The sequence below is a fragment of the Hevea brasiliensis genome, chromosome 11 (assembly GCF_030052815.1).
Source record: "Hevea brasiliensis isolate MT/VB/25A 57/8 chromosome 11, ASM3005281v1, whole genome shotgun sequence".
Classification (NCBI taxonomy): domain Eukaryota; kingdom Viridiplantae; phylum Streptophyta; class Magnoliopsida; order Malpighiales; family Euphorbiaceae; genus Hevea; species Hevea brasiliensis.
The window spans coordinates 42870216-42942304 of record NC_079503.1 but is presented as its reverse complement, the minus strand read 5'-3'; the positions used below and the strand labels follow the sequence as shown (position 1 = coordinate 42942304).

Below are 72089 nucleotides of genomic sequence, written 5' to 3'. Positions count from 1 at the left end.
GTGCATTGCTCAAGTTCACCCTAACTCGTGGCGGATCTTAGTAGCCTTCCGAGGCCTATGCCGAGCTAAGGGGATCAGACCTACGGCTAAGGTGTTCGCCGAACTGCACAGGCTAACTTGCCGAAAGGACGACGAGCACTGGTTCTTTCAGGCGAAGCCTCATTGCGGGCTCTTCACCGATCTGCCCTCCTCCCTTAAAAATTGGAAGAACCTCTTCTTTATTCTGAGGAGCAAAAATCTGACCTGCTTTGAGGACTTCCCTCGTAGCTGGTGGCACCAGGGGCCCTTGCTTCCGAAGCGCATTACCCTGAACCAGGAGGAAAGCTTGATAGTGATGGATCTGAAGAATCAGGCTGCCACTCAAAAGTATTCCTGTTTAGATGCGGTGACTGCCGAGCTGCACCATTGGACCATACAGCTGCTCACCGGCTAAGATCGCGAACTTCCGCTCTCTGACCTCGGCACTAGTATTTTCTACATCTCAGATCTCAGGACCTTAGCGATCTCACTGACCTCTTCTTTGTGCAGGTATGGCGGGTGATGAGGGTTCTAGGAAGCGGAAGAAAGAAAGAGAGATCTCCCGGAAAGTAAAGGAGATGAAGCGTTCGGAAATGCTTCGAACTCCCGGCCATGAACCAGGGGAGACGCAAGGAGGCCCGTCCCGACCTTCGGGGCCGCCGATCACTGAAGCTGTCCTATCTCCTCCTCAACAAGAAGAGCCGGCTCCACCTCCTCCAGCTGCTCCAAGCACAGAAAGGGGTCCTTCTCAATCTTCTGTGAGAGCCTCTTCTCGTGGTGCTCAAACGTTGATCGAGTCCCTGAAGAATAACCGGACTGTCCGGGAGAACCCCGGTTTTGCCAAAGTCTTGGGGTCTTCCATCTGCCTTCGGGAGGATTGGGATAGGCTATCCTCGGACAGCCTTGATGATATCTTGACTCGATCCATGAGCCTGAACGTGGAGTGTCTGGTGAACCAGACCATAGTTCGAGAAAAGGCTCATCACCTGGGCAAGGAAGTCGAGAAGAAGAATCAGGAAGTGACTTCCCTCCGATCCCAACTCGCCTCGAGGTTTAGTGCTAGGGATCGGTTTGCTGGCAAGGAGAGACTTAGTGCTAGGGATCGGTTTCGAGGTTTATTGATTCTGGGGATCGGCCAAAATATGGTGTCGACAGCTGCCCCTCTTTACATAATTTCTATTAAAGGAAAAATTTCCGTGTAGGAATTATGTAAAGATTCAGACTCATATTTTGGACGATTAGGTGTTCGAAGTTAGGGAATCAAAGCACACCTAAGTTAGTGACCTAAAAACTGGCAATGGAAGTTAAATTAAAATCAACTTGGATCTAGGAACCAGAGGTTGATAGTAGGAAATGTAAATTGCTGGAAATTAAAATCAACTTAGATCAAGGAACCAGAGGTTGATAGCAAGGAATGTAAATTGTAGGAAATTAAAATCAACTTAGATCAAGGAACCAGAGGTTGATAACAGGAAATTTAAATTGGAGGAAAATTAAAATCAACTTAGATCAAGGAACCAGAGGTTGATAACAGGAAATTTAAATTGCAGGAAATTAAAATCAACTTAGATCAAGGAACCAGAGGTTGATAACAGGAAATTTAAATTGCAGGAAAATTAAAATCAACTTAGATCAAGGAACCAGAGGTTGATAGCAAGAAATGTAACTTGCAGGAAATTAAAATCAACTTAGATCAAGGAACCAGAGGTTGATGACAGGAAATGTAAATTGCAGGAAATTAAAATCAACTTAGATCAAGGAACCAGAGGTTGATGACAGGAAATGTAAATTGCAGGAAATTAAAATCAACTTAGATCAAGGAACCAGAGGTTGATAACAAGAAATGTAAATTAAAATCAACTTAGATCAAGGAACCAGAGGTTGATAGCAGGAAATGTAAATTGCAAGAAATTAAAATTAACTTAGATCAAGGAACCAGAGGTTGATAGCAAGGAATGTAAATTGCAGGAAATTAAAATCAACTTAGATCAAGGAACCAGAGGTTGATAACAGGAAATTTAAATTGCAGGAAAATTAAAATCAACTTAGATCAAGGAACCAGAGGTTGATAACAGGAAATTTAAATTGCAGGAAATTAAAATCAACTTAGATCAAGGAACCAGAGGTTGATAACAGGAAATTTAAATTGCAGGAAAATTAAAATCAACTTAGATCAAGGAACCAGAGGTTGATAGCAAGAAATGTAACTTGCAGGAAATTAAAATCAACTTAGATCAAGGAACCAGAGGTTGATGACAGGAAATGTAAATTGCAGGAAATTAAAATCAACTTAGATCAAGGAACCAGAGGTTGATGACAGGAAATGTAAATTGCAGGAAATTAAAATCAACTTAGATCAAGGAACCAGAGGTTGATAACAAGAAATGTAAATTAAAATCAACTTAGATCAAGGAACCAGAGGTTGATAGCAGGAAATGTAAATTGCAAGAAATTAAAATCAACTTAGATCAAGGAACCAGAGGTTGATAGCAAGGAATGTAAATTGCAGGAAATTAAAATCAACTTAGATCAAGGAACCAGAGGTTGATAACAGGAAATTTAAATTGCAGGAAAATTAAAATCAACTTAGATCAAGGAACCAGAGGTTGATAACAGGAAATTTAAATTGCAGGAAATTAAAATCAACTTAGATCAAGGAACCAGAGGTTGATAACAGGAAATTTAAATTGCAGGAAATTAAAATCAACTTAGATCAAGGAACCAGAGGTTGATAGCAAGAAATGTAACTTGCAGGAAATTAAAATCAACTTAGATCAAGGAACCAGAGGTTGATGACAGGAAATGTAAATTGCAGGAAATTAAAATCAACTTAGATCAAGGAACCAGAGGTTGATGACAGGAAATGTAAATTGCAAGAAATTAAAATCAACTTAGATCAAGGAACCAGAGGTTGATAACAAGAAATGTAAATTAAAATCAACTTAGATCAAGGAACCAGAGGTTGATAGCAGGAAATGTAAATTGCAAGAAATTAAAATCAACTTAGATCAAGGAACCAGAGGTTGATGACAGGAAATGTAAATTGCAGGAAATTAAAATCAACTTAGATCAAGGAAACAGAGGTTGAGGACAGGAAATGTAAATTGCAGGAAATTAAAATCAACTTAGATCAAGGAACCAGAGGTTGATAACAAGAAATGTAAATTAAAATCAACTTAGATCAAGGAACCAGAGGTTGATAACAGGAGATTTAAATTGCAGGAAAATTAAAACTGGCAGGAAATTTAAATTGCACTCACAAAGCAAGTCTAATCTGGACACAAGAAGTTCTTCCCCAATGAAGTGTACTTAACAGAATCCCGAAGACCAATGACGAATGGAGGACGAGTTGCAAGACTTGACCTATGGCCTTGTTTCTTGAAATGCCCCATTTTGTTTTTCAGATTTTCTCTCGAAAAGCACCCTCGCGGGTCTTTACTTCCCCTTCGTCTATATGACTAGAAGCGCCTTTCCAGGTTTTCACCTCTAGTTTTTTTTTTTTTTTTTTTTACATTCCCTGCAAATCTCATAGTAAAGTATGTGAGGTTATCAATTGTCAAATCTTAATCTTATGGCAAAAATTTTAACTGATTTAAATAGCGCATTAAATAACGAGATTGCAGAAAGATAAATATAAGGGAAAGATAGAAACATGGGGAATGAAGTATGATTTTATTACGGTTTAATATAAACAAGAAAAAGTTTCAAAGAAGAAGGGTACAAGGATAGATCTCACATATTCCCTGTGGCTGATTTTGAAATCCCTTAAATGCCATTATTTCAAGTTCTCTGAAGCCTCATGCCGTGACAGTTTCCTCTTCATCCTGGTTTTATGCCCCCCATTCCTCGTTTCTCCCTTTTGGTTCTTGGGATGCCCTTTCAGGTTTTCATCCCTATAATTTTTTTTTTTTTTTTTTTTTTTGCTAACTTACTTTTCTAAGGCGCCCTTTCGGGTTTTCATCCTTCACTCGTTTTACAGAAAGCGCCCCTTCGGGGTTTTCGCCTTCTTTCACACATTTTGCTAGGAGCGCCCTTTCGGGTTTTCACTCCTACCCTTTTTTTTTTTTTTAGGCATAATATTTTCTGACGGTGTCAGCATTCACAGGTCTCGGAAACTCTTCACCGTCCATGTGGGTCAAGATCAAAGCTCCTCCAGAAAATGCCTTTTTAACCACATAGGGTCCCTCGTAGGTTGGTGACCATTTGCCCCGGGGATCATTTTGATTCGGCAGTACTTTCTTCAGAACTAAGTCCCCGGGTTAGAATTCGCGCGGGCGAACATTTTTGTCAAATGCTCTAGCCATTCTCATCTGGTATAACTGTCCATGACATGCTGCTGCTAACCTTTTCTCATCAAGCAAGTTTAACTGATCCAACCTTGACTGGATCCATTCTGACTCATCAATTCCTGACTCCTTCAGAATCCTTAAGGAAGGAATTTCAACTTCAATCGGCAATACTGCTTCCATGTCGTAAACCAGCGAGTATGGAGTTGCCCCGGTTGAGGTTCTCACGGAAGTTCGGTATGCGTGGAGAGCGTAAGGAAGCATATCATGCCAATCCCTATACGTGACCATCATTTTCCGGATTATCCTCTTGAGGTTTTTGTTTGCAGCTTCCACCGCTCCATTCATCTAGGGATGGTATGGGGAGGAATTGAGGTGTCAGATTTTGTACTGATCACACAATTTCTGAATCCTCGAACCATTCAGATTCTTAGCGTTATCGGTGACAATTTCATTAGGGAGGCCATGCCGGCAGATAATATTGCTTCTGAGAAATCTGAGAAACGTATTCTGTGTGATATGCGAATAGGATGTCGCCTCGACCCACTTGGAGAAATAGTCGATGGCCACAAGGATGAATCTGTGCCCATTGGATGCCTTGGGATTTATGGGACCAATCACATCGATGCCCCACATTGCGAAAGGCCATGGTGAGACGAGGTTGAACAACTTATGAGGTGGCACATTGATTGGATCGGCATAGATTTGACACTTATGGCATTTTCGGAAATACTCGACGCAATCCTTTTCCATTGTGGTCCAAAAATACCCACGTCGCATGATTTGCTTAGCCATCATGTGCCCATTGGCATGGGTTGCACAATTTCCCTCATGAGTCTCAAAAAGGATTTTCTTCGCCTCCTTTGCATCCACACATCTCAATAATTCGCCGTTGGAGCTCCTCTTGTATAGGGTTTCTCCACTGGGGAAGTATCCCAATGCTAATCTTTGAATCATCTTCTTTTCATTCTTGCTTGCCCCCAAAGGGAATTCTCTGGTTCTACAGTAGACCAGGATATCATGATACCAAGGCTTTCTATCGGGCTCTTCTTCAATCATGAAGCAATATGCTGGCTCACTTCTTGCTTTAATCTTCAATGTCTGAATCATCTGACCCTCTTCGATTTGAGCCATAACAGCTAGAGTAGCTAAGGCATCAGCAAATTGATTCTTGTCCCTATTAAGGTGAGTGAAAGAGATTTCTTCGAATTTCTTGATCAGCTCCAATAGGTACTTCTGATACGGGATTAGCTTGGGATCCTTGGTTTGCCATTCTCCCTTGACTTGATAAATAATCAGGGCTGAGTCTCTGTATACCTCCAGCTTCCTGATTTTCATTTCGATGGCGGCCTGTAGACCCATCACACAAGCTTCATATTCCGCGACGTTGTTGGTGCAGTCAAATCTCAACTTAACGGCTATCGGGAAGTACTTTCCATCTGGGGATATCAATATAGCTCCAATTCCATTCCCGGACAAATTGACAGCTCCGTCGAAATATATTTCCCATACATCGGCTGGCCCCTCTTCTTCGCAGTCCACTTCATTAATATGCTCATCAGGGAACTCAAAATCCAGAGCTTCATAATCCTGGATAGGATTTTTACGCTAGAGAGTCGACAATCACGCTACCTTTCACCGCTTTCCGGGTCATATAGACTATGTCATATTGGGAGAGTATAACCTGCCATTTGGCTATCCTTCCTGGCACGAATGGACTTTCGAATACATATTTGATAGGATCCATCTTGGAGATGAGCCATGTCTGGTGATTCAACATGTAGTGCTTGAGGCGATTTGCTGTCCAGGCTAACGCGCAGCACGTCTTTTCTAAGAAAGAGTACCTTGACTCACAATCATTGAACTTCTTACTTAGGTAATAAATAGCCCTCTCCTTTACTTGGTATCATCATGTTGTCCCAAAACACATCCCATCGAGTTCTGTTTGGACTGCCATATACAAGATAAGAGGCCTTCACCCACGGGTGGGACCAATCAGTGGTCTTGACAAGTATTGCTTGATCTTCTCAAAAGCCTCTTGGCAAACCGAATCCCATTGGGTAGAGTTGTTCTTAGGAGTAGCTTTGAAAATTGGCTCGGCTTTGGCAGTGAGATTGGAAATAAATCTCGAAATGTAGTTCAACTTTCCCAGAAAACTGCGCACCTCCCTTTCTGTTCTTGGGGATGGCATCTCTTGAATAGCTCGAACCTTGTCTGGATCAACCTCTATTCCCCTCTCACTTACTATGAATCCCAACAACTTTCCCGATCTAGCTCCGAATATGCATTTAGCAGGTTCGATTTCAAGCTGGTATTTACTGAGTCTCTCGAATACTTTCCTCAGTACCTGCACATGACTTTCTTCTCCCCGGGATTTGATGATCATATCATCCACTTACACTTCCACCTCTTTATGCATCATATCGTGGAATAATGTGACCATTGCACGCTGGTAGGTAGCACCGGCATTCTTCAACCAAAAGGCATGACGATAGCAAAATACTCCCCATTGAGTGATGAAAGCGGTTTATCCTTATCTTCCTCGTCCATCGGGATCGATTGTACCACGATGCCCCATCAATACACGAACACCGCCCAATCCGCGGCATTGTCAACTAACACATCAATGTGAGGAGAGGAAATCGTCTTTCAAGCTCGCTTTATTGAGATCCACTGTGTCGACGTACACCCGAACTCTCCCGTCCTTCTTCATTACTGGGACCACATTAGCTATCCATTGGGGATATTTGACCACTTCCAGGAACCCAGCGTCATACTATTTCTTGACTTCATCCCGAACTTTGAGCAGTGTGTCGGGATTCATTCTCCTTAACCGCTTTCTGGGTGTCCACGGAATTAGGGAAATTTTGTGCGTCACTATCTGGGGGTCCAAACCCACCATATCATCATAGCTCCAGGAAAATACGTCGAGGAATTCTTTAAGCAAACTGATCATATCTCCCAATTCTTCACTCTCCACTACCTTGAGTTCCCTTTTTACTTCTTCTGTGCCTAAATTTATGGTGCGCGTTTCGTCTCCACAAGGCACGAGGGAGGGCTCATCCTTTTCACTGTCTTCTTGTGTAGGGTCTTCCTCGAATCATTTGATGTTATGGCAGTTATGGGGATTTCAAAATTAACGTGAGGTTTTTCTGATTCTATTGGATTATTAGGTGTTAATTGATGAATGGTCCTGAATGAATAAAAAAATGTATTATAAGGATGGAATTCAAAAGAAAGAGAGAATTGGATTTAAAATGCGCTATTAATTCATTAACGTTTGTGCCATAAGAAAAGGTCCATTTACAGTATTACACTTGTCACTATGGACAAAATGATCAAGTGTAGATAACCAAAGGTACTTTACTCGAAATTGAGTACAGGGATGTCCTCGGTTGTCCAGTTGTTCAGCTCTTGCCCTCAGTCATTGGCGAGACTAGGGCCTCATACAAGGAATCCAGTTGGATGACATCTATGGATGGATCATCGGGTGATTCTTCTGTGTTTACCGGATGCTGAATGACCGGTTTAATGAAGATCTCTGTAATTCTCGGGACCACTTTCATCTTTCCCATTTTCCGATCGAACCTTTGATCCCAGAGCATTTTCCTCATCCAGAAATGCCCATCCATAAGGGCATCTTCCTCATAACCCAAACCGCAGCGGCCTACCTTTTGGATAGTTGGTATGGGTTCAATGATTCCCTGTAATGTGGCGCCTAGGCCTTTACCTTCTTCGTACCCACTCCTTGTCATTATTTTGGCTACCATAGCCATAGCCCCTCCATTTCCTAAGATGGTTTCTTGTAATTCGAGGGCTTGGAAGGAGCTTTCCAATGACTCCTCAGCTACCTCCACATAAGGAAGTGATTGTGGCTTGGTGACTAGCAAGGCCTCCTCTCCTTTTACTGTGACGATTTTGCCGTCCATGATGTATTTTATTTTCTGGTGCAGAGTTGAGGGAACGGCGTTCGCAGAATGGATCCAAGGCCTCCCCAGCAGCATAGTATAGGCAGGCTCAATGTTCATCACCTGGAATGTGACGTTGAAAGTGCATGCGCCAATCTGAAGCGGCAAGTCAATATCTCCCAACACTTCTCTTACAGTGCAGTCAAGGCTCTTACCACCATAGCACTTTGGCGTATGTCCGATTGGTCAGCGGCAACCTAGCTAAGGTAGCGCTAGGGAGTACATTGAGTGACCCGTTATCAATAAGTTCCTTGGCTACTATACAACCCTTACACTTCAACTTTACATGTAGAGCCTTAGTGTGCCTTAAACATGAGGTCTATCTCGTCCTCCGAGAAAGTAACAAAGCTGGATGCCTGGATTTGTCCCACTATCTTCTCAAACTGCCCCGGAGTAATGTCGGGGTTTACAAAGGCCTGATCCAGGATTCTCTGCAAGGTTTGTCGGTGCACTTCCGCACTCAAGATCAGTGATAACAGCGAAATTCGGGCAGGAGTTTTCCTTAACTGCTCCACCACATCATACTCGCTCTGTTTCATTATTTGGAGCAGCAGTTCCTCCTCTTCTTTATGCTCGGCAGGCTCTGCTTCCTCTGTCTTCTCAACCTCCTCTTCAGTGTTCTTCAATGACTCTCCCATTTTTACTTTCCCTTTTCTCTTTTCTTTTTCTTCGTTATTATAACACCTCCCACTTCGAGTTATGAACTCGACCACTTGCTCAAGGGAGGAGGGCTTTGTGGCAGTGACGGGTTGGGGATCGATCTGGGGAGTAGCACTGGTGGTAGGTCAAGCATAAGTCATCTGAAAGTGTGCATGAGGAGTGAAACATGGCTTAGGAGGTGCCGGCGGTGAAGCAAGGCTAGGAGCCGGTGTACTGCTTGACGCTCCTTGAGTGAAGACTTGGAAATTGTAGTTCCAAGGTATGGCGTGGGTGTTGGTAACAGGGAGCTGAGATGGGGCTCGGATAACTGTTACTGGTGGTGAGGCTACTGGGGGTGAGAAAGTGATTCTAGGTTTAGGGGTGGGAGCATTTTGGCTATATCTAGTGGTATTCACTCCCTCTTCCATCTTCGACCTCGTCTGGCATCTCAAAACCTTGAGAGACAATAAGTTCCGAACCTCTTGCTTGAATCCCTCACAGCCCTACAGCTCGTGATCAGCTGCCCCTCCATGATAAGGACACCCCGTACTCTCTTCCAATCCCGCTACTTGAGGGCAGAGGTAGCCTTCCCTCATTGCCACAGCAAAAATTTCGTTGAAGTAAGGAGCCAGCTTGTCTACTTCCAGCGTTGATCCTTCTTCATCAGGCTCTATCATATTTACACCACTGCCTGCATTATGGTTAGGCAGTGGGTTTGAGGTAACATTGGGGAGGGAACCATTTCCCTCAATCTTCAACCACCGTTTACGATTAAGCGTGCACTCTCCCCACAGGTGCCCGCGATTATCGGTTGAGTGCCCTTGTGCCCCTCCATGATACGCACAAGGGGCAGTGGTATCATACCACCTGGGGTATGGAGGCTGAATTGGATCTAGAGGCTGAGTACGATTTGGTTTATACCGACAAGGTATCGGTATATTTCACTGAGTGGGAGGGGAAGAGGTGGATCAGGGTTTCTTGGGGGTCTTGGGTTGTTTTGTGGTGGTCTTGGTTGAGTAGGAGAAGGAGGCGGTCTCGGTTGGTAATTTGTAGGTGGGGGATATTGTGGGCGCGGGTGTGGATAATTAGGGAAAGGAGGTGGAATATTAGCGACTGTTTGGCCATGAGGGGGAGGATATGGCCGATAATTGTTTTGAGGGAATGGGGAGTAATTACTCTGCCGGGTGACTGAATGGACATCACCCTCTTTTTTCTTGCCAAAATTGGCAGTTTTCTTTGCAGGGTTCTCAGCCAACTCCTGCAATCGTCCCATTCTTAGGTTGGCCTCTATCCTTTTGCCAGCCTGTATGATGTCAGAGAAGCTGTTGGAAGTGTTCCCAATCATCAAGTTGAAGAAAGGGGCCTTCAAAGTTTCGATGAACAGAGAGCATAACTCATTGTCGGTCACCGAGGGATGCATACGCGCCTTTTCTCTACATCTCTGGGCATATTCCTTGAAGCTTTCTCTGTCTTTCTGCACCAGGTTATGGAGGTCCCTCCTTGTGGGGGCCACATCGCAGTTAAATTTGTACTGCTTTAAGAAGGCATCGGCTAAATCCTTCGGGAGCCTTGATTTGCTCTGTCCAACTGAATACACCACCTCAAAGCTGCCCCTGAGAGGCTCTCATGAAAGAAGTGGACCAGCAGTCTATCGTCCTCTGTCAGAGCAGACATCTTGGCGATATAGGTGGCCAAGTGAATGCGAGGATCTGAATTCCCTGTGTACTTGTCGAAATCAGGGACCTTGAACTTGGGAGGCACCACCACATCGGGAACCAATCTAAGCGATGCCACGTCGACTGAACCATACATATTCAGCCCTTCAATTGCTCTCAATCTCTCCTCTAGAGCAGATAGTTTCTCACTTTCTTTTGTCTTATTTTCCCCTCCCACTGCATGGAATACTCCCCCAGTTGGGGGATGAGGGGTGAAGTGAATGGGAGGGATTATATTTGAAGGGTATGGGTCGGTGTTTGGAACGGTTGGGTAATGAGAGTAAGGTAGGTCATTATTTGTAGTAACAGGATTGTGGTGATTGTCGGGTCGGGATGGGAGGCGAAAGGTAAAAGAAGTTGAAGCTTGGTGAGGATCATTTGTTGTAGGAGGTGGAGGAGGTAGTGGTAGGTTAGGCTCTGCTTTGTGGGTTTATTGCAGGACATTTCCCTCATTAGTCTCATAAGTTACGAGACACGATCTTTCAATTCGGAAACTTGCCTGTAGGTTACGTACTTGTTCTGATCTTCCATTATCTTCTTTGTCAGAGATCTTGTTAAGTACACTCGCTTGGGCTGAACCGTGTGATTGGTCAGACTTGCCTTGTTTGAAGCAATATTGATTTCATGTAAGAAAAAAGAAAATTTTAAATGAACTTTGAATATTTAAAAGAAAATAAAAGTCTGATGCAGACGAAGGATCTGATGGCATTTGAGAGCCAGGTTGAAATCTGTAAAAGGATAATCGCATCAATTTTATCATGGCATCGTTCGATAGTCTGACTGTGAATGACTGGATTGAATGCGTATTTATGATACCTGTCCATATAGCGCATTCAATTTTTCACATAACCCTAGCGAGGGAGTTCCTACGGGAGTCATATTATTCATTCACAAATTTACTAAATAATGGTCCAGAAATCATTTCATTAACTGAATAATTTGTACATCGTATCCTCTACATTGGCCTAGGCTCTGGAAGGTTTTTTATAATAAGATGACATCTTACGAGATACTCATATAACATTTCTTCATCCTTGGAAGGGTCGAATGCATAGAGAGCATATTCGGATTCGAGTAATAGTTCTTGTTTTCCACTGTGCTATCGTTCTTTCCAGTGGTCAACATTCTCTTTCGGTCCTTGATAGAGAAGCGACTTGTTTCTCTCTCTTTCCTTTCCTTAGCACACTCTTTCAAGATATCGTTGATGAGTAGCACCTGTTCTTTTAATTCGAGCTTCTTCTTTTTGTTTTCCTGTTTATACTCTTCAATGAGCACCTCTTGGTATTTCATCTTTTCCTGAAGCTTACTATTCTGCACTTTTACTTCTTTTACCTCAGCTTGGAGAGAGTCTTTTTCCTTTTCCCACTGTTCCTCTTGCTCTTCGAACCCCATCCTTACGGCCCTTGCCTCTTCCTTGAGCCTTCTCACTTTTCTTTTAAGTTTCTGCTGTTGGTCCTCCAACTGTTTTATTTGTTCTTGCAGTTGTGGGTTCTCGGTGTTTGCTTTTTGCAGTGAGTCAAGCAGACGATTATCAGCTTCTTCTAATAGGATGTTTTGGCGAGGGTTGGTGTCCTCGAATTCTGTAGTTGAGTGTTCTCGGTCCCTGTCAGCTCTCCATTTAAGATAATCGCCCGAGGCACTTGGGCCTTTAGGCGATCTCTCCATTAGAGTAATGTTTTCCCAAGACTTGCGAGCCAGTTTCAATCCTTCCTCTTCCTTGAGCTCATGGTAGAAGTGACCTTGGTGGTATTCTTCAATGTTGATCATGGACTGCGTTGAGCCAAACTGCCTCATTACCAATGCCGGAGTGTAACTTGTATATCCGGTTATTCCGATTAGGGATACCGACTGATTACCTCCCGTACCGATCAAAACAGGTTGGCCTGGCGTCCCCAGCTTCCTCCAACAGTAATCATGGCTATTGAAACTCAAAATCCGTTCCCACCACTGCTGTTCATTCTTCGGACTGATTACTAATCGGGTCATCTTCTCGATGGGAGGCTGGTCAAGGTACCAAGTTAATCCCTTTGTCTCCACAGGACACATGTGACTGATAATCCAGAGGTATAACAACTAAGAAGAACACTTTATGGACCCTTTCCCCTGTTGTCTGCAGTAGGTTAGGGTTAACAAGGTTTCCGCAAGAATTGCCGGTATCGGATTGATCTCCTGCCTTTCTACCATCCAGAATACTTCCACCGCGTTGCAAGTTACGATTCCCAATGGTCCTGGGAACAAAATCAGACCATAGATCCCCAAGGCGAGTGCCACTGAAGCTTGATTCCACTTTTTCTCTTGGAGGTACTGATCTAACCACTTCTGGGGATATGTCCAATACCAACCATGTGTGTTTCCTTTGACAGTTTCTTTTGACTTTGCCTCCTCCGAAGGGATGCCCAACAAATGTGTTAATCGTTTCCAGGTCTGCCTATGCTCAAGGTGTAGGTAGATCCGATTCTGTGTTGAATAAGGAATCCCTAATAATGCCTGATATTCTTCCAAAGTGGGAGCTGTATCAATATCATTGAAAGAGAATACCCCGTACTTAGGGTTCCAAACCGACAACATGGCCTTTAATGCCGGGATTTGGACCTTGACTCGCATTAAGGTTGCAATCCTCCCATACTTCTCTTCAAATCGTACCTTGACCTGATCGGGAAGCGACCTCCATCCATTAGACAGACCCTCGAAATTTGTTCATTACGACTTGATTTTATTCAGATCTAATGAAGGTAGTAAGCTAGCATGTGCCTTGGAAACATCATTTTGTTGGGGTACTGGAGTATGACTCAATTTGGACCAAAGTTTAGCATTCTGAACTTCTTCTGCTGACTGACTCGAGGATGCCATGATAAATATGATGCCTATCCTTTTACAGACTCTTGGTTTGGTAATGCCTGCGGGAAAATTCATTAGCAAGATAAATTAGGGTAATTTTGAATCATACTGTTGACAGGATGACACGTACACATTTATCAAAGTAGGAAAATGTGTAGGTGTTTTAGTAGAATTCAAGATTACCCTCACAAAAATGAACAAAAGGAAATTAAAGCAGAAAAGGATAAGAGTAAGTATGCCCCTTTTGTCCTATAATAGGTAGACTCCTGATATCGGACGAGCGCTACCTATTTGGATAGTTCTACCTTACAAGGTAGCTTACTACGGCTTTCAGCTATTCGTGATAGTTTAGCTCAGGATCTAATTTTCTAAAAGCCACAGGTTCCCAAATTGCCCCTACTGTAAACAATACAGCCCCATTCTATAACCATGATATTATCGGGAAAATTCCACGAGTATCACAGTGGATAGAACAAGTTTCAATTTGAGCAGAAGCCTTCACAGATACTAACGGGGTAGAACCCACGGGTACCGCTACATGACTCCCTCCTACTTTCCTAAAAGGGTAAGAAAGCCCGGGTATAGGGCCAAAGTGTGTGAGGACATCGTGTGAGTATTCAGTGTGTGAAGGGACACCTTTACCTCTTCCCAATTCATGGGGATTTTATTTTTCCATTTTTCCTTTTTTTCTTTTTTTTTTGAAACGAAGAGCACTGTAAGGAGATAAAACAGGCAAAACAAGTAAAATAGTTAGCTGCAATAATGTATAAAACATTGCAGAATAAGCCCATCTAACTATAATTTGATCGGACAAAATTAAATCTACTTTTGGACCACTAGACCGGGGTTAAGTCAGTCTTTGTACCTCCCCAGTGGAGTCGCCAAGCTGTAGCAAGGGATTTTGCGGTCGCCTGAACGAACCCTCACCGAAGTGGGAAAGAGTGAGGAGTCGCCACCTTAGTTTTGAGGGGAACTAAAGAAAACCTTTTGGGGAGATAAATTAAATATGAAACCACTTCGAGACAGAGATTCTAGGTTCGGGGTCCGTAGACGGGTGGGGAAGGTGTTAGGCACCCCACCTCGTCCCTTAATAAGGGTAAGTAGATTTAACTTTGTATTAGTTGGGAGGGCTTAAATGGACATGTTAATCCTTTTGTCAAAAGGAAATTTTAATTTTTCACTAAATTCGATTCACCCAGATACATAAGTAAATGAGACAACCTTAGTGAGTTACTGTTTGCGTGTTAATTTCATTTAAAAGAACTATTTTATTCAAATCTAATTTAAGAATTGGATGAGGACTCTTCTCCGAACTCTTTAATATTTTTTTTTTTTTTTTGAGATCAGATAAGAACTCTCCTCCGATCTCTTTTAAATCATTAAAAATATTGAGTTGAGACCGGATAAGAACTCTCCTCCGATCTCTATTTAATATTTATTAAAATTTGCGTTGAGACCGGATAAGAACTCTCCTCCGATCTCTATTTAATATTTATTAAAATTTTGATTTGAGACCGGATAAGAACTCTCCTCCGATCTCTATTAAATATTTATTAAAATTTTGATTTGAGACCGGATAAGAACTCTCCTCCGATCTCTATTTAATTAAATTTTTGAGTTGAGAATCGGATAAGAACTCTCTTCCGATCTCTTTTAAATTAACAGGAACACGAATGGGATCTTTCAGATCTCCGAATTTTAATTTCAGCTACATGTCATAAGGTCCTAAAGCTAAGGATTCTGGCGTTCTAAAGAGCTGGGGATAAGGCTTCTTTTAATTAATTGATATTTTGTGACTAAATAAGAGAAGCTGGACTAAATTTTGCCGACCTCTCCTAAGGTCACTTTACCAGTACCTATTAATGTCCGATCTATTCTGTTTCGTTTACTTTGGTTTTATTCCACTTTATGGCATCTTGCCGAATTGCCGTTTATGTCAGCCCAATATTGTGGCTATTTTCCTGACGTGTTATTCAGGCTCTCTCTCTCAAAAGAGACCCTTAAGTTGCAGCTACCTACATTTTCCCCAACCACTTACACGCTACTAGGAACTAGAAAATTTGCATTCAGAAATGACGAAGGTTAATAAAATGACGGACTGATCACTAAAGAAGTAAACTCGAGAGTAACATTCTTTAAAGTTCTTTGGCACTAAATGAACTTGGAGAAAATCACATGCATAAAAAGAACAAAGAAAATGCGAAAAGTAAACGTAAACACTTAACAAAGCGGTATCTGAGCTCTTACCGTAAGAAGCCAAATCTATTGAAATAACTACGGGGTGACAAATAGTAATAAGACAGCAGACTGATTAGCTTGAGGGCTGATGTTCGTTGTGAACTGAAGGATGCTTAGCTAAAAGGCAATCAGATCAAGATAAAAACCGAGTGAAATGAAATTGAGCTTGGATAATGGGAATGAAGACAGAGATAATAAAGGGCTGAAAGTGAGAGTGTGACCAGATAATGAACAAACTGAAAATGTAGAATTTCAGTATTCAGAATCCTTTTCAAGAAAACACTTCAGAAAACTGGTTTCAAAAGTCTTTCTAATCAAAACTTCAAAGTAGCAGAGTAACAAACTGAATCAAGTTTCAGAGTTCTTCCGCTATAATGACTACCTTTCTTTTTTGCCCGTCCTTTGAACAGTTTTTCATGCAGGTATTTATAGGAATCGGGTGCTCCCCATGAAGGGTCAGGATTTATTTTGAGGGAGATGGAGGGTCAAGATTTCGAAGGACATGATCGGGTGTTCAGGAATTAAAGAGAATCAAAATGAATGGCTGAGATCACTCTTCAGAATATTTGTCCTTTTCCTCTTTCAATCTGACGGTGCCAAATCTTCTTGTCCGGAACGATCTGAGGGCTAAGAGCGAAAAGCCTGGTATTGTCGTCTTCTCTCTTGATCCAAGGGTTCGGGTTTGTCCTTACAGTGAGATCAACGGTGGGGATTGGGATGTCTGGATGTCATGACATACCACGCACTGTCGGCGTGCGGGCGATTCTTAGGCGTGCGGTGGAGATCTCGTCATGCGCTTTAACTACCTCGGCACGATTACGGCAGCGGTTATTTGGGATTTGTCTTATTCTCTTTGTCTTTCGATCCCTCCCCCTTCTCGATCTTCTTGACACGCTACTATTCCAATCTCTCATGCTGATCTCCCATCCTCCGATCTCTATTATTCCGATCCCTTAATCAGCCTCGGTCTGGTCAAAGCATTAATTTCCCCTCGATTCGGCGTCCGCCGTTTTACCTTCGATAATAAATGCTCGTTTTCCCTATATACCCAGACGAAAGAGACTTCCCTTCATCCCATTTCCTCTTTTCCTTCTTACTTCGATTCTATTGCTCGTGAAGTTCCGCTAGCGTGGCTTTGATCCTTTTCCGATGGACTTCCTTACTCCTCGACTGAAAATTTACGACCCTGGTGATCGCATAACCTTGTCTGATGATGGTGAGGGAACTGGATCAATTGACCGATCTGGATTGCGGACCTCGACTCTGCCGATCTCGAGTCGCTCAACTGAGTTTATTCGGCTTCTCATCACATTGGGTGTTAAACGGATTTACCTCCACATTGGGTGTTCGGCGGAGTTAAGCTCCGATCGGCGACACCCTGTGGATCAGTCACAATGTTGGCTATTGACATAGGCTTCTTTAGATAGGATGTTCCGCTGATCTTTAGAGGTTGGCCTTTTGATGTCATCAGATGTAATCCGATCTTGAGATCGCCCAAATGATGTAATCTGATTTTTGGAAATGTACTCCGATCTCTTGAGATCGCCCAAATGATGTAATCCGATCTTTTGGAAATAAAGATTTTATTTTGCCAATTATTATCTTATTAATTATTTTCCGAGCTCCAATATGATTATCCGATCTGTAATTCAAAACACCTGGATCTACCACTCTATACTTAACCGATCTCTTTATGGAATCTTGGAATATTCGTGAGATGTGTCAGAACAGCTGGCGAGTCCCGCTAACCGATGCGTTGCCTGGAACCTCGTGAGCATTAAATGCTCGGACGAGTATAAATAGGGGTGAGGGGTTAGCCATTTGCTCCTGTATGTCATTTTCACTCTCTCGCTCGCAACCTCAAAGTTCTCTCGTTTACTCAAGTTCTTAGGCGCCGATCGGACTCGTAAGGGCTTTGATCTTCTTTTTAGTTTAAGTTCTTTGTTTTCTTTGAAAATGAGCGGTGCCGAGGGTCAAAGAGCGGCGAGTCCTCCTTCCATTCAGTTCTCGTGGTCGTCTGACGAAGAAGAGGTGGTCGGACCAAACGCGCAAACAAAACCTCCTAGGGTCTCCGTTCCAGCTCGGGGGCGGATCGGACCATCAAGGCACGTACCTTCTTCAGGGAGGGAGAATCTCCCTATGGACGAGCTGCCATCGATCTTGCAAGAGCCCGATCTGCAATCGTTCAGCCAGGAGTACAATATTCGTCACGATTAAATGCGAACTTATCCGGTGTCACGACGATCACCGAGCCGATCACTTCTTTGAAGAGAATGACCTGGTTATGGTATACGAGGAACAGTTAAAGGCCGGTCTTCGGTTCCCTCTGGATGACTTCTTCAAGGAGGTCCTAAAACTTCACCGAGTGTGCATTGCTCAAGTTCACCCTAACTCGTGGCGGATCTTAGTAGCCTTAGAGGCCTATGCCGAGCTAAGGATCGGACCTACGGCTAAGGTGTTCGCCGAATCGCAGGCTAACTTCGTAGAAAGGACGACAAGCATTGGTTCTTTCAGGCGAAGCCTCATTGCGGGCTCTTCACCGATCTGCCCTCCTCCCTTAAAAATTGGAAGAACCGCTTTTTTATTCTGAGGAGCAAAAATCCGACCTGCTTTGAGGACTTCCCTCGTAGCTGGTGGCACCAGGGGCCCTTGCTTCCGAAGCGCATTACCCTGAACTAGGAGGAAAGCTTGATAGTGATGGATCTGAAGAATCAGGCTACCACTCAAAAGTATTCCTGTTTAGATGCGGTGACTGCCGAGCTGCACCATTGGACCATACAGCTGCTCACCGGCCAAGATCGCGAACTTCCGCTCTCTGACCTCAGCACTGGTATTTTCTACATCTCAGATCTCAGGACCTTAGCGATCTCACTGACCTCTTCTTTGTGCAGGTATGGCGGGTGATGAGGGTTCTAGGAAGCGGAAGAAAGAAAGAGAGATCTCCCAGAAAGTAAAGGAGATGAAGCGTTCGGAAATGCTTCGAACTCCCGGCCATGAACCAGGGGAGACGCAAGGAGGCCCGTCCCGACCTTCGGGGCCGCCGATCACTGAAGCTGTCCGATCTCCTCCTCAACAGGAAGAGCCGGCTCCAGCTCCTCCAGCTGCTCCAAGCACAGAAAGGGGTCCTTCTCAATCTTCTGTGAGAGCCTCTTCTCGTGGTGCTCAAACATTGATCGAGTCCCTGAAGAATAACCGGACTGTCCGGGAGAACCCCGGTTTTGCCAAAGTCTTGGGGTCTTCCATCTGCCTTCGGGAGGATCGGGACAGGCTATCCCCGGACAGCCTTGACGATATCTTGACTCGATCCATGAGCCTGAACGTGGAGTGTCTGGTGAACCAGACCATAGTTCAAGAAAAGGCTCATCGCCTGGGCAAGGAAGTCGAGAAGAAGAATCAGGAAGTGACTTCCCTCCGATCCCAACTCGCCTCCGCTCAGGATTACATATCTCAAGTTGAGGGGCGGGCGAAGTTCTATGAAGACAGGCTGGCCGAACAGAATCATGTTCTGGCTGAAAGGGATCGTGCTTTCGGGGAGGTCCAGGCACTCCGGGCCAACGAAGCTTCTCAGGTCGCTCAACTTATCGAGGAGCTTAAGGCGAAAGACGAAGAAATGGTGACAGGGATAGCTGGTGCCTATGTGAATGCTCACAAGGACCTATTGGCCGAACTCGAGCGTTACCCGAGAGGACTTCTCTTGGATGGCCGACCTGGCTCCCGGGGGCGAGGGTGAGGATAGTGAAGAGGAAGGAGAGGATGAGCGAAATGTAGATCAGGCTGGGGGTGATCCCCCAGCCGAATAACTTGTACAAATTTTGCAATGAAATGAAATGAAATGACTCTTTTGTTCAATGAATGGTTGTGATCGGAACATTTCTAAATTATTAAACACTTGGTTGTTTGAGTATTTTGAAAGAACTTGAAAGTGATTATTAACCTAAGTGTGAGAGATCGGAAGGCATAGTGAGCATAAGATCAGTAGAGAATCAACATTAATCGGGACCTGATTAAAGTTGGAAATTTGGTGAACCCACTTAAAATCAAGATCATCATTACATCGGATTGGAATCTTAATTATTCCTGAACTTAAAATGAGAGATCGGCAATAAGACCAGTGACATAAAGATTTAGTATTGACTCAATTTTGTTTGACAGGAGAGATCGGGAATGTAATCGACCGGTCAGGAAATTTGACAATTAGCTTGAGAGATCGGTGAGCGACTTGGCAAGGCCTTAGATGATACGAGGGCTTAGCATTGATTCAATTTTCTGTGAAGAGAGATCGGTAATGTGGCAAAGAGAGGTCGAAAATGTAGTTGGCTGGCAAGGAGAGACTTAGTGCTAGGGATCGGTTTCGAGGTTTATTGATTCTGGGGATCGGCCAAAATATGGTGTCGACAACCACGAGAACTCGGCTCTACTGACTTTTCCCCCTTATCTTTTTCTGATTTCTCAGCTTTCTCTGATTTTTCTTTCACTGGGGTTGCTTCTGATTCTATTCTTTCCAACTCCAGTGCTCGAGACATGAGCTAAGAGAAATTGCTGTGTCGAAATCCCACAACTTGCATCCTTATGCTAGGCTTCAAACCCATCTCAAATCTCTTGCACCTTGCCTTGCTGGTAGTAAGGAGACTCCCAACATAATGACTTAAGCGGAAGAACTCCCTCTCATACTCTGCCGCTGCTCTGTTGCCTTGTTTTAAACTCAGAAACTCTTGTAACTTCTGATCAACATATGCATCTGGGATGTATATCTGTCTGAACTCTCTGATGAAGTCATCCCAGGTCAACACTGGTGGTTCAGCTAAGCTGTGGGGGATGGTCTTCCACCAATCATACGCATCCCTTTGCAGTAGCGACACAGAATATTCAAACTTCAGTTCATCTTGGCAATGCAGCTTCTTTAATACTCTATCCATTCTTTCAAGCCATTACTCTGCCTCCAAAGGGTCCACTGTACCCTTAAATTTTACAGCCCCATACTTCAATAACTTATCATCTTTATGCAGGTGGAGCGGTGGTTGTGCCACAGTGGTTGGGGTGGAGCTTGAGCAGGCATGCCCGACCATTTCTTTGAAACATCGCGACCATCTGCTTTGTATGTAAACTGCAGAAGCTGCAGCATTTGTGGGTCTTTTGACCCATCGCGTTACGTAAAGTGGGGCTTCCCATTGTGCCTTAGCTTCAACATCGCTCAACCGGCGATCCTTCTTCCATTTCAGGCTGAAGTTAGGGTATCTCCTGAACAAGTAACACATGGAGATTTCCCTCAGTTAGTTCATATTTATGATGTAATGAACTGTATGTGACAAATATGGACATTGAGCAGTTGTACTTAACAAGAAAGACACAAATTCTCAAGTTAAAACATACTTCAAAAATTTTGCTCTGATACCACTACAACATGTCACACCTTGCCCCTCTGTAAGGCATAACATGATCCCGTAGAATACCTAATGAACTACCGAACTTCACCTACCGATAACTCATTAAGTACCCTCCAAGGGATTTTAAAACAATTTTCTTATTTTTGATAAGTGGTGAGCATTTTCTAATAAGTATTTAAAACATTTAGTTAAAATTAAAACTAGTTAATATTTTTAGTCCATTTTAGTTTTTCGCAAATTTTATAAAAATTTTGATAGAGTTCTGTCTGTATTTTGAGAAACTAGTTCTTCAAATACCTGTAAAAAGTACTTCTAAAAATGTTTTCTCAACAACTACTTCAATTTCACTATCAAACTCAATCCATTTCAACAACTCCACAATCATTTCAATCAATTTCTCAAGTTCAAAATTCAATAATCCTCAAAATACTAATAATACATTTCATTCAAATTAAATAAAATAGTTTCACTTATATTTCATTAGAGACAAAACAATTTATATATATACATCAGTACAAAATTTACATCAAAGGAAATTCAAACTAAATTTTTTTATTACAAACTTCATACAAACTTTGTACAAGCTGCTTAAGACACATTTACATGTCCATACTTTTATATGCAATACATACATCAAAAGAAATATTTACAATTAGGGTATAAATTCTACCCGATGACTTTAAGCTGATAGCCCCTCACACCTCAGCAGCTCAGTCTGCTGCTCCTTTAGTCTCTGTATCTGCGACAGCGCTAGAAGCTATCGCTGAGTACTAAGACTCAGTGGTACACAACATACTAAAATAATCTTTATGCAAAACTTAAATCACATTTATTCAAAAAAAAATTGACTAAACATGAGCATTAAATACAAAACATGAATTATGAGATTTTAATGCAAACCAAGTTTATTTCAAAGTATCAAAACACATTTCATAAAACCCACAGTTAGATCATGCCATTCGAAACAAATAGAATCTCAATAGCCAGAGGCTAAAGAGAAATCACATCACAAGGCTAGCTAGCTCAAATATATGGATATCCATTCACATCCTCTTCTACTGGCACACCTCAACACTTCTCCAGAGAAGGAATCAAAATTCAAAACTAATTCCCTCACTAGTCGTGCTAGTGAGGTGTTCAAATATATAGTCATGACACTGTGGTTTCAAAACTTATCTTAACAATTTGCTAAACATTGTCATTTCAAATATACATAATAACTTTCAACAATTTGGATCAAACATCATAAGAATGCCATAATCCAATATTTCACATTATTCAAAACAGTATGCAAAAGATGATTATAAAAAGTATACGTTGTGCACAAACCTCAAGCGAGTCGCCTCTTGGCCTTGACTCGGTTCCTCAGGTTTCTTTCCGGTATTCTTTTCAACTAAAACACACAATTTTACAATATTTCAGTACCATAATTTAACATAAATCTAAGAATAAATTTAGCCTTATTTTTACCTAGCTCTAACGTGCTAAACTCGACGTTCTCGAAATTTTGTGTTTCGGGTTACTATTCACTACACTATTCAAGTCAAATTATTGACTTTCTAAGGCTTAATAGGTATGGGAACTCCAACTTCACCCACATACCACATTTTGGTCACTAAACTTGTTGGTTTTGGTCATTTTCTCAAAACATAGGTCTTTTAGGCAAAATTGCCAATTTTCGGTTTTGGAGTCCTAAGTTGTACTGTTTCATTGGTCCTTTTACTGTTGGAATTTGGCAAAACTTTCTTCATATAAAATGTTCCCTATTGTCTTAAGTTTATTCTTCTTTTTGAATCACCCCAATTGGAGTTTTTTAGCTCAAGTTATAAGCAAATTATGTTTACTATTCATGCTGCAGAATTTTGTTCTAGCAGATTATTAATTCTAACTTTGTTCAGCAATTTGATCAAGTTAGTTCATAATTTGGTCTAACTTTCTTCATATGAAATGTTTTACTATGCCTTAGGTTTCCATCAATTAAAGAATCACCTAAATCAGAGTTTTCTAGAGAAAGTTATAGCCATTGAAACTTTACTGTTCATATGGTAAATCTGCAGTTCTGCAAGTTCAGGTTACCAACTTTGCTCAGTAATTTGAGTGGGTTAATGGCATAATTTGGGTTTGTGTTCTTCATGAAAGTTTTAGATCTATATCTCATATAACCACTGATAAAATATCAGGTCATTTTGACCTGCCTAGCTTGAGTTATGACCAAATGAACAAACACTGTTCATTTGGTCAGTTTGTGCAGAGGCAGACTATGATTTCTCAACTTTGGTCAATTTGTTCACTAGGTTTTAGTCACTTTTTGAGCATGCTTACCAAATGAAAATTGTGTCATTTAGTTCCTATTTTCATTCCTAATTGATCTCATACCAATTGGACTTGTAAAATTCCATTTTTGGTCCCTCAAAGTTGACTTTTGGTCATGGTGCATACCCAATCCGAATTTGACTTTGATTCAAACACTTCTAACACACTTAATTAGGTCACAAATGACCATTTCTCACTTCACATTAGGTCAAAGACACCATTTACAAGTTTTTTACATTTCTGGTCTCTAAACCCTAATGTCTAAACCCTAATTCACACTAATTTTTGCATTTACTTAATTCCATGCCTTTAACCATAGTCATTCAACTAACTAAGGTTTATATACCCCTTTCAAACCATTCAATTCATACAAATCATCCTCATAACCAAGCTGGCCGAAAATCAGTTTTGTCCCTCAATCAATTTTTCTTTTCATTTTAAGTTTGTTTCTATGCTTTTGATGCTATACATACACTAATTAAACTAAAAATTTAAAGTTTGCATTACTAACTTTGCTTGGAGGGTTTTTTAGGCTTCCCTTTCTTCAAGTCTTTCTTCTTCTTTTTACACTCTAATGCTTCCTTAACATGTAAAGAGAATTTTTTATGTTGGGACTTTGTGAATTTATGGAAGAGAGTAGGGAAATTTAAGCTTTCTTTTCCTTAACAATGGTGGAATATGGTGAAGGAATTGTGAGAAAGATGGGGCGGCAATGGGATAAGGAAGATGACCAAATGATTTTTTTTCTTTTTTTTTCTTTATTTATTTTGTCTTATGGAAGACCCCAAAATCCCATTTAATTTAATTTATTAATTATTATTTTTATGGCATCATGCATGATGTCATGCATGATGTCATCACCTTTTTAACTTTTTTATTTTTTTTCTATTTATTTTTCTATTAGTTCTTTAATTTAATTCTCGATTCCAAAGTTTTCTTTTCTCCGATTTTATTTGACAGTTAGGTCAGGAGTCAGCTCTCGGGGTCAATTGACCAAATTGCCCCTCACTGGTTCATCCCAGTTTGCAATTAATTCCATATTTCTTCTGGCTCCCTGACCTAATTATTTGGCTGGCTTAACAGTTCTTTTTCGTGATTTTCTCTTTTCCACTGTGTTTATAAGGGTCCTAAGGACCGTGACATCACATTTTACGATTCGAAATTTGAGTTTAAAATGACTTCGCAGTCGTTCCTGAGAAGGTCACCCATCGCTGTGACTCTCGGCTCGTTTAACTTCTTATGTTCTATTTTTCTTGTTTATACTTAACTAATTGGACATTACTAATTATTTGTGTTTATGGCTTCTCTAGTTGTCTTAAGTGTGGTTCTAATCCCCTTAATTGTCCAGACCGATACCGGTTATCGGAACAGTGAAATATACCAGGCTATGCAAATAGGTGTGTTATATTGGACGACATGCTACGGGCTTGTGTGATTGAATTTGAGGGCAGCTGGGATACACACTTGCCTTTGATTGAGTTTGCTTACAACAATAGCTACCAATCAAGCATTGGAATGTCTCCATATGAAGCTTTGTATGGCAGAAAATGTAGAACCCCGTTGTGTTGGGATTAGGTAGGCGAAAGAAAGTTGATTGGGCCAGAAATTGTTCAGCAAACTGAAGAGAAAATCAGATTGATCATAGATCAACTTAAGACTGCATTAGACCGTTAGAAGTCCTATATTGATTTGAAGATAAGAGATATTGAATAAGTTGTGGGTGAGAAAGTATTCCTCAAAGTTTCCCCTTGGAAGAGAATTATGAGATTCGGCAGAAAGGGAAAACTGAGTCCTCGTTTCATTGGGCCATATGAGGTTCTGGAAAGAATGGGTCCTTTGGCATATCGTTTGGCACTACCTCTAGAGTTAACGAAGATACATAATGTCTTCCATGTGTCTATGTTAAGGAGGTATCGATCAGACCCATTTCATGTACTACCAGTAGAAGAAATTGAAGTGAATCCAGACCTCACATATGAGTAAGAACCCATAGAGATTCTGGTTTGTGAGGTGAAGTAGCTGCGAAACAAGCAGATACCGTTAATGAAAGTGCTGTAGAACCATCATTCGGGCTAAGAAGCTACTTGGGAACGAGAGGAGGATATGAGGAGACAGCACCCACAGTTGATCAGAAATTGATACCAGGTAAAATTTCTGGACGAAATTTATTTTAAGGGGGGGAGAATTGTAACAGCCCTATTTGTATAGCCTGGTATATTTCACTATTCCAGTGACCGGTGTCGGTCCAGATAATTAAGGGGATTAGAACCACATCTAAGACAACTAGATAAGCCCTAAAAACAAATAATTAGTAATTATCAAATAGTTAAGTATAAATAAGAAAAACAGAACATAAGAAGTTAAATGAGCTGGGAGTCACAGCGATGGGTGACCTTCTCGGGAAGGACTGCAAGGTCTATTTAAACTCAAAATTCGAACCGTAAAATGTGACGTCGCGGTCCTTAGGACTATTGCGAACACAGTGGAAAAGAGAAAATCATGAAAAAGAATTGTTAAGCAGGTCAAATAATTAGGTCAGGGATCCAGAAGAAATATCGAATTACTTGCAAACCAGATCGAACCGACGAGGGGCAATTTGGTCAATTCACCCTTAGAGCTGACTCCTGACCTAACTGTCCAATAAAATCAGAGAAAAGAAAATTTCGGGATCAAGAATTAAATTAAAGAAGCAAATGGAAAAGAAATGAAAAAGAAATGAAAAATCCAAAAAAAAAAATCAATAGTTATGACATCATGCATGACATAATCATGATGCAATAAATTTTTATTTTTAAAATTTGAAATTTTGATATAATTTCTAACAATTAAAAGACAAATTAAGAAAAGAAAAAAATTGGTCTTCTTAGTCTAGGAATGTCCAAATGACCTGAAATTTTACCAGTAGAAAGCTGAGACATAGCCCTACAACTTTCATGAAGAAACTAAACCCAAATTTTGACCATAACCTATTTTAAAATCCACCTGTAGTCAACCACAAAAATTGCCAAAATTCAGAATTTGCCCAAAATTCTGGGTAAAACCAAATCCGGCCAGCCATGTTCAAATGGATATAACTTGGGCTACAAAACTCCAAATGGAGTGATTCAAAAAGGAAAATAAAGTTAAGACAATAAGGAACTACTTCTATAAAAAAAACTTAGCCAAATTTCAACAATAATATGACCAATGAAATAGTATAAAACAGGACACCAAAACTAAAAATTTGAAATTTGTGCCTAAAAGACTTAAGATTTGAGAAAAAAATCAAAACCAACAAATTAGGTAACCAAAATGTGGTATGTGGGTGAAATTAGAATTCCCATACCTATTAAGCATTAGAAAGTTAACAAATTGACTTGAATAGTATCGTGAATAGTAACCCTGAAATACAAATTTTAAAGAAAGTCAAGTTTAGCATATTAAAGCTAAGTATAAATAGATTTGAATTCATTTTTTTTTATTTATAATAAATTATGATACTGAAACACTGTGAAATTTTGTGTTTCAGTTGAAAAGAATACCGGAAAAGAACCCGAGGTATCGAGTCAAGGCCAAGAAGTGACTCGTATAAGGTTTGTGCACAACATCAATATTCTTTAAAATTCATTTTCAAAGTGCATGAAATGAATTACTTATATTGCAAAATGTGTATTATGCTTTTGACTTAAATTATTGAAAGTTTACTTGTATGTGTTTGAAATAGCGATAAATATTTAGTAAATTGTTAAGATAGTTTTGAACCACAGTGTCATGACCATATATTTGAATACCTCATTAGCATGACTAGTGGGAAGAAATAGTTTCGAATTTTGATTCATTCTCTGGCTGAAGTGTTGAGGTGTGTGCCAGTAGAAGAAGAAATTGAATGGGTACCCATATATTTGAGCTAGCTAGCCTTGTGATGTGATTTCTCATAAGCCTATGGCTATTGAGATGATTATTGTTTTGAATGGCATGATATAACTATGTGTTTTTATGAAATTTGTTTTGAGACTTCTTAAATGAAATTATTTGGACTAAAAGTTTGTAAATCATGTTTTGCATCTGTTTCTCATATTCCGTTCAGTATTTGAATAAATGTGTTTTGAATTATGTATAAATATATTTTAGTATGCTGTGCACCACTGAGTCATAGTACCAATGATGGCTGTTATTACTGTTGCAGATATAGAGACTAGAGGAGCAACAGAGTGAGCGGCTGAGGATGTTGAAGTCACCTTTCCTGAAGTTTTATTGGATATAAATTTATACCCTGAATGTAATGTTTATATTTGTGTATGTAACTATACGTATATGTAAAAACTGATCATGAGCAGTTGTATAGAGTTTGTAATAATATTATTTTGGATTTGCTTATGTAAAGTTTGGTTGATGAATGTAAATTTATTTTACTTTAATGAAATTATTTAGTATTATTTTTGATGATATTTGAATTGAGAATTATGTTGGAGTTTTGGAGTTTGGGAAAAATTGATGTTGAGTTTGTTGTGGTAGTGATGGATTTTGATGAAAAAGAATTATTGGAAGTATTTTTACAGGTTTTTGAAGAACTGTTTTCCCCAAATATAGACGGCACTCTGCCGAAATTTTTTCAAAATTTACGGAAAAATAAAAATTGACAAAAATTCTAACTAGTTTTCAAATTTCAATTAAACGTTTTTAATACCTATTAGAAAATGCTCACCACTTCCAAAAAGTAAGAAAATTGTTTTAAAATCCCTTGTAGGGTACTTAATGAGTTATTGGTAGGTGAAGTTTGGTAGTTCATTAGGTATTCTATGGGATTATGTTATATCTTACAGAGGGGTAAGGTGTGACAATGGGTTTCGGCCATGGCTTGAATGGAAGAAGAAAGGAAATTTTAATTACCTCCTGCTTATGTAATATTTAGGATAAATTTTCATTTTATTTTGTTTTTTTTTCTTTCTCTTTTTCTTATTTTTAATTAATTTTTCATTAATATTTATTCATATTTTATGTTATAATCCTCACTTAATCAAATGGACAAGTTGGTCAAAAATCATCTCCGGATGTGAAATGACCAAAATGCCCTTCGTTTAGCTTATTAAGCTAAAATTGTCTGTACCGATATTAAAAATTCTCTGAGCATTTTCTTGGTATTTTATTACTATCTAAGGCTCAATAACTCTTCACTGGAGTCCCAAAAATTATTTCACAGGGTTTTCCCATGAGTCTGGGGTCAGCGACAGTCTTTACAATCACTTCCCATTAGGTCACGCATCGCCGGAGCACCGACTCATTTAATTTTGTTGTATTCTATTTCTTAAATTTTTTTTTAAATTTTTCTTGTCATTATTTGAATTATTTATGACTCCTCACTCTAGTTTAAATATAGTTCCAGATATTCTGGCTGTCTGAGCAGATATTAATTATCGGAACAGTAGAATATATGGATTATCTAAAATGAGGGCGTTACATATTGAAAGACATAGGTGTCAAATATATAAGTGATCATTTGACTTAAGATTACTAATTTATCTCATAAAGGGATTACCATGTTTTTATAATGCTTAAATGTCATTCTAACCATAAGTGACAAATGAGACATCTGTTAAACATAATATGAACTATATATGTGAAAATATTTAGTTATCAAGAGAGAATTCATCGTCTTAGGTAAATTAGGGACAATATTTTTGACAAGTGTTGCTCCTAAAATCCCTATGCAAGATAAAATAACATTTACAAATAGGATTTGAAATCCTATTTAGTTAATCAGTCACACTGTAAGAACAAGCATAATTTAGACATAGCAGAAAATTGGAACATTGTGATAAAGAGATTGAATTACACCGAAGAATAGGTGGCTGAAAATTTCACCAAATCACATTTGACATTTCTGATATTTAAATGAAATCCTACAGAAATCAAAAAAAAAAAAGAAATTATTCTTTTTTGTTTTCGCTGTGTTTCTGTGGCTCTTAACTCCCAATAGTAAAAGCACTTTTCATGTTTTGTTTTATGTCTATTGTATGTATAATCTTTAATATTAATGTTGATGATGCTTTAATTAGGATTTAGTTGGCTTATGCAGGATTTTTGTTAATACTCATTAATTGTTAATACGATAATTATTTTTTGGAAAAAAAGATCAATTAAATAGAAAAAGCCAAATGATTTTGCTAATTAATAATTATATCTGAATGTTTTAATTTTATAACACATATCTCGACTTTCAAAATTAGAAGAAATTATATTCAAAACTCACAATCTTACAGTTAATTTTTTATAAAATGCTACAAAATACATTAATTATAATTATTCTTTTTTCTTTTTATTGTTATCAATTATTATTCTAAATAGACAAAATTTAAAATCTCTAAAATTGATGTTGATATTTTAACTATAATTATTTTTAATTTTAATTTTAAAGGTTGCAATATGTTATCTCCCCAATTAATGAAAATGTTTAGTGTTTTTTTATCAATAAGCCTTAAAAGAAATATATGATAAATTGTTGATATTGAAACAAAATAAGTAAAAAAATTTTTAATATACATATTGTAGCTGAAAAATCCAGTCCCTTGTATGTGGACACCAATTAATTTGTTTGTTTATTTATTTATTTTAACTAAAAGAGAGGTTTTTGGATTGCATTATAGATTATATTTTCTTACTCCAAATGCTTAAATATAAGATATTGATGATTGATAAAATGTGAATAAAAAATATTTATTATATTTTCTTACTCCAAATGCTTAAATATAAGATATTGATGATTGATAAAATGTGAATAAAAAATATTTATTTAATCAATAAAATATAGTTAAAGCTAAAATTTTAAAACAATATTTTAATTATCAGTTTGAATAACATATAGTTTGATTATGACATGAGAGGGTTTAGCAACTAAATTTTTAATAATTTTTTTAATTTAACTAATTAAACACAATTATCAAAAAAATTATAACAATTTTCAAATATTAAAATGAATTTTTTTATCCACTAGTAAAATAAAAAAAAGTAAAATCAAAGTTATAATTAATATCAATGGATTAAAAAGAGTGTTAGCTTTAGGCTTTAGCTAAATGATTGCTTTTCATTCTCTCTACTTTAATCATCAAAATAATAATATACTATATATATAATATCAAGAACGAATATTGAATTGTTTTAGTGTGGAGGCCCAAATTTAAAAATTTATTTCAGGGTAAAATAAAATAGAATGAAGTAATAAGGAAATATTAAAATTAATGAAATTAATTTAATTTTTTTTATTAAAAAAATATTTAAAAAATAATTTAGGTTTAGATTCGTGGATGAATGACATGACTTGGAAGTTTTGTTCTTAAGATAAGAATACCTAATCAGCACTATGGCCCACCATTTCACTCTAAAAAATCAAATCACATTATTTAACAATTAAATAAATCCTTACCTAACATCCTGGTAATATTTTTCTTCCATCACCCATCACTGAGATTCATTATTTGGCCATGGAACAGGAAGATTCCTTAATATAAAATAGTAATTTTATTTTTTTATTTTTTATAATTATTCAAACCAAAAATTTAAATTTAAAACTTTATAATTTCAAAACTAATATTATTAAATTAAAATTTATTAATTAATAATTTTATTTTATTATATGATAAAAGATATATTTTCAAAATAAATAATTTTTTATATTTATAAAAATAAAAATCAATACAAATACATATATAATCAAAGTAAAATTAAATGAGATTCTCGATTTATTCTATTGTAGTATTTCACATGATAAGAACTTACATTGAATTTATATATATATATATATATATATATATATATATATATATATATATATATATATATATATATATACTCTTATTGGAATAAAAAAAATTGGATTAATATTAAATTAGAGTAAAGTTATCAACTCTAGTAAGGATTTAAATAGAAGTGACAAATGAGTTAGATTGAATGGATTAGAATTTAGGTCATTTTGATTTTATTTATTTTATTATTTGTGCCTCTTCATTTTTCAAACGAAAAATAACGTACTGCTTGATAGAAATAAAGTTTAATTGAAATAAATTAAAAATTTTCTTCTATGATCGATAATAACTCCAAATTGAATCACTTTGCCTTAATAAGTGATTGGACTAATAAAATTTTATCTAAAACCTATAATAGCCAAAAAGCCTATTTAAATCCTTAAAATTTAACTCAATAACCAATGAGTCTTTAAAAAATTTGAGTCTAAAAAAATTGTTTAAATATTAAAAAAAATAAATTTAAAATTTTAAAAATAAATCAAATAAATCTCTTTCTATTTTTAGATAAATAAATCCCTTTACTTTTAAAAATAAATAAATAAAAAATTAACTATAACTTGTCTCCAACTCAAGTCCATTCAAAGCTATGTAAATAGACATGAGTTATCTTGTATCTAACTTGCAATGTACTTGTGGATATCTGTTACATCTAAGCATATTGATAAGTTATTATTTAGCTAATAGTTAAAAAGTTTCTTTATGAAATTTATGATAAAGATAACTTATTGATAGAAAAATTTATTAAATTATTTGATAAAAATAACTTAATGGATCTGTTTGATATATCAAATGTTTAATGAAATGTTATAAATCAGATAAGCATGAGGGCCCTGTGCATCTAAAAATTTTTATGCATGTCCTTAACTAGATTTATATTGGCGGCATATTATAGTCTGATTTTTTTTATCTAATTTTTTTCAAAGTTGAAGAATTTTTTTAATTATTTTTAAAATTTAAAAGGTTTGTTGAAAACTCAAAAAGTTTAAAAATTTATGTGACTATTAGTCCATATTTTAAATGCTAAAATAAGTCTTTTGCACATCTATAAACCTGAAAAAATACCTATAAATATATAAAAACACATTAAATCGATAGTCATCAATCCTCTTTGTTTTCAAATTCGTGTAATTCATCAGGTTATTAGACATTAAAAATTTCTTATTAATTTATGGATGCATAACATTTTAAGTTAAAATATTAATTTCATTAAAAATATTTTTATTATTTAATTTTTAAAAATGAAATTAAATTAAAATTTACCACATTTAATTTCAAATTAAAAATTTAAGTGAAATATGATAAAAAAAACAAAAAAAATGATATACTGCAATTATTTTCTTCAATAGTTGAATTAAATGATAACTCTAATTATTATTGTTATTGTATCAAAATAATAATGATAATAATAATAATAACAAAAAAAGAAAAGAAAAAAAAAAGGAAAAAGGGGATTTACTGCAATCATAGGAGATTTACTACAATCATCTTCCCTTTTGTCTTGGATGAAAAAGAAAAGTTGAATTTTTGTTTAACGAAAGGTGATAGTGATAAACGTAGTACCTGTGGAGTGGGGACATCAAGTGCAAAACAAACTAATCCCTCTCTCCAAACTGGCAATAGTTTTTTGTCTGTCAACTTCCTACTGAAAGGTCTGTTTCTCTCGGTATATTAAAATAAATTAGCAACCAGCGACGACCCTGACAACCTGCACCAGGCACACCCTCTCCATCTCTCTTTCTCTTTCTCTTTCTCTTTCTGGGTTCTGTTGCAGGCAGCTTCTCTATTTAGCTGCTTCGAAAATTCGACTTGGGTTTTGCTTTTGCTGTATCTTTTGCTTATGGTTTTTTATTTTTATTTTTATTTTTATTTTTACTTATGAATTGGTTTCTGGTCCTGTGGCTGTGGTTGAAGTGACCCCACTGAGGAATTTTAGGTGCCACCGCAAAAGAAATTAATATAAATATCTTTGTCTCTTCTTTCATTGGAGTTTTAGTATAGATGGTGTTTGTTGAGCTGGTCTATCCTCAATTGGGTCTCTGTTTTTGTTCTCTAATTGTTTTCTTTTTGATATGTCATCTTTTTGGCATTTGATTCAAGTGCCAATGAAATTTCAGATTTGCTTCATCTCCACCTCTGTTTTTAATTTGAACCTATTTGTGTTGTTTCCTTTTTCAACTTCTTCTTGCTTTCAAGTTTCCAGCTCAATTTTGGTTTAGGAAATATTAGCAAGCTACTAAGTCTTGATTTGATTCTTAGTTTCTGTACCTCTTCTAAACTTTGCTGGTGGGTTTTAATTCTTTCTTGGTTTTTAAGGATGGATTTCAAGTGAATACTAGAATTTTAGTCTTGGGTTTTGATCACTTTGTGTTATTTCATGTTGGTTTTGAATTTAGGATTTGGTAACTGGGTCTTGTTGGAGATTTGTGAATTTTTTGCTTTTGATTCTAGAGAGTGAGAATTCTTTGTTAAAAAGCCAGGGAATTCAATTGGATTCAATCAGAATCGACTATGGAAATGACTTCAAGAACTGAGATTGATTATGACAGTGACAACAACAGAGGCAGTATGTGGGTTTTGGATCAAAAGCTTGATCAGCCTATGGATGAGGAAGCTGGAAGGCTTAGAAATATGTACAGAGAAAAGGTTTTAGTACAGTTCTCTATCCTTTTTATTTATTTATTTTTTTATTTTTGGGAATTTCGATTGATAAAACAGAATTCAGTTGTGTGTTATGCAAGTTAAGCACCTCTGTCTCTTTGTTTGTGGTGTATATCTTTACTGGGATAAATCATAGGTCAATTATATATATATATATATATATATATATATATATATACTCGTTTTGACATATATATATGCATGGATTGATCTCATTGGTAACAAGAAGAAGGTTGAATATCAATTTTGTGGAATTTGTTCATGAGTTGTTGCATTTAGGCCACAGTGTTATCGACTTTAAGTTGAAATATTGTATATTTGAGATCTGTAATCTCTAGTTATGCCGAATATGATTTAATTAAATTAGTGGATTGTAAGGATGTTGATGTTACTGTTATACTGATTTAGTTTTCTTTGCTAATACAACTTTTATTCCTTCAGAAATTCTCGTTCCTTTTGCTTCTGCGGCTTGCATTCCAGAGTCTTGGCGTGGTTTATGGAGACTTGGGCACTTCTCCATTGTATGTGTTCTATAATACATTTCCTCGAGGAATCAAAGATCCAGAGGATGTAATTGGAGCTCTTTCATTGATTATATACTCTCTTACTCTTATCCCACTCCTCAAGTATGTCTTCATTGTGTGCAGAGCGAATGACAATGGTCAAGGTAATAAAATCTCGACATGTGGCCTCTCTACATTTGCTTTGATATTTTTATGACCTTGTGAATTCAATAAGGAAGTGTATAATATCTTGTTGGAATCAAAGTGCAAATTGAATTAGGATTTAGAAGTTAAATTATGTTAGGAAGAAATAATTAAAAAAAAAAAGGAAGTTTGATTGGATGAAATTTGGTGTTGACGAAGTCATAGTAGAAGAAGGATTTGAAGTCCAAAATTGGACTTGACTTAGTGGTAGAAATCTGGACTCTTTGTCCAATTAAGGTTAGAAGATTCATGTAAGGAGTAGTGCATGGCCATAAGGTGAGAAAGCACTAAGGGCGCTGAATTGTGAGAGTGTTTTGTGCCCATGTGTGTGGTTAGAGAGTAAGTTGTGAGCAGTATAGGTGTTGTATGTGTGAGTGATTTATTAATGATTGAGAGTGTCACGACCCAACCTATGGGCCGGACCGGCACTGGGACCTGAGCCAGCCTAAAGCCTCCGAGGCCTATAGTAAGCCTAACTATTCCTCAACCTAACTCTAAGGCCCATTTGAGCCCAATTTCAAGAATTCAACCGGACATAGTCCGACCATAAAATGGACCATTCAACGGGGAGTTTTTGACTCGCTCGACCTGTAAACACAATATATAATAAATTGGGGAGTTCAGCTCACCCTCCACATAATCAAAATGTCATAACTCAAATAGGAGCTCAGTTCCCTCATCCAATCCCATCATGCATACAGTTAATAATTTTACAGGTTTAAAATAACTTTTATAATACAGGCCCAAAATAAAAATAAGGGATTCTAACACATACGGAGTCTAAAATTTAACTCAATTGTACAAAATACATTAAATACTATTAATGGACCTGCGAAGAAGAAGAGTAGGTTAGCCATAACAAATAATCCTCCTGTAGCCTGGAAAAATAGATGAACAGGAATGAGCGTTCAACTCTGAGAGCAAAATACCAATTTTAATCATAATTTCTATAACTATCTAAAACAAATGCACCATGTGGAGTGAGATGAAATATCGTCATAATTTTCATATCATAACAGCAAAAAGGTAATTTGGAGCACTCACACACCCAACACTGTCAAGCAATACATATATGGGAGCTGATCCCCTATACAGCCCTCTTAATCCAATCTCTGCCAGCGAGTGTCTCTCAAGCCGAACTTTCGCTTAATAAACCAAATGCGGGGTCTCAGTGAGTGTCTCTCAAGCCGTGTCTATCCTGAAGGATCGGGTCCCAACGAGTGTCTCTCAAGCCTTATCTACCCGTCCTGTCCATATCCAATACCATACCACACGCACGCCACGCACACACACTGCTCCAAATTACCACAAACAACATCCATGGTACTTCAACAAATTATGAATGCAATATAAAACGTGCCTAGTGTTTAACTACATAGATAAATATTTATAAGTGATGCATGGGCATGCTTGAACATATAATAGTATCAAAATTATAATTAAAAATAATATTTTACTCATAAACTTGAACCGAGGTCACTGTGGCGGCTGGGCGGAGGAGAAAGGCTGTCCCGGCTCTCCTGACAATTTCATTGCAATTATTTAATATATTTGACTCAATACAAGTTTAGAAAAGACCAAAGACACCCTAAGTTGTGCTAAAAATCCGACAGAGTCTCCTCTATACCTATGACCTATCCAACCTGCAAAATGGTTCAAATAACACTTCTAAACTCAACCCATATCTCATCATCATTTTATGGCCCCTCCTGGGCCCTCCAAACCAAGCAATAATCACAACATCAGACAACTCAATTATAAGACTTCAAAACTAATATTTTTCAAAAACTATCCAAACTAACTTTAAAAATTTTATAAACCTGTCCCGCGGTCCTTAACAATATTATAAGGCTATTGCAATAGGAATCGTAATTTTCTTATCATCCACGAATATTTTATAAATTTTATTCTAACCCAGTACAAGGCAAAAATTGAGTAATGTAGAGTTCAAGTTTACCTATGCCAAATCTGACAACTGAAACGCGTCCAGAACGTCTGAAAACGGTGGGGTAGCCTATAATCTTGACCCGATTATGAAATGGTTATAGCAGCTTATCTGCTCGGCCCGAAATTGCAGATCCGGGCGATGATCGAATTTCCACGAAATGCAAGTATATACGCGAAGTCCACAATACCAGAGTTAGAATAATATATATATATATATATATATATATATATATATATATAATAATTATTTGAAAATTAGGGATGTTACATTCTTCCCCCTTATAGAAAATTTGTCCTCAAATTTTACGCAAGGCAGAACAATGACGCATAGTTACATATCAAACTTATGAGTACTTGCTGTGCATATCCTGCTTTAACTTCCAAGTTCATTCCTCCATAGATTAACTCCTCCACAGGACTAATCATAGGGATTTGCCTTGACCAAAGTTGTCTCATCTGATAGTCTACTATGGCTACTAGTTGCTCCTCAAAGATTAAATTCTCATTTAATTTCACTGTGTCTGGTCGTAGCACATGAGAAGGATTGGGAACATACTTTCTAAGCATGAAAATGTGGAATACTGGGTGAACATGAGAAAGATTTGGTGGCAACTCTAACTGATAGGCAACTGCTCCCACTCTGTCCATGATCTTAAAAGGTCCTATATAACGGAGTGCCAATTTGCCTTTTCTTTCCAAATCTCATAACCCTTTTCATAGGAGAAACCTTCAAGAACACGATCACCCATTGCAAATTTTACATCTTTCCGCCTTGGATCTGCCTGGATGGTTAAAAATTCTTGTGTCTATCTGCCCCTGTCGTAGTATGCCAGCTACCATTCTCCTTCTGAGTCTAAACCATCACATCTGACTACTCGTTTACCCCTCTTTTTTTTTTTTTTTGGTCATCTCTAGTACTCATTATAACTCTACTACTCTCGACTTGATATCTGATAACTTTAATCTACTTTGGCGTTTATTTCAATTTTATTACGCCGTAACGTGTCTCTTGGTGACTTCAGTCCTTATTCCTTTGTTTCAATAATCTCTGTTTCTCAAAAAACATGACTTATGTTCCTTACCCTATACATCTCGTTCGAAACCTTTATTTGTCCTATGACCTCAATGGTCAATACCTATAAATCTTCTCACTCCCATGATACTTCAAATTTTCAATCTCTTTTGTGTCATTGCTAAGGTCCTTAGACCAGCTCTTGTCCATATTATGTAACTAGTTATGTAGAGCTTCATCTAAGTGTCAAGCGTACCCTACACCACTTATCAATATTGGAAAGTGAACTGGGTCTCTTCTCTTATAGGACAAATGTATTTGTATTCCTTGATAACCCGGTTAATGCAACTTTATCGTTTCCCACTCCTTCTCTGGAATGGAAATATCTAGACTTCTTCCTAAAACTTCTTAGTATATGTCCTACTTCTGACACATTGGCACTTAGATCGAGGCTTTATTGCTCCTTTAATTTATTATCTCATAATAACTTATTTCAAACATCTCTTAGTGTGTTCCTAGCATACCTATTCCTTCTTATCCTCATCATTATAACTAGCTCTACTGAGCTTTCTTCCTGTCTTTTGGATCTTATCCACTTTCTTTTCCTATTTCTGCTATCGTTGATATCTTTTCAACATGCTGTACTTATTCCTTAATCTTAGTCCTATCTCACCCTTACACCTTTTCCTTCAAGGATGTCCATCGCATCATCAACTTTAACTTTTTTTTTTTTTAATATTTCTTAGTTTTATCTTGATTACTAATTCCATTACTTTGAGAATTCTAACTTTACGATTGACTCCTACCAGCACATTCTTCACATTACGTAACACTTGTAATTAACCATAGAAAATTCTTTTTGTATCCCATTTCCCAACTTACCTATCAGAACATTATCATTCCCTACCAGCCTTAGTAGGAAATTGCTTTATAACCTGCCGAATGACCTTTTCAGGTTTTCCATCCAGATCTTCTCTCATCTCTCATTTTGCCTAGACTGCCTTTTGTAGGTTTTCAATCTAGCATTTTTTTTTCTTTTCTTTTCTTTTATTTTCTTTTTTCTTTCTCTCTTTTTTTTTTTCTTTCGTTCTTTTTTCTTTGACCCTTACTTTTGCCTAGACCGCCTTTTGCAGGTTTTCAGCTTAGCGGGCCTGTCTCACACAAAGTACCATTTAAGCCTGTCTAAATTGACTGGTTCTTGAAATTCATTCCCATCCAGGTCTGATATTCTTACAGTAGCAAGATCTTTTTGACTATGTGTGGACCATCCCAGTTTGGCTTAAACTTTTCTCTTGGATCAAAAGGGATGGGCCAAGTTTATTTCAAAACCATGTCTCCCTCTTTGATCTTTCTTTACTTCACCTTCCTCTGATAAGCCTGCATATGATACAAGGCTCACATCCTCTTTTCATCAATCAAAGCTAGTTCTTCATATCTCTTCTAGGCCCCACTCATTTTCTAGGATCTTAGCTTTTAGCATCACTCTTAAGGATCTGACATCTTACTTTAATGGATAGCATTGCTTTAGTCCCATATACTAAAGAGAATGGGGTTGCCCCCGTTAATGTCCTTGCAGTACTACGATAACCTTAAAGAATATAAGGGAGTTTTTCAGGCCAATCCTTATATGTTTCGAACATTTTTTCCCAACTAGAACATTTCCATTCATATGGGGACTACACATTTCCTGCATGTATTTCTTTCATTATTTGCTCAGCCTATTTTTCTATCACACATAAGAGTTTGTAGAATTGCCCCCCAGCTAAAGTAAGTTGAGTGGCTAATCTATGAATTGTTGCTCTATCTCTTTTGTAGGCTTATTATGAGTATTCTCTCACTTCCAGAGACCTCTTTATGTCTTCATATCATTTTCCTTCTCCCTCTAGGTCCACAGGTGCCACTATTAATTCTTCATAGCATGAAATTTTACTCCTCGTTAGGATAACTAGCCAAGTCAACTTTTGATCATTCTTTTCCTATGGGGACATTAGCTTGGCTTGGGAATTAGCCATCTAATTTTAAGCTCGAGGCATGTGCTTCTTGGTACTTTGTTAACAAGGCTATAAATTTATCTCTTTCTTCTTGGGTTAAATCTTCAGCTAACTTAATGTCTTTAGGATTATTTGGTGTACCCAAATTAATAGAGATCGATTTTGATGCATTAATAGAAACTGATTCTAAATGATTATGAATGCCATGCATATGCCCATTAGAATAAACATCAAACAAGTAAGCAGAAGGACTGGTCATGTTGTTGATCTTCGCCTTAAAATCAGCATCAAGTACATCAGAAATGGAAACATCTGTATCACTACTATGAGCATTACAAAAGACAAACTCAAACTTAGGAGTGTAACTTTAGGTGCTTAGCTTTCCATGCTGTCCTTAGATCAATGGTCTTGATTTTCTGCTTTAGCACTTTCACATGTAGTAACCCCTAATCATATGTCTAGATAATTGCCCCTCTCTTTCAAGAACTTAGGAGGTTTTGACTCTTTTTCCTCTTTAGTTGGCTCATAGCCCAAACCATACCTTGTGATCTATCCCTTCATTTCAAGAAAAGTCACCAGACCATTTATACTTTCTTCTAGGCCTGTGCTAAGAAAAAACTTCATCCCTTTCTTCATAGTAGCCACCTTTAGATCCATCTAGTTTTTATAAATCCCCACAACTTGAAAGTCAAACACTAGTGGAACTGAACCATCTAGTTGTAATGCAACTACCTCCTCATCAAAATTGATCAAAACGTCTAAAGGACCCTCATCATAGCTAGAATTATCACAAATGTCAACAACCATTATAGACTGAGGTTCATTGGGCTTTTGGATGGGTTGGATAAGTTTATTGGGCTTTTGGATGGGTTGGATAAAGTCAATAATTCTGTTAATAATTAGAAAAATAATTAGTATTTGTAATTATTTTTTGATGCAGTGTGAAGTTCAAATAAATACACATTCACACATAAAGAGTGAATATAGAGAGAGAAACTTTTTGTTAGATTTTTTTTATTAATGCAAGCTGAACTGAAATACACGGGTTTTATGGGTATTTATAGAGATTTTGGGCTCCTAAACCTAATGGGAATATAAAGCTATTAATTAAGAAGTTTAGATAAACCTAAATATAATAGGAATATATAAATAAAATAGGAATTAGTCTAATCCTAGATAGAATAGAAAAACATAATTAAATCCTAAATAGAGTTGGAGAGTTACTAAATTAATTCTAATCAATTTCCATAGCTTCTTGGAGTCTTTCCATGAAGTCCTAAGTAAAACAGGACTGCTGGAGAGTAAAAAAATAAAAAATAAAAGAAATAATAAAAAAAAACACGTCTGCTCTTGCTGGGACAGAAAATACATCTCCTCAAGCTGGCACAGAGGGAAACATGAGTTTCTAACTCCGTTGTGTCCCGTGGAACACACTCTGGGTGTGTTCTAGATTGCTGAAACACACCAGGGGTGTGTTCTTTGCTGTTTGGCCCTGTGTCATACCCCTCCACTTTGAAAAAACTTGTCTTCAAGTTGTAATAGTTTGCAACAAACCCAAACAAGACCATAACAACTTCCACACCATTCTCCCCTACTTGGAATAAATTCTCCCTCAAATTTTGAAGTGGAAGAGAATGAAAATCTTCATTAGAAAAGCACACCACTTTGCTTTCTTTGACCTGTCCATGAAGAATTGAGCAAAATTGAACTAATCATTTTCACCTTCATTTTTGTCTCCATAAAAACATCTGGACAAACAATATCAATTGAAATAATAGAAGGTAAAGAGTTAAAAAATTCTTCAATCTCCATCATCTCTAAGACTTGATGTTCTTAGATTTCTAATATTGTCTCCATGGATTGTTTTTCCTCCATTTTTATTGAAACGTCCATGATGTGATTATTGTGATTCCCAAGGACACATTCTTTAAGCTCTTCATCTTCAATCACAGCAAAGGGAAATTCAATGAAAGCTTCTAGTTTCAATCCTTTGACATTAGTCTCCTTAACTTTGAGATGAGTTTTGAATTCAAGTTTATTAGAATCCTTGATTTGTTGTTATAGCAGATTATTGGGATCTTATTTGATTATTCTTTCATATTGTACTATTATTTCCTATTTATCTTAGTTTCCTTGTTAAGATAAATCACTTGTGTATAAATAGAAGCATGTACAAAAAATTTTGTATGTGAAAAATACAAAGATTTCTCTCAAATATAATAGTTTCAACTTGATATCAAAGCTTTTGATTCATTCGGACAGGCTTTAATAATGTTTATGTGTATTGTTCATATGCACTATTCATGAGGGCACTGTTGATCGGCACTGTTCACAACAAGTGGACCTTTTTTTTTTTTTCGCATTTTCTATTGTTCCTCGTGTGTCGTGCTTTTACTCAGCCCCTGTCCTTAACTTGACCACAAGGGAATATGTCTGAAATAGTAGATTACTCCGAAAGAAAAAAAAATGATATTGGCATTTTTTTAAATAAAAAAATTTAATCTCTAAGGCGTTTGCTGTCTTGACTTAAATCTTAATCTTCCAGAATTGGCTCTTCCAATTTTATCAAATTAGGTAATGTATTTCTTGCTAATCTTGACAAATATTGTTGGGATATAAATTCTAGAATAAACAAATATATGATATGCTCTTCAAATAAATTCTCTACCTATTTTCTATGCTCAGGAAAAGAAAATGTCCGTATAGCGAACGGTTTCTTAACCTCAATTTCTGATACAGATTCTATTACATGCACTTTCAATATAAATCTCATTTCAATTCTTCGTGTTTCCAATTTTCCTATTAATCTTTTATCTGTCAGTTCCATTACCCAAGCCATTAATTGCAAAATTGAATTTTTTCCTACAATTGCATATTTCAGGATTTGAAAACAGGGAAAATGATTGGCAGTGATAGATTGCGAGATAGTTTGTATTTTTTAGATGATGGTTATAGTTCCTCAAATCCCGAAGCAAATCAGGCTTTGTTAGGATAGTATATGAATGCTAATAGGAGATTTTTCAGTGGCATAGGAAATTAAGACATCCATCTTGTCTTGCTTTAAAAAGGTTATATCCTAATTTGTTTAGAATTTGCAACTCAGAATTACTAATTTGTGATGTTTGTGAATTTGCTAAACACACAATGCAGTCTTATCCTTCAACAGATAATAGAAGTCTGGTCCATTTCATGACTATTTATTTTGATGTATGTGGACCTGCCCAAAATATTTCTTTATCTGGATATAGATGGTTTGTCACTTTTATTGACTGTTGCACCAAGCTGACGTATTTATTTGATGAGAGCAAAAAGAGAAGTGTTTTTTTGCTTTTAACAGTTTCACAAAATGATTTGCACACAGCTTGATGCTAAGATTAAAATATTAAGAACTGATAATGGCATAGAATATGTTAATGGTGTCTTTTACACTTATTTGGATTCAAATGGTGTAGTGCATTAAACTAATTGTGTCAAGATTAGTGAACAAAAAGAGGTTTCTGAAAGAAAAAATAGACATTTATTGAAGGTGACTTAATATCTTATTTTTACTATGAATCTTTCTACACCTTATTGGGGTGATGCAATACTTATTGCAACATATCAATAGAATGCTTCTAAGAACATTGAACTTTAAGAGTCCTTTAGAGGTTTACAAGGCCATAATTCTTATATTGTTCCTCCAAAAATTTTTGGATGCATTTGTTTTGTAGATGTTAGGAAGTTAGAACCTAGAGCTCTTAAATGTGTGTTGTAGGTTATTTTGGTACTCAAAAGGGCTATAAATATTATCATTCTCCTACTAGAAATATTTTTTCAGTATGGATGTTACCTGTAAAGAATCTGAGCCTTATTTTCCTGTCAAGTCACCTCTTCAAGGGGAGCATAAGGAGGAAAAGAAAGAGGTCTTTTTTTCCTAACTAGGCTATCAGGCTTGGGTCACACCTTGGTAATGAGCCATATAATCAGGACCAACCACCTCAGGGGTAGACTATTAGGCTTGGATACCTTAGTAACGAGTCATCTAATCAGAACCAACCACTTCCTCAAACTCTAGGGGGATTGAATAGATTGGATTTGAGAACTTATATGTATCGAAATAAGATAGATATAACCATTAAGCTTGATACAATCAATTCCTTAAGAATGTGATGTCTCCTTTACTTCCTGATGATCCTAATTTTATTTCTCAGTTGAATTCTATTATTGATGATCTTAATGTTTGTAGAAAAAGATGATTCTCCTTAATTTCAATTAATCTGTACATGGGTATATATATACAATTGATTCCTATAATTGTGTTCTAATTAGGAAGAAATCCTAAATAGGAATACAGAATACAGAATATACAGAGAAATAATATAGTGATTGACTTTCCATAACACTCCCCCTCAAGTTGGAGCATAGATGTTAATCATGCCCAACTTGTTACAAATGTAGTCAATCCTAACTGCATTCAGAGCTTTTGTGAAAATATCTCCTAACTGTTCTCCAGTTTTGATTTGTCATGTTGAGATGATCTGTTGTTGAATCTTTTCACAAAGTGACAATCAATCTCAATATGCTTGGTCCGCTCATGAAACACTGGATTAGAAGCAATATGTAGAGCAACTTGATTATCACACCACAATTTCGCAGGCAGAGAGGTCTTAAAACCTGTCTCATCTAGTAATTGAAGTATCTACATTACCTCACATACTGATTGTGTCATGGCTCTGTATTCGGATTCAGCACTAGATCGAGAAATTACACTCTGCTTCTTGCTTCTCCAAGACACCAAATTTCCTCCAACAAAAACGCAATATCCAGTAGTTGACCTCCTGTCAACCTTAGATCCAGCCTAGTCGGCTTCTGAAAAACATTCAACATTCAAATGTCCATGATTACTATATAACGAACCTCTTCCTGGAGCACCCTTCTGATAGCACAAGATTTGTCCCAAGGCTTTCCAATGAGCAACAGTTGGGGAAGACATAAACTGACTTACCACACTAACGGCATAAGCAATGTCAGGACGAGTGACTGTAAGGTAGTTCAATTTCCCTACCAATCTCCTGTATCTCTCTGGATCTTTAAACAACTCACTATCCCCTGCTAACAGTTGTAAATTTAGAGTCATTGGTACACTACAAGGCTTAGCACCTAATTTTCCTGTCTCTGTCAATAAATCGAGGACATATTTTCTTTGAGACAAAAAAACTCTTCTTACTTCTCATAACTTCAATACCCAAGAAATACTTTAACAATCCCAAGTTTTTGGTCTGAAACTGGATTTGGAGGAAGGTTTTAAGAGATGAAATACCTGCAGAGTCACTCCCAGTGATGACAATGTCATCCACATAGACTACCAGGAGAATTAGACTAGCCTCAGATTGTCTATAAAATACTGAGTGATCACACTTACTCTTTTGCATACCAAATTCCTGTACTGCTTCACTGAATCTCCCAAACCAGGCCTTAGGACTTTGTTTCAAGCCGTAAAGAGACTTCCGAAGCCTACAAATTTTACCCAACTCCCCCTGAGCAACAAACCCAGGTGGTTGCTCCATATACACCTCCTCCTGAAGATCACCATGAAGGAAAGCATTCTTGATATCCAATTGGTGCAGGGGCCAGTCATATGGAGCTGCTAAAGAGATAAACAAGCGAACAGAAGTAAGTTTAGCTACAGGGGAAAAAGTGTCAGAGTAATCAACCCCATATGTTTGAGCATATCCTTTTGCTACAAGGCGTGTTTTTAACCTAGCCACAGAACCATCAGGATTTACCTTTACTGTAAATATTCATTTGCAACCAATAGCTTTCTTACCATGGGCAAAGGCAACAATTCCCATGTACTATTAGCATTTAAAGCCTCAATTTCCTCTTTCATAGCAGCACACCAGCCAGGATGAGACAGTGCCTCACCAATAGTATTAGGGATAGGAATAGAATCTAAAGAAGTAACAAAACACTGAGAACAAGAAGACAATTGATTATGAGAAACAAAAGAAGAGATAGGGCAAGTACATGAACGTTTACCTTTACGAAGAGCAATGGGTAAGTCTAGATCAGAATCATGATCAGTATGAGGTATAAGATCTCCCAACGAAGTAGCTAGTGGACGATCTGAGTCAGGAATCTCCAATCTTCTGGAATAAACATGAACAATGGGAGGCCGAGTAGGTCTAGAGACAGAAGGAACAGGCTGTGGGAGAGGACTAGACATTGGTTGGACAGTATATATTAAGAGATCATCCTCCTCCCCCTGACTCTCATACACAAATGATTGAGGAAAAATGGAGTGGACTAAAAAAATGTGACATCTGCAGAAATAAGATAATGATTAAGAGTAGGAGAGAAACAGCGGTACCCTTTTTGCAGCCGGGAGTACTCAAGGAAGACACATTTGAGAGATTTTGGATCCAATTTAGTAACCTGTGGACGAATAGCACGCACAAAACAGGTACAACAAAAAATACGGGGTTCAACAGGGAACAAAGATTTTGTAAAAAATAAAGCAGTATAAGGAATATCCCCATTAAGGACAGAAGATGGCATACGATTGATAAAAAAACATGCCGTATAAACTGCATCCGCCCAAAAATGTTTAGGAACTTTCATCTGAAAAAGAAGAGCATGAGTTACCTCAAGAAGATGTCAATTTTTCCTTTCGGTTATGTCATTTTGGGATGGGGTATCCATACAAGAAGACTGATCAAGAATGCCATTTTGTGTCATATAAGACTGAAATTGTGCTGAAAAGTATTTTTTGGTATTGTCACTTCTTCATATGCGCACAGAAATATTACATTGAGTTTTGATTTTATTACAAAAGGCACAAAAGATAAAAGATAACTCAGAATGATTTTTCATTAAATATAACCAGGTAACACGAGAGTAATCATCAATAAAAGTAACAACATAACGAAATTCAGTTTTAGAAGTAATAGAACAAGGACCCCAAACATCAGAATGATCTAACTCAAAAGGGGATGAAGCCCGTTTATTGACTCTAGACACAAAAGGCAAACGATGATGTTTTGCAAACTGACACGACTCACATTCTAGTACTGATAAAGACTGAAATTGAGGACACAATTTCTTCATGGTAGACAAAGAAGGATGGCCCAATCTACAATGAGCTTCAAGAGGTGTTAAAGTACTGGAGCAAACAAGCGACCGCGGTAAATGATTTTCCAGAATGTAGAGACCACCTGACTTACGTCCTCTACCAATAATCTGCTTCGTCGTAAGATCCTGAAACAAACACTGGTCAGAAAAAAAGAAAACAGAACAATTTAAGGTATAAGTTTACTAACAGAAAGTAGATTAAAAGAGAATTTTGGTAGACACAAAACAGATGACAAAGAAATTGACGAAGTCGGGTTCGCAGTTCCAGAACCCATGACACAAGAAGTAGAACCATCAGCTAAAGTAACAATAGAGGAAGTGAGATTAGACTGAAAAGTAGATAGAAGACTAGAATTACCTGTCATGTGATCTGTTGTACCAGAATCAATAACCCATTTGGATGAGGAAGACACAAGGCATGTAGTGGATTTACCCGACTCAGCGATCACAGTAACAGGGGAACTGGTAGGCTTTAGAGATGCCTGATACTTGAAAAACTGTGCAAAATCCTCTGCAGATACCAAAATAGTTTTCTTAGAGGAAGATACTGTAGAATTCTCTGCTGCCATATTTGCCATATGTGATCGTTGATTTTTCCTCTGAAGTTGCGGACAATTATATTTTGTATGGCCAGGCTCATGGCAATAATAACAAATGACACCTCTTGAGTCCTGATTAGAACTAGCCTCTCCATTACGTTGATGACTTCTGTTGCCTGTAATTCCTCCTCTACTTCCTCTTCTATTACCCTGTTATCCATTTGGATTACGGCTAATAAGAGTACTACTGACAGGCTGTGAAGATTGGGTACTCTCTGTGCGAAGGACCCGTGTGAACGTTTCATGCAAAGAGGAAATCTCAGAACTGGAAAGAATCTGAGATTTAACAGTCTCATACTCTGAAGGAAGGCCTGCAAGAAAACTCATAACAGCTAGTTGCTCCCGTTGGGCCTGCTGAACTTTCATATCAGGACTAAAAGGCAACAATACATTAAGTTCCTCATATACCCGTTTAAAATCCATAAAATAAGCCGTGAGAGACTTATCATTTTTCTCAACACGGTAGAATGCCGTACAAACATCATAAATACGGGAGATATTCCTTTTACCAGAATACATAAAATCTAAATAATCCATCAATTCCTTAACAAATTCATAGTGATTAATTAAACTAATTACCTCACTGTGAATCGAGTTCCGAAGCTGCAAAAACAATCGAGCATCCTTCCTTAGCCAAGTTTGTCGTGTATCATCCGTAGGTGGATCTTTAGTAAGGTGATCATCCTTATCAATGCTACGCAAATAGACCCTAACAGTCTTACTCTACTCCAGATAATTCGAACCATTAAGTTTGTGTTCCATAATCTTAGTCATCACCGGAATCACATAAAAAATAACATTCTTATTGTTTGCCATTTGTTGAGACAAAGAAAACTAACCGAAACGCTAATTTAAAGTGCTTACAGCAGCAAAATAACCCAAAATCACAAATCAAGCAAATACCGAAATAGGATCTGAGAGCCAAACCTCAGAAGTCCTTTAATGGTGTACTGGATCAGGCAACAGCACACAGTGGTGGAATGAGGTGGTTGAGGCGATGCCAGCGATGTTGATCGGAGTAGAATGTCGGTCGGCGGCCAAGGTCTCTTCTAAGCTGGGTGGTGAGAACAAATAGTCACTCTAGATAGATGACCTGCTCTGATACCATGTAGAAAGAGATGATTCTCCTTAATTTTAATTAATCTGTACTTGGGTATATATATATAATTGATTTCTATAATTGTGTTCTACTAATTAGGAAGAAATCCTAAATAAGAAATCCTCAATAAGAAATCCTAAATAGGAATACAGAATACAGAATATACAGAGAAATAATATAGTGATTGACTTTCCATAACAATGTTCCTATTGCTCTTAAAAAAGGAGCCAGGACTTATACTAAGCGTCATATTTCTAATTTTATTTCCTATGACTCCTTGTCTCCTTCCTATAAAGGATTTTTCTTGTCTGTTTCTTTTGTTACTATACCATAAGGGTGAAAAGAAACATGTCTTGATCCAAAATGGAAGGTAGCTATGTAGAGGAGATGAGGGCTTTGGCAAAAAATGAGACATGAGATATTGTTTCTCTTCCATCAGGGAAGAAACCAGTGGGATACAAATGGGTGTTCACAATTGGACATAAAGCAGGTGGTTTCATTAAAAAGGTATAAGGCGAGGTTAATGGCTAAAAACTTCACTCAAATGCATGGAGTGTATCATCAATAAACTTTTACCCTTGTTGCAAAAATGAATATCATCTTAAGAAAATTGATCGGGCCTAACTCACTCCTAAAACCTGGCTCAAGGGGAGGATGCACAAACATCTTATCCGAAACCAATGTGGGACAACACACCCTCCTCGTGCTCAGGCATGAACATTTGGGGAATAAAGTTTGTAACCAAATACATCTACAGGTGGCCCAACATTGAAGTAGGGTAGACCCTGATACCATCTTAAGAAAATAGGACAAACCTAACTTATCCTTAAAAGCTAGCTTAAGGGAAGGAGGCACAAACACCTTATCTCAAACCAATGTGAGACAAAATCCAAGCATATGGAGATGGATTGACGCTTCATAAAGGAGAAAATATTGAGTATCTCGCATGTGTCTTCAAAAGAACAGTTGGTCGACGTGTTCATTAAGGGTTTAGCAGTAATTTTTTCATACTATAGTTTGCAAGTTGGGCATGTGTGATATACATGAACTAACTTGAGGGGGAGTGTTGGGATCCTTGATTTGTTGTTGTATCCTTGATTTGTTGTTGTAGTAGATAAGTAGGATCTTATTTGATTATTCTTTCCTATTATATTATTTTTTTCCTATTTATCTTAGTTTCCTTATTAGGATAAATAACTTGAATATAAATAGGAGTATGTACAAAGAATTTCATATATGAAAAATACAGAGATTTCTCTCAAATACATTAATTTCAACATTGCTTTTGTATTTCTTCCCTTTCCACTAATAGATATTTGGGTTGGGTGTCCTTGCACTCAGCTATAAATCCAAGTTGGGTTTGAGTTACGGGTTGGAAAAACCTTCCCATCGTATCCATCCGCCTCTTGTCTGATAGTCACTATTCCGTTGATGCCAGTGGTACCTAATTGGTTCTAAGTCATCCTCCTCCTCCTCCTCCTCCTTCTCCTCTGAATATTCTTCATAAACATATTGTTGGTGTACAAGAATTGGTTGATATACACATCTTCTATATCTTTCATTGTGTGTATCTATAAAACTTGTTTGGTTCATAGTCATCTTCCTCCTTTGAGTCTTCCTCGCATATGTATTGCCTACATGCAAAACAAAGGTTTATTGATAGGGTCACCACGAGCTAACTTTACCCTTGGCCTTCTATCATCATATGATCCCTGTTTGTAGTGATTATCAAAGCATCAAGATGATCTACAATCTCTTCAAAGCGTCCCTTTATACGCTCGAATATGAGATCCATTCGTTGCCTCGTATGTTGCTCTTATCTTTGCAATGATTTGTACCTATGGTAAAGGGCTCTAGTTCCCCAATCATCATCGTAAGAACCACTATAATCGCTACCTCTACTAAGGTAACCCATCTCGATTGGGGCGATTTTCCCGTTCTGATACCACCTGACGTAGCGTGAAGTTCAAATAAACACACACACATAAAGAGTGAATATAAAGAGATAAATTTATGTTGGATTTTTTTTATTAATGAAAGCTGAATTGAAATAAGCAAATTTTATAGGTATTTATAGAGTTTTTGGTATTAATTAGGGGGTTTAGATAAATCTAATTAACAATATAAAGATATTGCTATAGGAAGTCAATTCTATAATTATGTAAATAATATCCTTTCTTAATTAGTTAGCATAATTATTAGTATATCTTCCCAATTAGAATACTTAATTATAGGATTTTTTGTATATAAATACCTTGTATCTCATTCAATAAAATACACTGAAAAATATTCACTTCACGGTATCAGAGCAACGTTGGGGAAGAAATTTTTTTGAGAAAACCATCAGAATCATTACTATGGAGTTAGGTCACCGTCTCAAGGTAACATTTATGTCTCACTGCTCATCCAAGAAGGAATACCCCTCGCTTGTGACCTCACCCAGAAAATCCGGTCTCTAGAAGGTCGGCAAGTGAGTCTCATGTGCCGGTATAAGTTCTTGTCGCCGTTCCACTCGCCGTGTGGAGGAGTTTCTGCCGTCCTGTGTCGCTCCAATTGCTCTTGTCGGCGTCGCCTTAGGTGTATACTGCATCCCTGTTAGCTGTTTTGTCATAAGGTGCTCTTGTGGAGGTGATTTGTCTTGGTCCACCTACTGTTGGGTATGTTTCTGGCTTCTGTTACGCTGAACTGCTTTAAAATTATGTCTTAAGGTGTATTTGCTGTGTTTATTGGTTTGCGAAAGGGGATTTCTGTGACTTGCTGTTTTGAATTTTTTTTAATGGCAGAAAGTAAAAGTGTAGTAGCTGATGTGATTCCTGTGATTATTAAAATTACGGAACACAAACATAATGGTTCTAATTATCTAGATTGGAGTTAGACTGTTAGGGTTTATTTGCGGAGTATCGATAAGGATGATCATCTCACTCAAAATCCACATATTGATGATACAAAGCAAACTTGAATAAGGAAAGATGCTCGTTGCTCTTGCAAATTCGAAATTCTATCAACAGTGAGGTAATTAGCTTAATTAATCAATGTGAGTTTGTTAAATAATTGATGGATTATTTATAATTCTTATATTTGGGTAAAGTAAATCTCTCGTATTTATGAGATATGTAAGGTATTTTATCATGTAAAGAAATAAGATAGGTTCGTCATAACCTATTTTATGGATTTTAAATATATCTATGAGAAACTTAATGTCTTATTGCCGTTTAGTCCTTATGTGAAAGTTCAACAAGTTTAACGAGAACAAATGGCTGTCATGAGTTTTTTGGCAGGTCTTCACCCTAGAGTTTGACACTACTAAATCTCAAATTCTTTCTGGTTCTGAAATTTTATCTCTGCATGATACTTTCTCAAGAGTATTCGGCACTGAAGCTTCCCAATTTTCCCAATCTGTTAATAGTGATCTTGTTAGTCGTATTGATAGTGGAAGGCAAAGTCATAGAGGAGGCAGTAAAGGAGTGTATAGTGGCAATAAGGGTAACCAGCGTAGTGTAGAGATTGCCCCTAGTCACCAGCGTGGTGGGGAGGTTGCCTCTAATCGTAACTCAGAAGGAATTGAATGTTATTATTGCCATGACCCAGGTCATACAAAAAGATATTGTCGAAAACTTTAGAATAAGAACCCACGATCTCGGACGGCCAATATGGTAGTTGATGACTCTTCAGTAACTCCTTTTGAGAAAGCAGTTTTAGTGTCAGCTGAAGAATATGTACAGTTCTCCCAGTATCAAGCATTTCTAAAGTCTTCTAGTTCTCCAGTTACTGCAATAGTTGAGTCAGGTAAATCTATTATATGCCTTATCTCCTCCAAATAGGTCATTGATTCTAGTGCTACAGACCACATGACAAGTAATTTTAGCATTTTATCTAACTTTCAACCTAATCATCCTTCATCGTCTGTCATTTTGGCCGATGAGTCCAAGTCTTGTGTCATTGGTTCTAGCATTGTAAATCTCACACCATCCATTTCTGTGTCATCTGTTTCCATTTCTTTGTCATCTGTTTTGTGTCTACCCAAATTTGCCTTTAATTTACTTTATGTTAGTAAACTCACTCGAGTTTTGTTATGAAAAGTCAATCACTATATTATTTCTCTGTATATTCTGTATTCTGTATTCCGATTTAGGATTTCTTATTTAGGATTCTTCCTAATTAGTAGAACACAATTATAGGAATCAATTGTATATATATACCCATGTACAGATTAATTGAAATTAAGGAGAATCATCTCTTTCTACAAGTCTTAAATTGTAGTGTCTCATTTTTTCTTGATCATTATTTGTTCTAGGATCTTACGACGAAGCAGATTATTGGTAGAGGATATGAGTCTGGAGACCTCTACGTCCTTGACAAATAGGTGCCAAGATCTCGTGTGTTCCAATAATTTAACTCCTCTTGAAGTCCATTGTCGATTGGGACATCCGTTTTATCTGTCTTAAAAAAGTTATGTTTACAGTTTTAGTCTTTGTCAGTTTTAGATTGTGAGTCATGTCAGCTTGCCAAACATCATCGTTTGCCTAAAGTGTCTCGAGTCAATAAACGGGCTTCATCTTCTTTTGAGTTAATTCATTATGATGTATGGGGTACATGTCCTGTTATTTCAAACTCTGGATTCAAGTATTTTGTTACATTTGTTGATGATTATTCTCGTGTTTGTTATTTTTAATGAAGAATCGTTCAGAATTATTTTCTTTTTTTTATTCCTTTTGTGCTGAGATTCAAACTCAATTTAATACCTCTATGCGTATATTGAGAAGTGATAATGCTAAGGAATCAGTAGAACACAATTATAGGAATCAATTGTATATATATACTCATGTACAGATTAATAAAAATTAAGGAAAATCATCTCTTTCTACTTGGTATCAGAGCAGGTAATCTATCTAGGGTGACTATTTGTTCTCACCACCCAGCTCAGGAGAGACCATGGTTGCCAACGGGCCGTTTCGATTCCGATCAACATTGCCGGCGTCGCCTCAACCCCCTTATTCCACCACTATGTGCTGTTGCCTGATCCAATACACCATTAAAGGACTTCTGAGGTTTGGCTCTCAGATCCTATTTCTGTATTTGCTTGATTTGTGATTTTGGGTTATTTTGCTGCTATAAGCACTTTGGATTAGCGTTTCGGTCAGTTTTCTTTGTCTCAACAAATGGTAGACAATAAGAATGTTATTTCTGATGTGATTCTAGTGATGACTAAGATCACGGAATACAAACTTAATGGTTCGAATTACCTGGAGTGGAGTAAGACTGTTAGGGCCTATTTGCGTAGCATTGATAAGGATGATCACCTTACTAAAGATCCATCTACGGATGATACACGACAAACTTGGCTAAGGGATGATGCTCGGTTAATTTTGTAGCTTCGGAACTCAATTCACAGTGAGGTAATTAGTTTAATTTATTACTGTGAATTTGTTAAGGAATTGATGGATTACTTAGATTTTCTGTATTTTGGTAAAGGAAATATCTCCCGTATTTATGTTGTTTATAAGGCATTCTACCGTGCTGAGAAAGAGAATAAGTCTCTCATGGCTTATTTTATGGATTTTAAATGGGTATATGAGGAACTTAATGTATTGTTGCCTTTTAGTCCTGATGTGAAAGTTTAGCAGGCCCAACGGGAGCAACTGACTGTTATGAGTTTTCTTGCCGGCCTTCCTTCAGAGTATGAGACTGCTAAATCTCAGATACTTTCCAGTTCTGAGATTTCCTCTATGCATGAAACGTTCACGCGGGTCCTTCGTACAGAGAGTACCCAATCTTCACAGCCTGCCAGTAGTACTCTTATTAGCCGTAATCCAAATGGACAACAGGGTAATAGAAGAGAAAGTAAAGGAGGAATTACAAGCAACAGAAGTAGTCAGCGTAATGGAGAGGGTAGTTCTAATCAGGACTCAAGAGGAGTCATTTGTTATTATTGTTATGAGTCTGGCCATACAAAATATAATTGTCTGCAACTTCAGAGGAAAAATCAGCGATCACAGATGACAAATATGGCAGCAGAAAATTCTACAGTATCTTCCTCTGAGAAAACTATTTTGGTATCTGCAGAGGATTTTGCACAGTTTTCCCAGTATCAGGCATCTCTAAAGCTTACGGTTCCTGTCATCGCAATCACGAGTCGTAAATTCACTACATGCCTTGTGTCTTCCTCATCCAAATGGGTTATTGATTCTGGTGCGACAGATCACATAACTGGTAATTCTAGTCTTCTATCTACTTTTCAATCTAATCTCACTTCCTCTACAGTTACTTTAGCTGATGGTTCTACTTCTTGTGTCATGGGTTCTGGAACTGCGAATTCGACTTCGTCAATTTCGTCATCTGTTTTGTGTCTACCAAAATTCTCTTTTAATCTACTTTATGTTAGTAAACTTACTCGTACCTTAAATTATTCTGTTTCCTTTTTTCCTGACCAGTGCTTGTTTCAGGATCTTACGACGAAGTAGATTATTGGTAGAGGATGTGAGTCAGGTGGTCTCTACATTTTGGAAAATCATGTACCGCGGTCGCTTGTTTGCTCCAGTACCTTAACACCTCTTGAAGCTCATTGTAGATTGGGTTATCCTTCTTTGTCTACCATGAACAAGTTGTGTCCTCAGTTTCAGTCTTTATCAGTACTAGAATGTGAGTCGTGTCAGTTTGCAAAACATCATCGTTTGCCTTCTGTGTCTAGAGTCAATAAACGGGCTTCATCTCCTTTTGAGTTAGTTCATTCTGATGTTTGGGGTCCTTGTTCTGTTACTTCTAAAACTGGATTTCTTTATTTTGTTACTTTTATTGATGATTACTCTCGTGTTACCTGCTTAAGAGTTGTTTTCTATCTTTTGTGCCTTTTGTAATGAAAACAAAACTCAATTTAATATTTCTGTGCGCATATTAAGAAGTGACAATGCCAAAGAATAATTTTCAGCACAATTTCAGTCTTATAGGGCACAAAATGGCATTCTTCATCGGTCTTCCTGTGTGGATACCCCATCCCAAAATGACGTGGCCGAAAGAAAAAATCGGCATCTTCTTGAGGTAACTCGTGCTCTTCTTTTTCAGATGAAAGTTCCTAAACATTTTTGGGCGGATGCAGTTTCTACAGTCTGTTTTTTGATCAATCGTATGCCGTCTTCTGTCCTTAATAGGGATATTCCTTATACTGGTTTGTTTCCTACAAAATCTTTATTCCCTATTGAACCTCGTATTTTTTGTTGTACCTATTTTGTGTGTGATGTTCATCCACAGGTTACTAAATTAGATCCAAAGTCTCTCAAATGTGTCTTTCTTGGGTACTCCCGGCTGCAAAAAGGGTACCGCTGTTTCTCTTATACTCTTAATCGTTATCTTGTTTCTGCAGATGTCACATTTTTTTAGTCCATTCTATTTTTTCCTCAATCATCTGTGTATGAGAGTCGGGGGGAGGAGGATGATCTCTTAATATATACTGTCCAACGACTGTCTAGTCCTCTCCCACAGCCTATTCCTTCTGTCTCTAGACCTACTCCACCTCCCGTTGTTCATGTTTATTCTAGGAGATTGGAGATTCCTGACTCAGATCCTTCACTAGCTACTTTGTTGGGAGATACTGTACCTCATACTGATCATGATTCTGATTTAGACTTACCCATTGCTCTTCATAAAGGTAAATGTTCATATACTTACCCTATCTCTTCTTTTGTTTCTTATAACCAATTCTCTTCTTATTCTTGGTGTTTTGTTACTTCTTTAGACTCTGTTCCTATCCCTAATACTGTGAGTGAGGCATTATCTCATCCTGGCTGGTGTGCTGCTATGAAAGAGGAAATGGAGGCTTTAGATGCTAATGGTACATGGGAACTGTTGCCTTTGCCCACTGGTAAGAAAGTTATTGGTTGCAAATGGGTATTTACAGTAAAAGTAAATCCTGATGGTTTTGTGTCTAGGTTAAAAGCACGCCTTGTAGCAAAAGGATATGCTTAGACATATGGGGTTGATTACTCTAGCACTTTATCTCCTGTAGCTAAACTTATTTCTGTTCGCTTGTTGATCTCTTTAGTAGCTACATATGATTGGCCCCTGCACCAATTGGATATCAAGAATGCATTCTTTCATGGTGATCTTCATGAGGATGTATATATGGAGCAACCACCTAAGTTGGTTGCTCAGGGGGAGTTGGGTAAAGTTTGTAGGCTTCGGAAGTCTCTTTACGGCTTGAAACGAAGTTCTAAGGCCTGGATTGGGAGATTTAGTGAAGCAGTACAGGAATTTGGTATGCAAAAGAGTAAGTGTGATCACTCAGTATTTTATAAGCAATCTGAGGCTGGTATAATTCTCCTAGTAGTCTATGTGGATGTGATTGTCATCACTGGGAGTGATTCTGCAGGTATTTCATCTCTTAAAACCTTCCTCCAAATCCAGTTTCAGACCAAAGACTTGGGATTGTTAAAGTATTTCTTGGGTATTGAAGTTATGAGAAGTAAGAAGGATATTTTCTTGTCTCAAAGAAAATATGTCCTTGATTTATTGACAGAGACTGCTAAGCCTTGTAGTGCACCAATGACTCCAAATTTACAACTGTTAGCAGGGGATAGTGAGTTGCTTGAAGATCCAGAGAGATAAAGGAGATTGGTAGGAAAATTGAACTACCTTACAGTCACTCGTCCTGACATTGCTTATGCCGTTAGTGTGGTAAGTCAGTTTATGTTTTTCCTAGTTGTTGCTCATTGGGAAGCCTTGGGACAAATCTTGTGTCATCTGAAGGGCGCTCCAGGAAGAGGTTTGTTATATGGTAATCATGGGCATTTGAATGTTGAATGTTTTTCAAATGCCGACTGGGCTGGATCTAAGGTTGACAGGAGGTCAACTACTAGATATTGCATTTTTGTTGTAGGAAATTTGGTGTCTTGGACAAATTTGCTGAATCCGAATACAGAGCCATGGCACAATCAGTATGTGAGGTAATGTGGATACTTCAATTACTAGATGAGACAGGTTTTAAGACCTCCCTGCTTGCAAAATTGTGGTGTGATAATCAAGCTGCTCTCCATATTGTTTCTAATCTGGTGTTTCATGAGCGGACCAAACATATTGAGATTGATTGTCACTTTATTCGTGAAAAGATTCAACAACAGATCATCTCAACAGGACATATTAAAACTGGAGAGTAGTTAGGAGATATTTCATAAAAGCTCTGAATGGAGCTAGGATTGACTACATTTGTAACAAGTTGGGCATGATTAACATCTATGCTCCAACTTGAGGGGGAGTGTTATGGAAAGTCAATCACTATATTATTTCTTTGTATATTCTGTATTATGTATTCCTATTTAGGATTTCTTATTTAGGATTTCTTCCTAATTAGTAGAACACAATTATAGGAATCAATTGTATATATAAACCCATGTACAGATTAATTGAAATTAAGGAGAATCATCTCTTTCTACAGCGTGCTGCAATGGAAGAGGAAATGGTGGTTTTAGATACTAATGGTACTTGGGAATTGGTACATCTGCCTCTGGATAAGAAAGCTATTGGATTTAAATGGGTTTTTATAGTCAAAGTGAATTCCGATGGTACTGTGGCTTGTCTCAAGGCTCGCCTTGTTGCTAAAGGATATGCTGAGACTCATGGGACTAATTACTCTGACACTTTCTCTCCTGTTGCTAAACTAGTTTCTGTTCGCTTGTTTGTTTCCTTGGCAGCTAGATATGATTGGCCTTTACATCAGTTAGATATCAAAAATGCTTTTCTTCATGGTGATCTGCAGGAGGAAGTTTATATGGAGCAACCACCAGGTTTTGTTGTTCAGGGGGAGTTAGGCAAAGTTTGCAGTCTTTGAAAAATTCCTTTATGGCTTGAAACATAGTCCTCGAGCTTGGTTTGGCAGATTCAGTGAGTTAGTTTAGCAGTTTGGTATGCAGAAGAGCAAGTCTGATCATTCTGTGTTTTATAGACATTCTAAATCTGGACTAATCTTACTTATAGTATATGTTGATGATATTGTCATTACTGGAAATGACTCTACAGGCATTTCATCGCTTAAGTCATTCCTTTAGACTCAGTTTCAAACAAAATATTTGGGTTTGTTGAAATATTTTTTAGGCATTGAAGTTTCAAGGTGTAAGAAAGACATCTTCTTATCTTAGAGGAAGTATGTCCTTGATTTATTGGCGAAAATAGGAAAATTATGTACTAAACCATGCAATGCACCAATAACTCCCAACCTTTAGCTCACAGCAGGAGATGGTGAACTATTTGAGGACCCTGAGATATATAGGAGATTGGTTAGCAAACTTAATTATCTCACAGTGACTCGTCCAGATATTTGCATAGTAAGTTAGTGTTGTAAGTCAATTTATGACATCTTCTACTGTTAAGCATTGGAAGCTTTGGGGCAAATTTTATGTTACTTGTGTTGTCCCAAAATAGTCCAAGAGGGGGGTGAATTGGACTTTAACAATTTTTCGGCCCTTGCTTGTAGCCTAATGAAAAATTGTGGCTTTGTTCAACTAGGTGCTCCTTGATATATAACGACAGTGATATGTATTTCAATAAAGTGTTCCTAAATTGCAATTCAAGCTTTAATCAATATTTATAGCAATTTTTAACATAAAATGCATCATAAGATATTTAACTAGTTTCTCATCATACTCATAAATTCTCAAATATACCAACTCAATTTATTCATTCAACATTCAATGTCATGTATAAAAATTAAATTGCACAAAAGTAAAGAGGTTAAGGTTAGAGAGATCAAATACAATGATTTTTATAGTGGTTCGGCTTAACTAGCCTACATCCACTCTCTCAAAAAACTCTCTTTGAGTCTTCTCTCTACTATTTGCTCTTTTAAAGGCAAGAGACCAAAAGCCCTTTACACTTTTTCAACACCAAGCTTTTACCAAGGTAGCTTGAATCTTTGACAAGTGCTATTTCAAGCACTCACACTCTCAAGCTTCAATAGGTGTTTGTACAACCTCTCTTAAATGCAATTCAAAGTTTTAGTACTCACTCTCACTTAATACAAATCAAGCTATAAAGAAGAGATGAGTAGATTTGCCAATGGTAGCTCAAAGACTTTAAAGCTCTTGAATGAAGCAATAAATGAAAAATCAAAGTTGGAGTTCAAATGTAAGCTTTCATCAAATGTAAAATGAAGTAAAGAAGGTGTATTTATAGTCCCAAATCATTTTAGTCCGTTTGAAACCTTTTTGGAACGTTATACACTATGCTCAAGACAAAATAGCCGTTATTTTGTCTTTTTGTGCGAAGTTGAGCAACTCTGATCATTTAGTAAACTAATGAAATTTTAGCAACAGTAGTAAATCAGTTAGTAAACTAATGTTTTATCAAACTCATTAGCAAACTAATGTTTTAGCAAATAAGTTAGCAAACTAATACAACAGCTGCATGTCTCAATTTGTAATATTTTAAAAAATATGATTTAGACCTTAAGAAAAAATATTTTCCAATAGTAATATCCAAGGTCATGATAAGAGAAAATTTTTTTAAAAGAAAATTTAATTTTGAGCTCCATTAGACTAAACTTTCATCTATTCTTTTCACATAAGTCCTAAGACTCAATTTCTAACTCTATGTCTTTCATACCTTTACCTTGAGTCTTGGCTTACATAATCTTGTCATTTCTCATCTTGGATTTGTCTTGATATGCCTTTCAGTATTCTTCCTCCTTAGATGCAATTTCAAAGATTCTTTATGAATAAGAGAAAGAATCTACACATCACTTTAAAGTTGGGTTAGATAGATTCTATTTGAGTTTTGTTATCATAAAAATCAATGCTCATTTTGAGCTACACGGGGTCAACAACTTGAAGGGTGCTCCAGGTCATGGTCTTTTATACAGCAATCATGGGCACTTAAATATTGAGTGTTTTTCATATGCAGATTGGGCAGGTTCAAAGATTTGTAGGAGATCCATTACAGGATATTGTATCTTTGTTTGAGGAAATTTAGTATCTTGGAGAAGTAAGACATCGACTATAGTTTCTCGTTCGAGTGCTGAATCAGAATATCGAGTTATGGTTCAAGCTGTGTCTGAAGTAATGTGGACACATCAGTTATTAGAAGAAGTGGGTCTTGAGACCTCATCTCCTGCCAAACTATGGTGTGGCAATGAAGCCGCTCTCTATATCGCCTCAAATCCAGTGTTTCATGAGCGTACTAAGCATATTGAAATTGATTGTCACTTCCTTCGAGAAAAGATTCAACAGAAGATCATCTCAACAGGGCATATCAAAATCGGGGAACAGTTAGGAGATATCTTCACAAAGGCTCTGAATAGGGCTCGGGTTAACTACAGTTGCAACAAGTTGGGCATAATTAATATCTATGCTCCAACTTGAGGGGCAGTGTTATAGAAAGTCAATCCTATAATTATGTAAATAATATTCTTTCCTAATTAGTTAGCTAATTAGTTAGCATAATTATTGGGATATCTTCCCAATTAAAATACTTAATTATAGAATTCTTTGTATATAAATACCTTGTATCTCATTCAATAAAATATATAGAAAAATATTCACTTCAGATATAAATAAAATAGGAATTAATCTATTCCTAGATAGAATAGGAAAACATAATTAAATCCTAAATAGAGTTGGAGAGTTACTAAATTAATTCTAATAAATTCCCATAGCTGCTGGGAGTCTTTCCATGAAGTCCCAAGTAAAATGGGACTGTTGGAGATTTAAAAAAAAAAAAAAAAATGTGGCTGCTCTTGCTGGGACAGAAAACACATCTCCACAAGCTGCAACAGAGGGAAACACTAGTTTCTGACTCACTCTGGGTGTGTTCTTGACTGCTGGAACACACCAGGGGTGTGCTCTTTGCTGTTTGGCCCCGCATCATTTTTCCTTGACAGTGAATTTGTTTGGTAGAGTATGCTTACAACCAATCACATTAAAGTTTGTGTTCTTTATTTTGTGTGAGTGTGAATTTCACAACATATAATAAAATAGGAAGAAACATGGATCCCATTACTCTATTTTGTCTTATATATTGTGTGATTGACACTAGGAAAAATCATTATGTTAGTTCTCCTTTTATGGCCTAAGATTTAGATATCTAATTAATGCCCATTTTCGTAAAAAAGTTTCATTCCTATAATTGTCTTTTTGAAATTTTTTTAAATAAGTATTCTATATGTAGTTGTGCAAATGGAAAGAAAGCTATAAAGAATTGTTAAAGCAAAACCTGTTAACTTTTATGTGCTTACGGACAAAATGAATTTTTAATAAAAGTTGCAATTGTTCTTCTTATCCTGTTAAACTGAAATATTTCATTGAACGTTTATTTTGTGCTATTTGATTTAGAACATAGCGTGCGAGGCCAAAGGATTTTTTTTTTTTTTTTTGTTGTGTCATTTTGCCTTTTTAGTTTAGAAATTGTCCAATGTATTTTTATTATTTACTATATGATTACAACATATTCCTAGTAACGCAGATATCATATTGTCTTCCTGTTGATGTTATTGAGGCTCCTTGTTCCAGAGCAACTGAGCTTATCCCTGCTTATGAACAGGTGGGACATTAGCTCTTTATTCTTTGCTTTGCCGGCATGCAAAAGTAAAAACTATTCCAAATCAACACCGGACAGATGAGGAGCTTACAACGTATAGTCGTTCTACTTTCCATGAACAATCATTTGCTGCGAAAACTAAGCGATGGTTGGAGAGACACCATTCGAGAAAGAATGCTCTTCTTATTCTTGTCCTTGTTGGCACTTGTATGGTGATTGGGGATGGGATTCTCACTCCTGCTATATCTGGTACATTCATGCTAGCCCGTAAAGCCATTTAGTTGTGTTTATCTGTTCATCTACAAATAATGCTTCCATAGATGTTATGTATACCATGTCTATTTCTGTGTTTTAAAGCAAATCAGTGCAAGAAATAGCCAAAAATAGTCAATTGAGCACAAGACTAAGATGCGAAAATGGTTTATAGGCTTGTCAAAATTTGCAAGATAGTTATAAATTGAAAGAATATTGTTCTTTCATTTTCAGATATTGCTCAGTATATTCTAAATTCTAATATATCTCATCCAGCGCCTTGAAGTGACAAAACATAATGCTTTCGGTAGACAAATCACGTGGATATGGTTTCTGAGTACCCTATATTCCAAGTATTCTGTGATATTTCAATAGCCTTTTCATGGATAATGGCTCTGGTCTGGGGACGTGCATATTATTAAGAATAAAAGCTTTTGAAATGTAAAATGCTCTAGAATTTTAGAGACTTGCATTGCAATGTAAAATGAAAAAGTATTACATTGTAAACCCCAACTTTTTAAACGAGTGATTGATAGTTTTATATATTTAGACCTTCAAATGTTTTTGATTGAGTTTCATGAAACATTGTTTGAAGATTTGAGTTCAGAAACACTGGCTAAAGAATTACTTGATTGAAGTTTTTCAGTTGACACACTGAGTGACACTGGTCTGCATTACTGGTGAATCAGAAAATCAAAATCATAAGTCATAAGACTTAGACTTCCATTTGATTTTTGAGTGCAGCATATGGCATGTGCTAGTGATATACATCTGGGTTATATAGAAAAGTTACAAAGAACTTTTGAGCTTATATCTTTGATTTTACTGACATGATACAATATGTTTTTCCTTGTCCTTTTTAGTTCCTACGAATATCTTTAACCATACTACTTCTGACAGTTCTCTCAGCTGCTGGTGGGATCAAGGTAGACCACCCCAATATCAGTAATGGTATCTTTCTTCTCCTGAAAATGAACAAATCTTAGCTTTCTCTTCCCTCTGACTGCCTCCCATTCTGTTGTTCATCATCTATATTCACCACCAATTTAAATTATGAAACTTTGATTGTTGTTCGACTTTCTTTGTTGCAGATGTTGTCGTAGTTGTTGCTGTTGTAATATTAGTAGGTTTGTTTAGCATGCAACATTATGGAACAGATAAAGTTGGCTGGCTGTTTGCTCCCATTGTGCTACTATGGTTTCTCTTAATTGGGGGCATTGGCATATTCAACATCTGGAAGTATGATAGCAGTGTTCTGAAAGCTTTTTCACCTGTATATGTTTATCGGTATTTAAGAAGGGGTGGTAAAGAGCGTTGGACCTCCCTTGGAGGTATTTTGCTTAGTATAACAGGTAATTGTTCATTGTTTAGTTCTTTCAAATTTATTTGAATTTCTTGTTGCAATAATCCTTTTCAGCCCTTGTTTTTTAACATTTGGTGAAGATTATAATATAGTGTATGGAAGTGTTCTTAACTTCTGATTACCATTTATTAATCATCACAGGCACAGAGGCCCTTTTTGCAGACTTAGCCCATTTTCCAGTTTCAGCTATACAGCTTGCTTTTACAATGGTTGTATTTCCATGCCTTCTTTCAGCCTATTCTGGACAAGCTGCTTATCTTATGCAGAACTCAGACCATGTGAAAGATGCGTTTTATCGTTCTATACCAGGTTTGATCTGAACTATTCCAGGTTTTAGAAGAAAGCTGATTATTGTTGTGATAACTGTATTCTTCAAACACGGGGAAAAAAACTTGAAAGGCTAAATGACTGAAAAAAAAAAAATCCCAACCTTTTTGTGCATTTTCAATTTTAGCCGAACCTTTTAATTTGGGTAATCTTGCCCAAGATTGCAAAATTAGCTTCAATTATACCCTTTGGTCAAAATTGAAGATAAAAAATAATATTACATTATTTTCAATTACACCCTCAAAGAGTTACATTTTATTCACTTGTTTATTAGCACAACATAAGAGTGCATATTTATAATGAAAGATACAATATATATATGGCATCCCATAAATCACTTCTTGATAGTAGCATCAATCAAGCCAATGATTTTGCTAATCAATCACCTGATTTTCTCATTCATATCCCTTGAATTGAAGGAAAATATCTTCAATTCCATCAATCATCAATTCCATGCCCAGCCTGCTTTATTATGGGCCTAAGTGAAGTCTGGACTGGTAGGTTAGCACATGATTTGCACTTTTGTGGGCCAGGCAGGTCTTCAAATGTGTTGCAGGTCTACAAATTTCTAGTTTGGAGAAACTATGTTGTACATCTGTGATTCCATGTAGGATAACTTACATAGAATGGCAGGCCAACAGAGAATGCACATATATGGACAAGTGGATAAACTTATAATCGCTCTACGTGTCCATTTTTTATTGGCTTGTCATTCCATGTGAATGCTTACGTGGAATAACTGCTGAAAATTATAATTTCTTGCTGGTTTGAGTATAAGTTTAGCATGTAAAAAATTTTATGCTTCATTATAATATCTTCAACTTCTTTGTGTAAGCTTGAATGAAAATATGGGTTCTTATTTGCTACTATAAGTTGTCAAAAAACTACTCAACGTAAAAGCTCAAATTTATAGGTGAGATTCCTAAGAATAGTTTTAAATTTCTAATACATCCCCACATACAAATCCCACTAGGCTTGAATTGTAAGCAAGGAAATGCTCATTTTACCTTGTGCTTAAATGTTTAATCAATCGGTTGGGGCAGCCAAGATTCGAATTCTGTTTCTTTTTGTTTGACAGGTTTTAATACCATGTCAGAAAACTACTCCACAAGTGCCTCAAGAAGAGTTTTATATCTCTAATATAAGTGTTTGCTTTAGATTCTAATTTATACCCTCTATTTTCTTTCTACAGATAGCATATATTGGCCAGTGTTTATTGTTGCAACTGCAGCTGCTATAGTTGCAAGTCAGGCCACAATATCTGCAACGTTTTCAATAATCAAGCAGGCTCATGCACATGGTTGTTTCCCAAGAGTCAAAGTTGTACATACATCAAAGAAGTTCCTTGGTCAGATATATGTTCCTGATATAAATTGGATTCTTATGATTCTTTGCATTTGTGTGACTGCTGGGTTCAATAACCAAAGCCAAATTGGAAATGCCTATGGTAAGTTTATCTTTATTGGATGATATAATTTTTTTCCAATCTTTATTTGTTGTGCCAATTCTGTTTCCAAGCCAGGAAGGTCACAACAAACTAGCAGTCCTGGTAATAAAGCATACATGTTATGTTAAGAATTTAAAAGGATTCTCTTTTATGCATAGGCATCGTAAAGCTGTTATTTTGAAAGATTCTTTACTTGTTTTTGTTGGCCAAAAAAAAAAAGAAATTGGTTACTTCATGTTTTAAAATATTAAATAATTAAGACCAAACAGAAAATGTAAGATCAGTCAATTTATAACGTAGTTCAGGGCTTGGAAAGCGGACATTACTGGCTTATCTTTTTCTAATGATATTTATTGCTAAGTGCTTACTTACCTTATGCTTTTTCCTAACTATTATTTAAAAAGAAATTTAATTTATACGAACTTTTATTATGGCTTTTCACTTGAGTCGGTTCTAAATATTTAGGTCTGAGGTCTGACAGAACATCCAACCAGTGGGATTGATGCACACTCACACATCCCACCAACTACATCTTTGCATTTGATGAGAATTAACATATAGATACTCAGCTGGAGCCTACGTATAAAATCCTGTGGAGTTTATTTCATTGGAAAAATAATAATTGATGACCATGAGGTTATGTGATATCTTGATTATTAAAATAGAATGTGTCTGTTATTAGTGCACACAAATTTTGCTGCTTCTCCTTCTTTGCTCTTTCTTTTTTTTTTTTTTTTTTTTTGTGCGTGTGTGGAGGGTAGTGGACCTGGTCTAGGGATTCGAATTTTGATCAAAACATCTTTATGAGTTCATTGAATGAGTAGAAATTGAGAGGATGTCATTTACCATTGAAGCCATAATGGCACAACCCAACCCCATTTAAATGACAGGACAGAGTCTATGAAGGTTTAGTAGTTTAATATGTGGGTCCACAAATATTGTTATGGGAAGCAGACCAAAAAATTCAGATTGAATCCAACTCATAACTGGATTGAAGGATTACTTTGAAATTGTTGTGTTCTGCCAGTCCTCCCTCCTGTCCTACACTCAAAAAGTTGCAAATCACAACATTTTCATCCCATTAGGTCAAACGCATTGGTGAAATTCTAGTTGCTTAGTAACATAGGCTGATATCTTTGAACCCTATTTTATCTGCGGCAATCTTACCATCAAGTTAAGACACCATTGGTAGCAACGAACATTTCATTTGACTCTTCCATGTGCAAATGTGCTTTTTGCAGCCTGTTGAGTAACAGAAGTCTCTTGCATATCTGAAGAAATAATTAGTATGAAGCAGTTCCAGGTCAAATTTCACATGGAAAATTCTGATAATTTGTGGTGGTTCTTTTTCATGATTCTTTTCTTTCACAGTTATGAGGCCTTTCCAGTCTTTTTGGGAACATAGAAAATGGGAGGAAAGAAAATAACTTGGAAATGACATTTTCCTTTTTGAGGAAAGAAAGGGAAAATAGGAAGAAAGAAACTAACCATAAATTTTCTTCTCGGGTAAACAAATGTCATTAATTTGGAGTTTATGAGAGAGGAAAGTGCTCCTTTCGATGTAAATTTCTTGTCCTTGAAATGTAACTTCATAAAAGGACAAAATTGTAAATTTCAATTGCAATACTTCAATAAATTTACCAGGAGATAACAACTTTTTCATCACTTCTTGTTTCCTTCTAGTTTTCTCCCATCCAAACATAAGTTAAAAATTTCTTTCCCTACATTTTCTTTGCCTCCACAATCTTTTCTCTCATTGCACTAAATTGAGCAAAATTGTGTGCATAAACAGGGACAGCTGTGGTGATTGTCATGCTGGTAACCACATTGCTTATGGCTCTAATCATGATACTTGTGTGGCGCTGCCATTGGATTCTTGTCCTGCTTTTCACAGGCTTATCACTGGTTGTGGAATGCATTTACTTTTCTGCTGTACTCTTCAAAGTTGATCAAGGTGGGTGGGTTCCCCTTGTGATTGCTGCAGCCTTTCTTGTCATCATGTATGTGTGGCATTATGGTACGGTGAAAAGGTATGAATTTGAGATGCATAGTAAGGTTTCTATGGCATGGATTGTTGGGCTTGGCCCCAGCCTAGGACTGGTAAGAGTTCCTGGAATTGGACTTGTGTACACCGAGTTAGCAAGTGGGGTTCCCCACATCTTTTCTCACTTCATCACAAATCTACCTGCTATCCATTCTGTTGTTGTTTTTGTATGCGTTAAGTACCTTCCCGTCTACACAGTTCCTGAAGAAGAGAGATTCCTGGTCAAGCGTATTGGACCAAAGAATTTCCACATGTTCCGTTGCGTTGCAAGGTATGGCTATAAAGACTTGCATAAGAAAGATGAGGAATTTGAGAAAAAACTCTTCGATAACCTCTTCTTGTTTGTCCGGCTTGAGTCTATGATGGAAGGGTGTTCAGACTCAGATGAGTATAGTTTATATGGTCAGCAAACTCAGCAATCAAGAGAAGCCCTGTTGAATGATCATAATGGAAATACAACTTCTTCTGCAGTAGATTCCATAATTTCATCTGTAGATTCAATCGTGCCCATTAAGTCACCTGTAAATCCAAATTATACCGTTGCGTCATCAGGTCAAACAAGCAGCAGCCAAATGGAGGTTGATGAGTTAGAATTTTTGAATAGTTGCAGGGATGCTGGGGTGGTGCACATACTAGGGAATACGGTGGTGAGAGCAAGGAGGGATTCAAGGTTCTACAAGAAGATAGCTGTTGATTATATTTATGCGTTTCTTAGGAAGATATGTAGGGAGAACAGTGTGATTTTTAATGTTCCTCATGAGAGTCTCTTGAATGTGGGACAGATATTCTATGTATAATTTTTTTTGCTGTCATTGGTTAATACAAGAAAGTAAAACTTTTTTCCCCCTTAATATATATATATATATATATATATATATATATATATATATATATATATATATCTTAATTGGAATAGTTTTTCTATGAGGCAAGGATACATTATTTACTTCTTGAACGTCAATGGTCAAGTAGCTACTTGCTTCAGAAGCAGCAAAAGTGAGCTTTAAAGCTGTTGTTGAGAATGAGAAAATATTTTTAAATATCTTAATTAAAGAGTACTGAAAATTAATTTAAAGTTAATTTTGATATTTTTTAATTATAATGATTCTAAAATAAAAATATAGCTTTTTTCTCGATTGCTTTCAGTAATATTTAAATGATGTTTTTGGGAAAAACGAATTTTTATCTCAATATCAAACAGGGTACGAATTTTTATCAGAGTATCAAATAGGGAGTAAGTGAAAGATATCCAGTGATTTTACGTGATTCACTTCGTGGTAAAGTGATACCTTAAATTAGAGTACCATTAGGAAACCATTGCATTTTTAGTAATGTCGTTCATATGTGCTGACATGGCATAAATATTCAATTAAAAAATATTTTTATTCCTTCAGCTGCCACAATTTCCAAATACCGAGCACTACTCTTCTTATGACAAAAAGACTCCAATGCACACTTGAAGCTCTCTCTTGGGGCTCATGCAGGTATCCAACAATGTGAGACACCATTGTTCTGTTTTATTACTACACATCAACATCAAATAACATTGCTGGCAATGGAGCTGGTGGGTGAGACCAACAAGGGAGTGGAGGTGGTTATGGTGATACTAAGGGGAATTCAGGCTATGGAAATGAAGCCTCGAGGTTTGACTTTGCAAGTATCTAGTGGTCAGGGTGGTGGTCATTCATGGCAGGCACCGCAATAGTGATTGATGATGCCTCAAGTTTTGCAGGAATTCATATTCAAGCATCTATTCATATTTTAGTGGTGGAAGAACAAATGTATCATGATAGTAGATACTGGGAATGGTTGGGTTGCTTGAAACCTTGGTTGTAGTTTGCAATAGTTTTCTGCTGGTTTATAATGGCTAATAGTTTCACGTAGTGGCAATTTCTTTTCTATTAGTCTTTGAAGTTTGATCTCAAGTCACAATTGTTAACTTCAAGTTATTTATTGTTTTATAAAAAAGAAAATCACAAAATTAGTCATACTCTGTTTTTTTATGAGAAAAACAGGGTTGAACAGAGTAAGGAAGAACACATGAATATGGATGAATGTTGTGCACTTTAGTTCTTTTGAATAAACATTACACTAAACAACGATAACCAAAAATAGTATCAAAAGGGCCCGAGGCTGTCAACCATTAAAATTTGAATTTAGTTTCTTCTGCACTTTTTAACTCCTTATTTTCAACGTTGTTTTAGATCAATTTATAGAAAAGAAAAAGAGAAAGGGCGTATTGTCTTACTTCCGGTCATAGGGTACATTGATAAGGTTTACATTTCTAGGAATGTCACTTTAAATTAGTGACTTGTATCTGTCTGGAAAAGTCGGCCAATGCATTGATTTGTTACAATTGAATAGCATTTGCATTTCCTGTTGTAGCAACTTGTAATAGCTTGTAGTTCTATGATATTAGAACTCCCAATGACTTCACTCAATTATCACATAACTAATCAATAAATTCAATCTTTTTTTGTGAAATATGATGATAAAAAATTTGGTGATTATAAAGGTTATCCACAGAGAAGTAAAAAAAGTACTTTATTTTATAGTTAATTTGAGGCGTTGATAAATAATGTTTTAATGCCTGATCTTCTGTGAAAAGCTAAAAATTTTCCTATAATTTACTATTCCCTTTCTTTTGAAAATTTATTCAGCAATATTTGATTTGGGCTTTCTCAAAACTTAGTACAATTACTTGACAACCATGAGTAGCTTAACAACGAGTTTAATAGCTCGAATACTTGCCATTCCCAATCAATGCCCAGTAAGACAATATTTTCGCCTACATTTCAAAAGAATTTGTGTTCTTAGACCCTTGCCCACATGTAAAAATTCAAGAATGGTTTGCATGATTTACGTTAAGAAAAAAAAATTGGAAGGGCTCCATTTTTATGTGGAGGAAGGTGCTGGAGAGAGACTTTTCTTTTTCTTTTTCTTAAGTTTTAATCTTTATAAATCAAATAAATTCGTTAAAAAGTGTTTTTTTTTTTTTTAATTTTATGTCAGCACTTTTGTTTCACATCAATTGCAGCAGTTTTTGTTCTATGTCAGCCGCTATTAACGGAGAAAGACAAAAAGAGGTTGTTTGACAACGGTGGAAAATCACTTTGTCACAAAATAAATTATAAATTTTAAATTAAAAATAAGTAAAAATATAAGATATTTTTTTTATAATTTCTCCAATTTTATAACTAAGTTTTTAAGGTATAGTGAATCTCAAAAATTAGTCCCTTATTTAAGTTTGTGTAACAATATGGTCCTAAAAAAAAGCTTAAAATTCACTAGTTGACTCACATAATTTCATTTAATGACATAAATGCCCCTAAACCCATTTTCTTCTTCTTTTTCACTTTTTTTTTTATGCATTCTTTCTTTCATCAAAATATTCATGAATCAATTGTCACACCTTACCCCTCTGTAAGGCATAACATGATCTCGTAAAATACCTAATAAACTACCGAATTTCATCTACCGATAATTCATTAAGTACACTATAAGGGATTTTAAAATAATTTTCTTACATTTTGGAAGTGGTGAGCGTTTTGGAAGGAATTAAAACATTTAATTGAAGTTTCAAAATTAGTAAAAATTTCTGTCAATTTTTATTTTTTCGTAAATTTTATAAAAATTTCGACAGAATGCCGTTTGTATTTTGAGAAAACAGTTCTTCAAATACCTGAGAAAAACACTTCCAATAAATTTTTCACAACTCCCAACCTCCAAATAATCTTAAGTCAACACAATTCAATTCATTCCACAATTCATCCAAAAATTTATCAACTTAAAATATTTCATAACTTCATTCACAGTGCATAAAGTACGAAATTCACAAATACAAATATTAATTTACAAAAAGAAAATTCAAAAATAATATTATTACAATTTATTATACAACTGCTCAACTTTATATTGATACATAAAATATTACAATATTTACATCAATTAACTACAAGGGTATAAATAAATACACATACAAAAGATCAACAGAAGCTTTTCCGATTCAGCAGCTCACTCTGCTGCTTTTTCCTTACTCCTATCTGCGACAGCAAAATAAGCTATCGCTGAGTATAAAAATACTCAGTGATGCACAATAAAGAATTTGAAATACATTACATAAATCATTCATTGACAAAACACAATTTAAATGCTGCACAATTACATTTCACAAATTATCAAAGCTCATTATAGAAAAATTTTGGGTCAAATAATTTAATAAACACAGTGTTGCTAATTTATACACAACTTAAGTCATGACACAAAATTTTTGATCAATGCCGCGTTGTACACCACGACAAAGTAATCTACAACCTCACTAATCGAAATCAATGAGGGAGGTGGCTAGCTAGCTAATGAGTACTCATCCGATCTACAACCTTAACTGGTAAACCAAAGAGGGAGGAAAATAATCGATCTCAACCCCATAAATGGAGGAGGAATAATAAGGCACTGTCATGCTAAGTGTGAATCAAAAATCCACTTCAAACATTTTATTCAAATATTGCATACAAAAATCAAATCAATTTCTAAAGTTACAATCTCATCACAAAGTGGCAACACAAAAGTTCGTAAATTCATAATGCGTACTAAATCAATTTTTCAAGGATAAAATGCTGAAATAGAGTTTATTGTGCACAAACCTGACGTGAATCGCGTCTAGGGCTTGACTCAGTCTCTCAGACTTTCCAAGTCTTTTTCAGCTGAAACACAAAATTTATAGTGTCTCAGTATTTTTACTTCATAACAATTCCAATAACTAATTCCAATATGTTTAAACTTAAATTCTTGCAAATTTCATGTTGAGGTTACTATTCATGTAAGTCAATTTGTTGACTTTC

General features: G+C 36.7%; 1 protein-coding gene across 2 annotated transcripts; it reads left to right on the top strand.

Annotated features, from left to right (window-relative positions):
- Positions 1-32800: 32800 nt before the first annotated feature.
- Positions 32801-68091, top strand: LOC110671145 (potassium transporter 11). 2 transcript variants are annotated; one of them, XM_021833519.2, is made up of 8 exons: positions 32801-33820; positions 34277-34502; positions 61819-62064; positions 62968-63018; positions 63159-63419; positions 63572-63739; positions 64950-65204; positions 66997-68091. In XM_021833519.2, exons 1-8 carry the CDS (start codon positions 33686-33688, stop codon positions 68043-68045), a joined length of 2391 nt encoding a protein of 796 aa, XP_021689211.1. In that variant the 5' UTR covers positions 32801-33685; the 3' UTR covers positions 68046-68091. The 2 variants fall into 2 exon arrangements, with proteins under 2 accessions (XP_021689211.1, XP_057986018.1); XM_058130035.1 differs by lacking the exons at positions 32801-33820; positions 34277-34502 and adding an exon at positions 53332-53348.
- Positions 68092-72089: the final 3998 nt, after the last annotated feature.

Bases quoted from the DNA above. Each gene is read 5' to 3' on its own strand.
- LOC110671145 (XM_021833519.2), top strand. From the start codon at position 33,686: ATGGAAATGACTTCAAGAACTGAGATTGATTATGACAGTGACAACAAC. The intron at 63,019-63,158 runs GTATCTTTCTTC...TCTTTGTTGCAG, and splicing joins CCACCCCAATATCAGTAATG to ATGTTGTCGTAGTTGTTGCT. The intron at 63,740-64,949 runs GTTTGATCTGAA...TTCTTTCTACAG, and splicing joins GTTTTATCGTTCTATACCAG to ATAGCATATATTGGCCAGTG.